The sequence below is a fragment of the Leptidea sinapis genome, chromosome 18, assembly GCF_905404315.1.
Source record: "Leptidea sinapis chromosome 18, ilLepSina1.1, whole genome shotgun sequence".
NCBI classification, from domain to species: Eukaryota; Metazoa; Arthropoda; class Insecta; order Lepidoptera; family Pieridae; genus Leptidea; species Leptidea sinapis.
In genome coordinates, this window is record NC_066282.1 from 12,324,467 (window position 1) to 12,384,923 (window position 60,457).

At 34.9% G+C, this 60,457-nt stretch overlaps 1 protein-coding gene across 1 annotated transcript; it reads right to left on the reverse strand.

Annotated features, from left to right (window-relative positions):
- Positions 1-31,686: 31,686 nt before the first annotated feature.
- On the reverse strand, positions 31,687-55,951 carry LOC126969525 (adenylyl cyclase X E-like). Its single transcript, XM_050814991.1, has 13 exons — positions 55,842-55,951; positions 51,645-51,827; positions 48,683-48,829; positions 42,572-42,737; positions 41,335-41,543; positions 40,200-40,349; positions 39,674-39,792; positions 38,350-38,494; positions 37,241-37,377; positions 35,241-35,390; positions 32,336-32,480; positions 32,149-32,226; positions 31,687-31,824 (listed from the first exon to the last, which is right to left on the reverse strand). The coding sequence occupies exons 1-13, from the start codon at positions 55,842-55,844 to the stop codon at positions 31,822-31,824; spliced, it is 1,635 nt and encodes a 544-aa protein (XP_050670948.1). The 5' UTR covers positions 55,845-55,951; the 3' UTR covers positions 31,687-31,821.
- Positions 55,952-60,457: the final 4,506 nt, after the last annotated feature.

Below are 60,457 nucleotides of genomic sequence, written 5' to 3' on the forward strand. Positions count from 1 at the left end.
TTCCTTTAGTCGTAATTTCTAATATACTAGATACGCACTCTGAGAGTGAAGAAGCGGCGCAAGAAACTCTCCCAGCATTCTTTTATTTTGCGCTCTTTTTAATGAAATATACAATACTGTTCTGTCATTGCTATTAAAATAATCACAATCTAGTCCCAGGATGTCCGATCACTTGGATACTCAGCTGTGGATTAGTAGGATTTACGACAGAGCCATTTTTTAATAAAACATTTAATCTTATTTATAGATAATGCGTGAACAGTGGCTGGGACTTTTTTTAAGCCTACTAAAATTAGTTACAAGCAATCCCTTATTTCTAGTGCTATAATAAGGAAAATCATTATTAATGCAAAAACGGGATGATTTTTGTGATTGTATATTAAATTTTCATACAGAAAATGAACAGTCATAATATTCATATCTTTAATTTTTTCTTTGAGTGACTCTATAACCAAGCTGATAAATAGGACGAAAAGCTCTCTTTTGCAGAATAATAATTATAAAAAGAAAAAGATATTATAAAATTAAATTAGAAAAAATCTTAAATGTATAAGTATTTGCACAGTACAATTCACTGATAACAAATATTTAATTATTAAAACTTTCATGAGACATAGTTAACTTTATTTAATCCGTGTTAAATAAATAAATATTTAACTGACAATATTAAAACAAAAAAAAATTAAATATATCGTGTCAATCATGTTTTAATTCCTTTTAGTAGTAGGTAATCAAAACTCCAGGCTTACATATAGATTCAACTTTATCTTGGCAGACTCAACTGAATGAAACAAGTAAAATAGTATTGATTTTTTGCGCTGGTTACGTAATCTTCTCCCAGTACCTTGTAAAATATGTCCGGCCCTGCCTTGCTTACCCTCCATTCTTGATTATGGGGACTTTCGCTATCACGACCTTACCGAGGCTCAGCCGGATTAACGTCTACGTTGCAATTCCCACATTCTACACCTTCTTCATTCCATTATTTTTCACTAAAATACTACTCTTTACCTTAAAGACAGATTTGAGCTACTAGGGTCTCAGCATAAGCACTTGTTGCGCTCTGCTGCGAAACAAATACTTAATATTCCTTTCCATAAATCTGATAGCTATCACTCTTTTTTCACCATTAATGCCCATCACTCTTTGGAATCAACTGCCGCTTACTCTCCGTCAAGCACAATCATTTGTGTCCTTTTAAAATCAACTAAAAACATTATTTGTCTCCTCCACAGTGCGGTTTTCAATGAGCTTTCTTCCACGTACTACAAAGCTGTGGAATGAACTTCCTTGTGCGGTGTTCCCGGGACGATACGACATGGGTACCTTCAAAAAAAGCGCGTACACCTTCCTTAAAGGCCGGCAACGTTCCTCTGGTGTTGCAAGATTATGGGCGGCGGTGATCACTTGACGGCTGGTGACCCGTACGCTCGTTTGTCCTCCTATTCCATAAAAAAAAAATCCGTCTTCTATTTGATAGTATCTGTATGTATTGTATCCATCAACATAATTCAGAAATGTTAATTATTGTTTCTACTTTTTATTTACGTATTATTTTACTTTCTAATATATTTATCTATATTTGAACCCCCTAAACCATTTTAATGATCATCTATATCTATATCAATTCCATAGTATTATGTATATTGGTATGGGGCAACGCTGCCGATATTCATACAATATTTGTGCTGCAGAAGAGGGCTATTCGCGCTATTTATAACCTAGGTCCTAGGGAATCATTGAGAGCAAAATTCAAAGAAATTAACATCTTGACTGTTGCTTCTCAATATATTCTTGATAATGTAATGTATGTTCATAGGCACATAAGTGAATTTGTCAGAAACTGTCATAACCATAATGTTAACACCAGGAACAGACATAAACTGATGATGCCTACTACTCGGCTAAGTCGAGTTAGTAAGTCTTTTGTGGGGCGATGTATATGCTTTTACAACAAGATCCCAGAAAATGTTCAAAACAAAGGTGTTACGTTATTCAAAAGAATTGTTAAAAAACGTTTGTGTGGTAAAGGTTACTATAACATAAATTACTTTCTTAATGATACCACAGATTGGGAATGGAGCGACCGCCCTCAGGCTATTAAATAATAAGTTTAATTCTACAATGTTACTTTGTAAATGTTACTTTACAATTAAAGTAACATTTACAAATAAAACATATTTTTGATGAAAAAAAAAAATAGGCCCGCTGAGTTTGTTGCGCCCATTCTTCTCAGGCCTGAGGCATTCACTTTGGAATGGGTGGTAGTTTTTTGACTTTCAATAAGTGATTTCACATCAAATTCAAATATTTTGAATAAAAATATTTGAATTTGAATGAGATCTCTATATAGAGATAAGGGCACCATTTGCACCATATGCTGTTATTATGTATGTTAGTAGTTAAGTTATATTTTGTGAATGTGGTGTCAAAAATGTGTATTAAATAAATATATTTATGCGGTATTATAAAAATAATTAAAAAACAAACGAATATAAAAAATCAAAACGTTGTTTTGAGAACCTTCTTAATGTGACGTTTGAAATAGTTCGATTTTACTTCAATCGATCCTTTAGGCACAGTAGACAAAGGTATGTACTGCCTACTGTGTCATATGTCCTTGATACACTAATTACAAATTTTCAAATAAACTAAACACCTAGAATTGAGTAGCAATGGCATTAGAATACTCTAAAATATGTATCTATCTAATACATAGAGTGTAAAAATCAACAAATCCTTCTGTTTTTATGTACTTGAAAAACATAATTGCAATAAAGTATAATTATTACAAGACCTTTGTATCTCACATCAATTATTATTTTTCTTATAAAAAGCGTTACATAGTATGCATAAAATCAAGGAAGACCATTGTGTTATCTCATAATCAACTCGAGGAGCACAGAGGAACAGTCAGTCTTTAATCATGCTAAGACAATTGTTGTGTATTTTACCATACCTGGTCGTGTTGGTTCATGGCAAAGCTGTGAGTATTATTTGTATATTTGTTATACTGGCAGCATTACCGCGTTGGATATCTAAGCTAATCCGTTCAACAAAATAGCTATAATTATAGTAATAATAATTGTTAGTATTGTAAATAATTTTATGATTGTCATTATTTATTTAAAGTGTTATCATATTCTTTATCAGTTATATTTTGTTCTGGTTTCTTTGCTCCGGATGCCAAATAGAATCTCTCTCAGTGTTTTGTGAATGTGCTGGATAGAATTTCGGTTTTCAAGAATCCTTAGCGATTCTACATTGTTGTGGGCTACATTCTACGTTTTCTGTGTGTGCGATGAACGTGTCACTTGCTAATTGCTATCATAATCAATGTATTGGCAAATTAGATCGTGTAAAGAATTATTTTTGTTTGCATCTATCCCTATCTAATGTCAATTAAAATTTATAATAAATAATAAATAATAAATACTTAGAGGAAAAATATTATTGGATGTCTGCCCCTCTGTTGTTCATTGCTCTATGCCTTATGAGGTGCATGTGATAATTTAGTACTTCAATTATGTTTAGTAACTAATTCGCATGTAACTTAATTTAATTAAATAAATAAATCTTAGTTACAATCACAATCACAGTGATGCCATAAATTAATTAAATATTGAAGCGATATATTTCATACCAATTTCTAATAAAATAGGGATGAAAGAAAACCGTCAAGAGACATAAGCACGACACAATATAACTTGTTTTGCAAATTTAAGATTCTAAGAAATACTAGTGTCTTAAACTTAATATTAAAGTAATATATTACATTGTCCTGACGAAAATTGATACCTCGGCTGCCCATTACAATGCAGTGCCGCTCAGGATTCATGATTACCTAAGCCAAAAATTCTATGCGGAATTTATTTTATTTATTTATTAAAGCACACCACATCATATACAATACAATTTTCTTAATCTAATGTTACAATTAGTAGTTCTAAAGTATATGACAATTATGGTGAACAAAAAAATTACAAAAAATACTCCCTAATTACTTCTGAAAAATAGAACTAATACTATCTAAGCTATAATAAAAACAAAAAAATAAGAAATGAAAGTACAAATTATAACTTTAACTTATTAAAATAATGAAAATAATGAAGACGAGAAAAAAAAAGAAAAACTACTCATTTGAAAAATGCAGCTTGAGTACCAGCTAAGTGTTTAACAACACTTTCTTTAAACCTGACCAGCCCACCACCGAATATATCAAGTTCTGAATTGGTATCGTTTAACTTATTGTACTCGCGAAGAATTCGAGCGAGAGGCGCCTGGAATCACAAATAGGTCGATAATTTTTGAAACCAAAAATAATAATAGTAGCTACTATTATTTTATTTTAAACTTTTATCATTTTCAAAGGCGTCTATAAAGCGCTCTTCAGTTTGAGACACATAAGATGAGTCCCATTAGTTTATTGGGCTAGTGGGACTGACTGCCGCGCCTTTCAAACCACAACGCAACATTGCTTGTACATTACTGCTCGACGGCAATAAAAGGTGCCGATTTGGTTACCTAGCCGGCATCCTGTGCGTTCTGTATGAATTGCACTAGTAAATTGTTTAGTGGTAAAACAATAAGATCATTGTGGCTCAGAGGCATGAAGATTGTACAAAGTAATATCGCCGGGCGAAGAAACTCCATGTAGTGGCTGGCAGCTATTTCGATGAACGAATCAGCCTAGCTATCCAACGGAAATGCTCAATTTGGGCGTGCAAAATTTTAATTTCATGTAATTATTTTATTAAGTAGCTTTTGTAAATATCGTTTAAAGCATTGCTTTGCTTTCAGTAAAAATAAAGTATAAAATTGTATTTAATTTTAATATCATTTTATTTTTAGGAAATTGTAATGCCACCGGACGCAGTAATAGCATCGGTATTAGAATCATCCCTTGCTTGTTCACAAGAAACTGGCGCCGATTCTGATGTCTTACAAAGAATTTTGACAATGACTTTCCAAAATACAGAAGCTGAAAAAAAGTTCCTTTACTGCCTAGGAATTAAAACCGGTTATGCAGATAAAACAGGTCATATGGTTAAGCCGAAATGGATGGAACTCGTGAACCATCACAATAAGAGAGAAAAGTATGAGGCAGTTATTGATGAATGTAATAAGGTGAATGAAACGACTGGGGAGGATACCATTCATAAAATATCTATGTGCTTCCTAACGAAGTCACCAATCACATTCAAAATTTAGTTTAATCATAATTTTATGACATCTTTTAATGTAACGGATAGTTTACTTTCTGTTACTTCAATGCAATTATTTAAATGTTTTTTTCTGGATGATGTCACAACGGTTTGTTATGGATAATAAATAAACATATTATGTTTGTTAATATTTGTTATTTATTTAATAATTGCCCCAAATTTAAAAATTATAGAAAAGCAATCTCATCGCCTTTTAGGTGCCCCAATTTTGGAAGAGTCTTTCTCGGCATATATAAATGAACAAAATTCTAAATTTGAACAATATTCAGACCGCTTACTATGCATACATTCCCATATGGCCTATCATATAATTCGGTTTTGTGTTTTTGACCCCATGCTAACATACGTTCTCCGATGTTGCCCTCTTTGGAATCATGAGATACTTTTGTCAAGTTTAGACTTTTCTCTACGAAATTTACTATCAAAAATTTTAAATTGTTCATTGTCTGATATTTCTTGGTGCCAGGCCTCACTGCCCATTCGTTTTGGTGTAATTGGCGTCAGAACAAATATCTAGCATATCCTTACCAGCTTTCTTATCTTCTGTTCACAGTGTCAACATTTTATTTGATAAAATAATCTTCCCGTCATTATCTTCCTGCCATTGGTGTATGCGGAAACTGCTAAGAATTCTTGGAAAGTTGCCTGTCCAATTGAAAATTTCCCTTTAAACATGCGATCACAAAAGCTTTGGGATGAGCCACAGTGCAAAATAATTCACAAAAGGATATTATTATCCCGTCACAATATTTCGGATCAGGCTCGTTTTATTGCTGCTAGCGAACCACATTCAGGGCTTCAGGCCACTCCTTCGACTAACATAGGGACGCTTTTGGACAATTACAGCTTCTCAATCGCAGTTGGTTTATGCCTGGGTATCCCTAGAGCAGTTCCCCATAGTGCCGCTGCGGAGGCAATGTAAACAGCCTTGGTCACCATGGCTTATGCTGCCGGCGTCTCTTACGCCATGCCGCCTTAAATGACGTCTTGCGTCGGGCCTTTACTACCGTCAACGTGCCGGCTATCCTAGAGCCGAATGGATCGATATCACGTGACGATGGTAAAAGGCCTGATGGCATGACATTGATTCCTTGGAGTCGTGAAAAGCTACTGGTGTGGGATGCGACTTGTGTGGACACGCTAGCCCCCTCTCATATTGATCATTCATCTAGAGCGGCAGGAGCAGCGGCGGAAACTGCCGAAAGCCTAATAAATAAAATAAATAATAAAAAAGCCTTTTATTACCATACTAAATTACATAATTAAGTTAAACTAAGTTTAAAAATTAAAACAAACTTATAATTATTATTGGTAAACTTAACTTAAGCCTAATATTATAAGAATTTAAAAAGAGAAAAGTTTTATGTTATTAAGTTTTTTATCTATTTCTCAATAATTAATGTTTAATTAGTAGCATGGGCCCCTCTTTGGGCGAAGGCCTCCGCCCTTTCTTTCCCAGCGTATTCAATCACATCACCCTAACTCTTACACGGTCTTCCAACTTTTTAAAAACTACTTCAAAAAAGGAGGAGGTTCTCAATTCGCCTGTATTTTTTTATGTTTGTTACCTCAAAACTTTCGACTGAGTGACCGATTTTGATAATTCTTTTTGAAAGCTGGTGCTTCCCGAGTGGTCCCATTGTAATTTGGTCCAGATCTGACAGTGGAATCCATGAGAAAACCATAAAATTCTTAAATTTAATTGATTAATTAAAAAAGTGGATGATAAATTTACGAATAACTCAATATCGCGCCAACCGATTTCGATGATTCTTTTTTTATTGGAATGCATATACTTCAAAGATAGTTTGGTGAGAGTTTGGTTAGGTTCTGATTACGAAATCCATGACAAAGTAACGGAACACTGTCTGTAATCAAATTGCAAAGTATTAACGTTCATTGCTGCGTTGTAAAATTTAGTATGTACACTTATTTAGACAAATTGTTAGTTAGTGTACTTCAAATTCACTAAAAAACATCTAATTAATTAATCTTATTCTAGTTACGATTAATGTAATTTTTGTAGTCGGTGTTTGTTACTACATACATAGTTATAGATGTGCTTGAGTCGTGTGGTGGTGAGAGGCGAGAGCGGGTTGCGGCGGAAGGACACCGATTCCAAAAATAACAATAATCGTAACTAGAATTAATCTATAATTAATTAGATTGTATAAAAATACGCAATTATTTTTATACTTTTTAGTGCACATTATATCTATTGTTTTGGAATAGTGTTTTTGAAGGCGGTTGTTTTTTTGTTATTTTTTTTATATGATGCCTACCGGCCCTTTCCATTTCGTTGTCCGTATTGTCCATCTCTTGTCTATAAGTCGTGATATATGACCGGCCCATTGCCATTTTAGTTTCAATGCGTGGGTCGGTGCATCTTTTATTTTTGTTCTTTGTCTGATAAAAACATTTCTCATTTTTTGAATTTTTCTTATTTTCCATATGCTTCTTTCTATAGCTCTCATAATTTTTTGTTTTACTTTATTCGTGAAAGTCCATATTTGACATCCATATAGAAGACAAGGTAAATAAGCATGTGTCAACTTTTAGCTTAACAGTTTTCTTCAGCTTCAGATTGAAATCAGCTACAGGCTGAGACACACGCCGCGCCCACACAGTGTACGCTCGCGCGGGGGTGGCGTTGGCTATTACATTAGGAAAGGTCAGACAGCGCGGGTCTTGCAACACCCAGTTACGTCCACGGTAGAACAGATGTGGCTCAAGCTCGTCATGCAAGGTAAAACGGTGGTTGTAGGCACGGCGTACCGACCGCCGTGGTTGGATCCTGATTTATTTTTTAGTGCACTAACGGAAACCATAGGCTCATTTGTGTGGTCAGATAACTTAATTTTAATAGGAGATTTCAACATAAATGTTCTTGACCGTAAGCACACCAACTATAGAAAATTTGAATTGTTCCTTAACACTTTCAACCTAACACAGCACGTTTCTGAACCCACGCATTTTACTGCTCAGTCGGAGACCCTTATTGATTGTGTTTGTACTAATGTTCCCGTAACAAACTTAATAATAGACTACATTGAGTCGCTCAGTAGTCACGCCTTTATAACATGTAGTCTCAACATACCGAGAGATAAAATACAACCCAAGTGTATTACATTCAGTCCCTTACGAAATATTGACATTGACTCATTTAACCACTCATTAGACAACATTAATTGGAACAATTTATTACTAATATATAATGTACATGACATTGTAAATTATCTGACCTTTTATATAATATCCTTATTTGACTTTTATGCACCCAAAAAAACAATAACAACAAAAAACAAGCGATATCCATGGCTCACTTATAATATGGAAATGATTATGAAGTGTCACGACGAAGCTCATATCTTGGCTAAAAATTCGAAACTTGACGTGAATGTGGAGAAGTACAAACAATTAAAAAAATATGTAACACACGCCTTGGAAAGAGAAAAACAAGCGTACTTCAGTACATACATAAACGCTAATGCTCGCAGACCTAAGAAAATGTGGAAACATATAAATGACCAGGTAAGATTAAAACCTAAGCATGACACAGTACTTCCCTCTCACCTCAGCAATCCCGAAGACAAATACCCATTTTCTTAACATTCCAGATACTAACAAAATAACGCTTGCAACCCCAACATATGTTGAGTCTCATCGCCATGGCACAGCGGTCTTTAAATTTGAACACGTGGACGAAAACATGGTTTTACAAGCAATTAAAGAAATGAAATCACAGGCTATTGGATTGGACGATGTATCTCTTGATATGCTACTCCTTACCTTGTCACATACTCTGCCCATATTAACACATATTATTAATACCTCGTTTGAGTCTAGTACCTTTCCTGATCTCTGGCGCCACGCACTAGTGCGACCCTTACCCAAAAAAGATATCCCAGAACTCTACACAGACCTTCGCCCAATTAGCATACTTCCCTGCGCATCCAAAATAATTGAAAAAATTGTACACAAACAATTAATGCGTTTTTTAGAAACAAATAATATATTACCGGACCATCAATCAGGTTTCAGAAAAAAAAAGAAGTACTACCACTGCATTACTGGATGTTGTTGACAACATCTTGGAGGCCCAGGAGGAGGGTAAGGCCACAATGCTAGTACTCCTTGATTATTCCCGGGCATTCGATACCGTTGATATATCATTATTAATTTCGAAATTAGTGTACTACGGATTGAGTCCGGAGGCTATAAAATGGTTCAGTAGCTATTTAAATAACAGAACCCAAACAGTTGGAGTCAATAATGATGCCGGCAGTTATAAATTATCTAGTTGTGCTACTATTAACAGAGGAATTCCCCAGGGATCAATTCTAGGACCTCTGCTGTTTAATTTGTATAGTGCATATATAATCTGCAACATAAAAAATACGCGCTATCATATGTATGCTGACGATATCCAATTGTATATCTCTTTTAAACCCAAGGACACGTTACATGCAACAAATCTGTTAAATTCCGGCCTGGATAAAATTTGCAGTTGGTCAGATCGACACTCTCTAATTTTAAATCCTTCGAAAACAAAATTTATGATAATTGGCACCCCTATGTCTGTGGAAACGACTGAGCAGTACAATCCGAAGGTCATGATCAACAACACGGACATTGAGCGGGTCCACGAGGCGCGTAACTTAGGTCTCATAATTGACGAAAACATGCGCTTTGAAAAATATATAAGCCAAGTAATAGCAAATTGTTTTTATAGACTTAAAGTAATATATAAGATTCGAAAATATTTAAGTACAGAACTTCGAGTTAGATTATGTGAAGCACTTGTACTATCAAAGCTCAATTACTGTGACGTGGTGTATGGGCCAAGATTACTATACAAAACAAAATGTTCCATCCAACGAGTGCAAAATGCGTGCGCTCGATTCTGTTGGAATATACCACCCAGGCAGCATATCACTCCATATTTAAAAGAAGCCATATTACTTAATATGGAAGGTCGGAGACGTCTGCACTTAGCAACGTTACTATTCGGTATCGTAAATAATAAAATACCTCTTTACTTATTTAAAAAACTTGAATGGCTAGGGCAACGCAGTGCAAGTAATATAAAAACTAGATCTGCCTCGCAGATATTAGCAGTGCCCCGGCATCACTCAACAGCGTTCAGGGGTAGTTTTCGATACAATGCTACTAAGTGCTGGAACAATTTACCGCCACCAATCAGACAACTGAAAAATATTAAAAATTTTAGATATATATTAATATAAAAAAACTATTTTAGATTCTTTATATAATAATTAATCTTGATATGCAATGTATCTTATAGTAAATATAGACTAACACAATACTGTATCCTTATTATGTGTATTTAATGTTTACCAATATATCTCATTTTTTATACTAATGTACCTTGTGCCACCTTTAATATAAGTATTATGTATATTTGCTTAAAAACTATAATATGATTTAATATTAATTATAAATATTTATTTATAATTCTATTTTATAACTCTATAAATTTACATGTACATGAAAAAAATTACAATGGGAAAGCTACAACAGCTGTTTACTCCAAATGTCACGAGGGGCTGCTGAAAACCAGTGTTGTGTTGGTGTCTTCTGCACTGACCAACAATATACTGAGTCAGCTCCTTTTAGCAGGGAATCACGCGCCGCACAGTTATTTAATATTTTGTTTTTGTTTATATTTTAATAATTTTTGTTACATTTAATTTAATTTTTTATTTCTTTAAGATTTTTACTGTTAATAAAGTGTTTCTATTCTATTCTATTCAAATCTCCCTTTAGAATTTCATTCAAAGTCCAAAATTTTCTTCTTCTTTCGACTTCTTCTTTGTTGGAATTTTTTTCAAATGATATTTGTTTGCCCAGATAAATAAGTTTTTCAACGTATTCAATTTCATTGTAGCTAGTGGAAATGGGTATTTTAAAACTGTTGGTCATCACTTTGGGTTTAATTGAAATTATTTTTTTATTCAATTTTTAAACTTTCTTTCTCTAGTGAATTGATAATATTTTCTAGGTCTTTTGGAGTTTCTGCTAGTACTACGATGTCATCAGCGAACCTTAGATGACTCAAGAAACAGCCATTAACTATTATGCTTTTGTTTACCCTGTCAATTTGTCGAAATACATAATCCAGTACCAAATTGAAGATTTTTGGGGACACAGGATCTCCTTGTTTTACTCCTCGTTCGATTTTTATTGACTCTCCCCCATTTTATCATTACTGGTACTGTTAGAGTAGATGTGTTTTATTATGTTCTGATATTTTTGAGGTACATCAAGGGATTTTAGTGATTTCTAAATTGAATCATGACTAATACTATCGAATGCTTTGTTATAATCAACGAAAGCTGCGTTAAGTGGTCTATTGTGCTCTTTATATTTTTCGAAGACTTGTTCTAAGGTATTAATATGATCTATTGTACTGAAACCTGAGCGAAAGCCAGCTTGTTTTACAGGTTGTTATCAATTAAGTGTCGTTATCAATTTGTTGTGTTCTGCTTGGGGTTCATCGACACAAAAACTCATAACAGAGTTATACAGGCGTCTGACCGATTTAACAGGTGACGCAAGATCTGGTACATACCTCTGTCAAAGGATAAGTTTGGCCATACAAAGAGGTAACGTTGCCAGCTTCATGGGCACCTAACCTGCCGACAGCGTTTTTAATGATATTTACTATTTGTAAATAATTAATTTTATTAGATTACTTAAGTTTTATTTTATTATTTTTATATAAACAGTGTTATTAATTATTAAGTCATATGCAAATAAATTTAAAGTTTTTTATGTACTAAATTAAAGTAGTTTTAATACTCTTGTGCTAGCTATATAACAAAAATTTTACAAACTATAATATTCTATTTATTTACACAGGCTATACGACATGGAGTGGAAGTATCTTAAATATTGTAGATGTAACATTTTACTGTAAGAAAACTTTATTTTAATTTAAAAAACAATTTCATTCATAGATTTTTGAATAAATGCCTGATTATACCGGGAATCAAACCCGCTACGTGGGAATATAATTACCCTGTAGCTTTATCATACCGATCGAAAGGCTTCATCATAAGGTTTATTTTATTGCTGCATAACATAGCATCAGAAATAAAAGGAAGACCATAAATTTTAATATTTTAATTCCAAATTTATTTCTATGTTTAAGTTCTGTTTGTAGCTCGTGGAAACTTTCATTAGGATATCATCCCCACCATGTGGATGTGTGGCGGTCCTCCACAGTGCTATTTTCAAGGAGCTTTCTTCCACGTACTACAAAGCTGTGGAATGAGCTTCCTTGTACGTTGTTTCCTCGTCGATACGACATGGGTACCTTCAAAAAAAGCGCGTACACCTTCCTTTAAGGCCGGCAACGCTCCTGTGTTTCCTCTAGTGTTGTAAGAGAATAAAAGCAGCGCAGATCACTAACACCAGGTCACCCGTACGCTCGTTTGTCCTATAGGTTTAAGTCTCCTTTGAGAATACTTAATTTCATAGCAATGAGATTAATAACATTAATTACATTGATGCTGTTTCAATGTGCTATTAATTACTTTTTTTTTAATTTTGAATTATAATTCAGATATACCTAATATATCAATATCGGAAAACATTTCAATGTATGTGCTAACTAGGCGCTGCAGAGGCGCACGTTTGCCGGAGTTGGTCCGAATTGACCTAAATGCAAAAAGGGGACGCTTTCGTACACTGTGCTGTTATAAAACTCTTGCGACCAGATATTTTAGATTATGTACTAAATCACTGCAGTTATATTTGTTATTCAACAGTCCATATAATGTTTAAGCCCCGAGTAGTTTCAGGTACTTAGGTATTTAGGGTCTGTAAGTTATAATATTGTTGTAGCAGACCGGAGTAAGATAAATTCGATGGTTGAAATCTTTATTCTATAATGAATGTAGTTTAGAAATTTACAATGTACAGTCTCACTTATATCGGTAAATTTACTGTACAGATCCCAGACCGTTACAGCGTATTCGAGTTGAGGATGTATTAGTGATTAATAAAGTGTTGGCCATGATGTTTGTTCCTTACACCTACGGGATACGCGCATGACAATAAATCAAACATACAATACACATACATACAATGTAACAAGTAAATACTTGAGGACAAGAGAAGGCGATTCAGTTATCGAGTGGGAAATATGGCTTCGAACCTTTGAATATTCTCCGTAATTAATGCAAAGAGACCTCACAACTATCTGATCATCATTTCATAATTTGAGCTGTATTATTTGCCCCTACGAGCTTGAAGTGAAATTTTATTTCGTCCTACTCAGTAGAACAAGCTTTTGAGAGGCCGATTACGCCTTCTCTTGCAAGTTTACAGACTGGATAGCAGTTCTGGATTTGAGAACCCTCCCCATGTTCTACATAGGATGAAACAACACACAAACCTTGAATGCCCGAACGCTGCCCATCTGAATTGGTTTCGATGACCGTAGTGGTAATCGCTTATCTACTTGTGCTCCTGTAGGTATCCCAATAGCTAAAGCTTGGAAATCTAACTTTGGAAAAAGGATAGATAGACTATATTATATTGTATAAAATAGGGTGCACTAAGGCAATCTTCCACAATTTTGGGACTACGCTTGATTAGTTAGTAGGAGAGCTGTTGATGATGCGTGAGGGTCACTAGCTAGTCATCGATGTGCAAGTTCAAAGGAGGCTATTAGAGGAATACTTATAATTATTATTTGAAGAGGGTGGCTATTTCCTGGTCCTAAAAGGTTCCTAGTAACACCGCGTCCAGAATTGGACTATTGTGTTCGCCACTCATACTAAAGGTCATCGTCAAGCCCTGCCGCCTTTACGAACCGCAGTAGTTCCCTGACGCGACTGTTGCAAACACTATCTGGTGGTACGAAGTAGTTACCAAAGATTGTGTTACGCTTATGCATTAGTGGGCCGCAGTCGCAGAGTAGATGAATAGGTGTTTCATCATCCTCAAGGCAGAACCTGCAAGCTTTGTCGCTTCTGATGCCGACCACACTGAGGTGCTTGTTTAGGCGACAGTGCCCGGTTAGCATCCTAGTGAGTATGCATAGATTTTTCCTGTTCAATGATAGGGCTTCATTCGCATAGCTACTGTTGAATGCTCTTATCAGTGCTTTAGAGTGGTTTAAACCTGAAGAGTTGTTCCAGCGTTTAAGTGCTTCTTGTTTACATTGGTTACTAAGGGTGTGTCGGATGGCGCTCTTGGGCAGTCCACAAATGGGTTCCGGACCATATCGGACTGCTTTAGCCCCAGCTCTTGCGAGCTCATCGGCCATTTCATTGCCTATGATTCCGGCATGCCCTGGGACCCATCTGAGAATCACTCTGTTTTTCATGCCTAATGAATTCAGGCATTCAACGCAATTATTGACTAACTTAGACGACGTCAAGTCAGCGTCTAAAGCCAACAATGCTGCCTGACTATCAGAGTGAATGTATGTGTTATGATTGAAGTAGCCTTTTTGGATATTGGTTTCCGCGCATTCCAGGATGGCGTACACCTCTGCTTGAAATATGGAGGTAAAGCTTCCCAGGTTTGTGCTGGATTTAAACCTGGGGCGTTCACCATAGACCCCACAGCCGACTTCATTTTCCATTTTGGACCCATCGGTGAACCACATGAGGCTCCCGTCCTTCCACGTGACTTTGTTGTTCATCCAGTCGTCCCTGGAAGGTAGTTCCACGATATAGCGTTTAACAGAGATTAATTGTGGAATCATCTGATCAGGTAACATGCCTAATATGTGGTCTCGCAGAACTGAGTCCTCTAAGGTCCTAAACGTTTGCAACATCCAGTTACATGAACCCCCCTGGGCGATTGCCCTCAGCATGCTTGCCTTCGCCTCTTGCTGTATGAACAGTGGAAGAGGCGGTAGGTTTAGCATTGCTTCAATGGCCGCACCAGGAGTAGACGTCATGGCCCCGGTTACCAACATACAGGCAAGCCTCTGCAGGCTATTTAGTCTGTCTGCAGTTGTTTTCTGGTTGGCTTTGTTCCACCACACAATGGAGGCGTATGTGATTGTTGGTCTCACAATTGCTTTGAATAGCCATAGGAGGATCTTGGGGCGCATTCCCCAATGTCTCCCTACCAGACGTCGACATACACCCAAGGTTGTTTTAGCCTTTTTCACGGCTTTATCGATGTGAGAATTCCATGTGAGTTTCTGGTCGAATGTGACTCCCAGATACTTAACCTCAGCTGAGAAATCCAAAGTAGAGCCGTTCAAGGTGGGAGACTTCAGTTTGTTAAGTGTCCGTTTCCTCGTGAATGGCACAATAACAGTCTTCCCTGCGTTGACTGACAGCTTGTTGGCTGTACACCACTGTGAGATGGTGTTTAGCGCCTTTTGCAATATAGAGCTTAGTAGGCTTTGGCAGAAACCTCTGACGATTATAACTAGGTCGTCTGCGTACCCTAGTGCATCAATCCTGAGTTCTGCCAGCTTACTAAGTAGTTCGTCTACTGCTAGTGTCCATAGAAGTGGCGAAAGAACGCCACCTTGTGGGCAACCTCGCGTAGTGTATAGCTCCAGTGATGTCCCATGGAGGGAGATTAGAGCTTTGCGATTTGAGAGCATTGACCTTACCCATTTGACAGTGGTGGAGTCTACATTTTTGTTAATTAGTCCCTTCACTAGCGTGTCTGTCGGGGTACTGTCAAAGGCGCCCTCAATGTCTAGAAACGCACAGAGTGCAATCTGTTTGTCTTGTAACGCCTTCTCGACTCTATCCACAAGTTGTAGAAGGGCCGTTTCTGTAGACCTGCCTCTACAGTAGGCATGTTGAGAACTATGAATGGGCTTTAGGCTTAGAGCATCCTTTCAGGAGAAAGGAGGTAAGGCTTATGGGTCTGAAGGAGCTTGGCAGGGAGTAGTCCTTTCTGCCTGCCTTAGGTATAAATAGTACTTTAGCCCTAGTCCATTGTTCTGGAAGATAGCCCCAGGCAAAGCTTACCCGGTATATCTTGACTAGTAGCGGTACTAGGATATCCAAGCCTTTTTGAAGAAGCGCTGGAAAAATGTTGTCTAGACCGCTTGACTTGTAGGGTTTCAGAGTCTTGATGGCGCACCTTATATCCTGGGGTCTGATTATCTTTGCCGCTCTACGCCAGTCCTGGTCAAGAGGCCGTTGTGTAGGCGTTGCTACAGATGGTAATATACACATATATATATATACATACAGAGGAATACTTACTCTGGGATGAATTATGATGCGGTGATGAGTCGGTCATCCATGGTTGGACTTTTCTAAAGATGAAGTCAGACCATGTATATACGAAATTGCAATCTGAGAAGTTTGGGTAGATAATACCTGGATGCGCCGCAATTATTATTTTTAATGTTATTTGGTTGTGGCTAATTTATGGCCGACGATTCCTGTAGACAAAGAAATACCATAGACAACAGATGAAAGTAGTCTATTGTCGCCGCCTAATAATATAACTAAAATTGTCACTGAGCAATATAGTTCTCACGCAAGTAGTCACTACATATAAATTCCGCTTAACATAAATACGCAAGTTCTTCAGAAGAATTATCAGTGGTCAACTATATAATCGCAAGAAGTTCTCAGTGTAACGCATCGCAAATACCCTTATGCTACGCTCCTTGAAGGAAAAAGCACGCACCTTACCACCAGGAGTTCCTAAAGGACTAGCGGGGCCCGGGGGCCCCCAGCTGCAGACCATCACGTCCAGGACTACCAGGTACGTCGGCATATTATTCTAGCCATAACTGATTTCGCAATTTTAATAATATAATCAGATCTAAACCACGCACGCGCGCACACAATGCCTACCTCTCGTTTATGTTAATTAAATTAGTAAAAGTCTTAAATGGTATTTGCACAGTACAATTCGCTAATAAAACGCATACAAATATTTAATTATTAAAACTTTCGTGAGACATTTTTAACTATACTAGTATTTAAGCCTTGTTAAACAAATAAATATTTAATTGACAATATTAAAACATAAATCAAATAATGTAAATATTATGTTTATGCGGTGTATAATAATAATAAAAAAACAACCGAATACAAATATTAAAACGTTATTTTCAGAACCTTCTTAATGTGACGTTTGAAATAGTTCGATTTTACTTCAATCGATCCTTTATTATAAACCAAACACGTAGAAATGGGTGGCAAAGGCATTCGAATACTCTATGAAATGTATCTATCTAAAACATGAGTGCAGTTTTTGCGCTATATATGGACATGACAAAGGCATTTGATTTTGTCGATCATACAATATTGTTATTATTACGGATTATTATTATGGATTACGTGGGAACATCCACAGCCTAATACAAACATACCTTGCCAACAGAAAACAGGTAACGCACATTACTAAGCTAAGCCCACGAAGTGAAATTGAAAAAACCAGTAGTTCTCGAGAATGTAAAATTGCATACTGTTTATCCCAAGGTAGCGTGCTAGGCCCTTTACTGTTTTTGTTATATTTATACGACTTGCCCTCAAATATACCATATCCTATGATTTTATTTGCAGATGACAGTACTATAGTAATTAAGGTGAAAAAAAAGGCCTACTACAACACGAACTAAATATAAATGATGCTCTAGCAAGGACACTACACTGGCTTAACTGTTATAATTTGCAAGCAAACCTAAAGAAAAGTAGAGTGATGAAAAGTGTGTATTTATGATCTTTCGTTTTCGTTACTAATGTTTTCACCAATTTCAATTATTTACATATTAATTTACTGGCATTGTGTATATATATATATATTTGTTTGACCTGTTATTAATTATTATTTGTACGCCACAGCATGCGGGCAAGGAATTGAGACTTTTTATTGTGATTTGTATCATCTTATGTATACCTATGACTACAAATAAATGATGAAATGAAATGAAAATGAAAAATCACCATCCACCTTGTTTTTATATACTTGAAAAACGTAATATTGCTATAAAGTATAATGACTACAAGACCTTTGTATCCCACATCAATTACATTTCTTATAAAAATTTTATTAATTAAATAAATAATTAATAAGCATTACAAAGTATGAATAAAATCAAGGAAGACGATTGTGCTATCTCATAATTAACTCGAGGAGCACAGAGGAACAGTCAATCTTTAAACATGCTAAGACAATTGTTGTGTATTTTACCATACCTGGTCGTGTTGGTTAATGGCGAAGCTGTGAGTATTATTGTATTTCTGTTAGTATTGCGTTTTATTCAACCATAACAAATCTTATACAACTATATTTACAGTACTTCGATAAAATTAAATTAAGACTACCATTACGGGGAACTGTAGGTACCAAGAATACTGGCAGCATTACCGCGTTGAATACCTAGGCGGATCGTTGAACGAAATAGCTGTAATTATAATAATAATAATTGTTAGTATTGTAACTGAAATAATTTTATGTTTGTCATTATTTATTTAAAGCTTAAATATTTTGACATTACGCTATATTCATATATTTGAAGCGTTTAAATTTGTAAAAAAAAATAATCATTTATTTAAAAGGGCCATTGAATTGAATCCTCGTTCCACTCGAGTACCTGATAGATTTTATAGTTTATTGCCACTGTCCCAGAAGAACATTATTCCTAAATAGTAGCTACGCAATGTGTTTAAAATTATTCAATCAAATACCTACCAAAAAACATACCACAGAAACGATTTACTGGACTCCTAAAAAACTTTTTGCGAGCTAATTTAAATCAGCCGAATAGAAGACACTACAATAAATTTAAGATATATTCGACGCAATAAATAAATTTCATTTTATTTAATTTCATTTCAAGCCAAAATGTGTGGAATCACTAATGCTCGCGTCACTTTGAGACCTAGTGGGACTGACTACCGCACTCTCCAAACCATTACGCAATATTGCTTGTACATTACTGCTTCACGGCAATAAAAGGCGCCGATTTGGTATCCTGTGCGTTGTGTATTCATCCCACTAGTAAACTGTTCAGTGGTAAAACGATAAGAACATTGTGCAAAGGTGTAAAGTAAGAACTTAGTTAGTTAGTTTTAGTGGGCTGTGATTCTCTATGCCTCTTGAATGGGCCATTGTTCATGTGCGTTCGTTTTCTTTCTTCCACCAGCCCAGACCGTCCCAGAAATCTAGCAGTCTTTTCATATTGCTACAGGCATCAGGGTGCGCTGCTGGAGATCGGAGGAATTCTGCCCGTTGTTCAGCCAAACTTGTGAATTCTTAATATTGCAGAGTTTGCAAAAGAAACCGTGCGAAAGTGCTTATGCACGTGTAAAGGTAAAGATAAAGGTGTGACAGACGGGCTGTCTCTCACATCTTTGGTAAATAGATGTTAGCATGGTTTGGGGCTATGGCTGGTGACAATATCTATAATTTTGCGTATCGTGCGCCTGTGTAGTGTTATAAGTTTGAGGGAAAATCTCTTTGATGACGCCGGAACTGTATTCTTTGTTTGCCTGCATTCTTCACTGTTTCTATGTTACATCCTGTTCGGTGGACTTCTTCCGTTTTTTTTGCGCATCCACATTTTGATTTGGGATTGCGGTATGGTTAGCAGTGGTTCCGACCCATAAACTACAGCCTCTGATCCCTTTTTGGCAAGTTCAACACCATCATTATTGCCCAGTAAGTTTTTGATCCATGGCTGAGTTACTCTGTTCGTGTTTGCAATAGATGAAAGTGCGTTACATTGTAGAATATAATATAAATAGTGCCATTCTAGAATAGGGACAGACGTTATAGTGTTGTTTTGTAACACTTGAGGTACGGATGCGCTGTCTGAGATTATTTTTATGTTAAGGTCTCCGACCTCTCTATCTGCTTGCTACCTTCTGTGCCGCTCTGGTAATCCCAATATATTTTGCCACAATTACTATGTTTAAGTTGTCTAATGTGGTTGAAATTTTGACATCTTAGTCATTCGAGAAGACACATACCAGCATATATCTAACCTGACTTTATTGATACCAGCGTGTTAGGTATTGTTGTGTAAAGGTGTCTTTAGTAAGTTTCTATCGAGAAAAACTCTTTTAATCGTATTTCCATCTTGTAATACTTTGAATAGTTAAGTCAAAAATTGTCCCTATGTCAAGAAACCACAGACCACCTGTTAGCAGGTCAGACAGTGAGAATGGTTTATAGGTTATAGGTTTTCACGGGCTACTATCCGCAACTCGACGACTATGGCGCGCCTATGTTGCGTGGTGAGGTGGGCGGCTAATCTTGCCATCCCAGCTCCTCAAAGTAGTTAATCAAACCTTTGATGTCTCCCATAACCTCGGGGAGAGTCCTCGGTGACCCCGGGTGTTTAGCCCGATATGTGGCACTCCTACACTCCAGAATGATGTGTGCGGCCGTCTCTTCTGCTTCCATTCAGGCTCTGCACAACGGGCTGTCGGTGACACCTACCTAAACAGATGTTTGTTAAAAGGGCTGTGACCCGTTATTACATGGTTTAATTTACGTAATCTTTGGCGAGGGAGTTTAAGTAGCTTGCGCGAGAGCCTGAAGTCTATTTGGAGTACGGCCTCTTTTGCTTGTCTGCACCCACTCACTTCCGACCTGTATTTACTTTGTAATTCCTTAGTATATTCTCGTATGACCGTTGCAGGCCATCTAGAGGGGAGAGGGATGATTGGATCTGGTCCTGTTGTCGTCATCTCCGAGCCTCTCCTGGCCAGTTCATCCGCAGCATCGTTGCCGCGTGAGTCACTGTGACTCTTTATCCATTGAAGAGTTACTTGGTTGTCATTTGCACATAACTCCATCAGACACTGATGACAGTCGTATATTAGCTTTGAGGTGGTAGTGTTGCTTTGTAGAGCTTGTAGTACTGATTTTCTATCTGAGAGGATCAAAAAATACTATAATAGAGGATACTGATGGAGTAATCCTTTACCTTTCGTGCCAAAGTAGCTGTTGCCACTTCTATGATACCCATGGACTCTGCTTGGAAGACAGTATTCTGAGCTCCTAGTGGTGAGACTATTTTAATATTTAGATCTTTCGAGATCACTCCGTATCCCGTGCCAGACCTTGTTTGCTAAAATCTTCGTCCCAAATACCACAGACGTGGTCGCTAACTATGGACCTGATAATAAAGCTCATGGTCGCTCAGAGGGCTATGCTGAGCTGCAGAGTTTCCCTGCGACATTGAATCAGAAATGAGGAGGTCCGTAGGGGAATCAAACTCACCGACGTAGCCCAAATGATTTTGAAACTGAAATGGCAGCGGGCAGGGCACATAGCTCGACGGATAGATGTCCGTCGTGGGGCAATAAATATTCTCAAATGGCGACTACGTACCGGAAGACGCAATGTTGGTAGACCCCTCACAAGATGGACCGATGATCTGTGCAAAATCGCCGGAATACGTTGGATGAGGAGAGCGCAGGACCGATTGTCGTGGAGACTTTTGGGGGAGGCCTTTGTCCGGCAGTGGATGTCTTCCGGCTGATATTATGATGAAGCTGCATCAGTTGGTGCTAGGGCTGGGGAAAGGAAAGCAAAAGTCGCAAATACTCGGGGTCTATTTCGGTGAACGAATCAGCCTAGCTATCCAACGTGGAAATGCTCAATTTGGACGTGCAAAGTTTAAATTTCATGTAATTATGTAAATTACCTATAGTAAATATCGTTTAAAGACTTGTTTTGTGTTCAGTAAATATCAATTATAAAATTTTATTTAATTTTAATATCATTCTATTTTTAGGATATTATAAGGCCACCGGACGCGGTAGTAGCATTGACGTTAGAATCATCCCTTGCTTGTACACAAGAAACTGGCGCCGATTCTGATATCTTACAAAGACTTTTGACAGTGACTTTCCAGAACACAGAAACTGAAAAAAAGTATATATATATTGTATAGGTAATAAAACCGGTTATGTAGATAAAACAGGTCACATGATTAAGGCGAAAATGATGGACCTCGTCAAACATCACAATAAAAGAGAAAAGTTTGAGGCAGTTATTGATGAATGTAATAAGGAGAATGAAAAGACTTTGGAGGATACCATTCACAAAATAACTAAATGCTTCCTAAATAAAACACCAATCGCATTCAAACTTTAGTTTAACCAGATATTATATTATTAACGGATAGTTTACTTTCTGTTACTTCAATGCAATTATTTAAATGTTTTGTTTTATGATGTCACTACGGTTTATTATGGATAATAAATAAACATATGTTTTTTTAATATTTGTTTTTTATTTTATACTTTTATGCTTTATAACTTATATATTACAAATAGTAATATTCTATTTATTTATAGAGGGCGTCCCACGGTTATACCACATGGAATGGAAATATCCCAAATATTACAACATTTTACTGAAAGAAAACTTTATTTTAATTTAAAAAACAATTTAGACTGCATTCATAGATTTTTGAATAAATACCTAATTATACCGGGAATCGAACCCGCTACGCGAAAAATTTAATACCCTGTTACTTTATTCTACTAATCGAAAGGCTTCATCATAAGGCTTATTTTGTTGCTGCATAACATAGCGTCAGAAATAAAACGAAGACCATGACTTTAAATATTTTTAATTCCAAATTTATTTCTATGTTTAAGTTCTGTTTGCAGCTCGTGGAAACTGTCATACCGGGTCTTACTAAATGTTTTACGAAACTAACAGTTTGAGTAGGAACTGATATTAATCAGTCGAAAAATACACTACTACTGACTCGATTGTTACTTATGCAAAAGCAAAAGTAACAATGTAAAAACATCACAAATAATATTTACAAAATGGGTTTTATAATTTATCTAAAGTATTTAAAAATATCCGATTCTAACTAATTTAAATTCGAATTGGCGCATGCATACTATATATCTTATTAGAGAGATCAACACCGCGTATCTCTTTCGTCCGGATCTGATTCCATTTCTCTGTCATTTGCTGTTTTACTGCAAGATATTTTAGCTGTTAGATCTTCTTTAACACTGCCATAGTCTTCATCAAGTTGTATTCCTCTGCAATGTGGTACAGAATTAAACAATTCTTCATCTCTTCCTTCAGTAGAATTAATATTATTCCCATTGATATTATCACTGTCGCTAAAATCTGCAGACAGTCCATCAGTGACATTTGAATAATGCGATTGAATATCAAATGGAGTATCAGCTGATGCATTGCTTAAAATAGCATTTCTGGCACTGTATAAATATTTGCTATTGTAAAACTCATGACTTCTTTCCTTCTTTACTAAATTAAAATGGTCATCAAGCGGGACAAAGTATGTCTTTATGTACCCTGCTCCTTTGACAAAGGTTTCGCCGCGGTAAGTTGTGAGAATACCGCTTTCATCTAAAATTACTGCAGTGTTTTCAGTAACCTGAAAATAAATAAAAGAGTCATATGTTTTTTTTATGGAAAAGGAGGACAAAAGAGCGTAGTCATCTGGTGTTAAGTGATCACCGCCGTCCACATTCTCTTGCAACACCAGAGGAATCACAGGAGCGTTGCCGGCCTTTAAGGAAGGTGTACGCGCTTTTTTGAAGTGTCGTACCGTCCTGAAAACACCGCACTAGGAAGCTCATTGAACAGCTTTGTAGAACAGTAGAATCCCGATTATCCGAATATCCGATTACCCGGACTCATTCGTTTCGGCTCTAATTATCAATTTAAAAATGTTTTGACGGCTCTGTGAGATATGTAACGACAAATTTATTCCCGCCTAGTAAAGAAATAACAGAAGCAAGGAAAATTCTTAGAAAGTGTGAAGGGTGCGATGAAGAGAATATAAAGGAGTCGCTGAACTGCGATAGTGATGACCCTGGATTCCAAATATTAACTGATGAAGAAATCATTGAGGATTTGAACAGTAACGAGAGAGAAGATGAAGAAAAGACTGAAACTGGGGATGTATGTCAAGTAACATCTCATGCAGAAACTTTTGAAGCTCCAGATGTTGCTATTAAGTGGTTTGAAAGACTGAACGAATCGAATCTCATACTGTTGTTACAACTGAAGCGCATCAGGGAATTGGTTGCAATGAAAATATGCGATATATTACGCCACAAGTTCTTTTAAACCAAATTTTTAAATTACATAGGTATTATATAATACATTATCTATCGTTATAGCTCGTTTTTTAAATATCATATCCAAGTAAAACCTATTACATAATGAAAAATTATTAAACTTTAAATATTGTTTGAAATCGGTTATCCGGGTTTTCGATTATACGAAATACCCCTGGTTTTATTTGATCCGCATAATCGGGATTCGTGCGTGGAAGAAAGATCCTTGAAAAGCGCACAGTGGAGGACCGCAACACATCCAGATGGTGGGGATGATATCCTAATTTGTGGCGTGTCGTACGAAGGTGGAATTCGGCGGCAGGAATCAGGTGAAATAGCTCTTCGGAACACTCCCCGTGACAAATGCGGTAGAAGACGCACAATAAAGCGACGTCTCTAGTGATCCAGCCGTTCACAGAGCACTGGGTCCCCGACAATTCGAGCTGCTCTGCGTTGCACGCGGTCAAATGGATCGAGAAAGCACAAGGCAAAATGTTGTTGGTATATTTCATAGACAATTTTTTTCAATATTTCATAGATAGTATATTCATGAATGTATTTTTTTAAATAGAGGAGCGTTTTTCATTTGTACATTCTGACCTTCACTAAATGATTTTAAAATCCATTTTTGAATTTAAATATTTGAATTTGAAGAAAAATAAATAACAGGTAACTAAAAATAAATGTTTTTACTAGCTTCAATATCTATTCAACGAAAAGTTTTTCAAGTAATTAGTTTTAATGACAGCAGCTTCAATTCGCACTAGCGAGCAATTTTTTGAAATGAATGAAATGATTTATTTGTATGAATCGTGGTAACATAGTTGTTAATAATTAATTGGTGTACAGCACAATTCGCCAATATATCGCATACAAATATTTGATTGTCAATATTGGAATTTTTATATTTATACGTCACTAATACACATTACATAGCTTTAATTAAATAAAATAAAATATACATTTGTTTGTAGTTATCTCTCAAAAATAACACTTAAATACTATTATTTTTAGCTAAAGAATCTTGTTAAGAAAAGCCCGCTGAGTTTGTTGCGCCCATTCTTCTCAGGTCTGAGGCATTCATTTTGGAATGGGTGGTAGTTTTTTTTTTGACTTTCAATAAGTGATGTCACATCCTATTTTGAATAAAAATATTTGAATTTGAATGTTTTTTAAAAATAATCTAAATAATCTATCAGAAAGGAAAATGTTGATGTTATGAATGTCTTTGCGTGGATTTTAGTCACTTTGATCACCTGTATTCGTCCAGGTTCTCCAGTGGAATCCATTCTGGAAGCCATGTTCACTGCGTTTCCCCATATATCATATAATGGTTTTAGAGATCCAACAACACCAGCTGCTACTTCTCCATTTGATATACCTAAATCAATATACATATCAATCTTTTACTTCTTAAGGTTGCGCTGCGCAACTTTATTTTGTGGGTATTGAATGAGATTGAGCGGTCACGGCTATGTAATGATCTTTCGGTTATAGTCGGCTGGAGTCGACTTACGGCCGTTCTCAATATACTATCTACATAGAGAGATAAATTACTTTCTTTAATGTCAATAATTAGCTGTCAATCATCTGAAGCTGTCCCAATATACCCGATAAGTCATTCTTATCGCCTTATTGCAATTTCCATACAAACTTTATATCGCTGGTAAGCTATACGTCGTCCCTTTGACAGACAGCGTGCACGGATAAGGTGAGTTACCGTCGATAAGTTTATTGGGACAGAACGTCAACGATAGTTACTATTTTTATCTCAAGTAAGAGATAGACTTGATATTGGGAACGGCCGTAAGTGAGCGTGATCAGTAAGAACAAAATGTACCATTAATTCTACATAATAACAATTATATATTTTGTAAATAGTAGTACTTTATAAATACAGAAAAACAATAGCTGTATTTCGTATTAACGTCTTTTCTTAATTTTAATTTAGCCTCATAAAACAAGCGCTAAATAATGCTTAAAGGGAAGCTCCAGTTACGAATATTGTTGTACAACAATATATGTATGTATTACCCCATATGTATGTATTATTGGTAAGGAAAATAAACATTATTGTATTTGTATTATTAGCCTCGCCTTAATGAAGTTTTTCCTTCTGTTATGTAATATAAGGGTGCGGCGAAAATGCATGCTATTACATCCAACATCATTTGCGAAAGTGAGTCACAATGTTAAGAGCAGTTAGAAGCTAGTTCTCTCAGGCACACACACACCGGTGTAATAAATAATGATTTATAATGAAAACCAGCGCATAGGATTTTATAAATAGCCTATTAGGCGGTTGGAAATTTTGAAAAAACTACTGCATTTACTCAGTAATAATCAAATTATTTGATTTTTTAAGTAACTAATCTATCCCTGTATGGTAACTGTTTTGCTATTTTCAAACTCCATAAGTTGTTTATTTACACCCAAAGGTACGTTACGTACCTAACGTTAAAAAAAATGTCTAAATATGGTTCTTTTAAAGAAATCATTTGTTTTTACTTCTTTGTTTCCATACAAGGCTAGATAATGCACAGTATTACTTCTGAATTTAAACATACACCATCAATCAGGGTAGTAATAGAAGAACGACTGACCAAAGCAACCTTAATCAATCATAGTTTTCATAACTAAGCAGCTCGTAAAAAGTGATACATATAATATCATATTACCAATCCGTAAATTTAATCCTTCGAAGCTTTGAAATGAGCCGCGGTTAAAAGTTTGTAATTGCATCATCATTGCTGCGGCGAATTCCATCATCGTGACGACTATAGCGCGGTTGTAAGGGTTGTTATGACGTTTATCACCCAAAGAGTTAAAAGATGACGAGTCAAATGATTCCTTTCTGCTTGGATCTAATCCACACGCAGCCATATATGTCCAACCAGCTACTTTAATTTTTTCAACTCTATACACCGAAGCACCGGTTAGTAATAGCTGAAAAGCAATAGAATATATTTTTATAGTAACGATACAAAATATGCAAGCCCTTCAAGTCAAATATTATTAGTTCTATATTTTGTAAAATTTTTGCTTAACTGTGTATTGAAATCGAACAATAAGAAATACATAAACATCTTAATGCAATTCTGCAATTTGGCCAAAATTCGGCCGCACATGGAGTACTGTTCTCAACTCCCCAGTATTTCAATCTGACCGAATGAAGAGCAATTCGAACCGTTGATGTTCAACTGCGTAAATTTGTGGGGTCTCTGTATCTTCCATCGCATATATTACGAGGAGTGCTTATATTGGAGAGTTGTTGGAGTAAATACCAGCAGCTGGATTCCACCACCCGCTGTTTACATCTGGCAATATTTAACCGCTTGTTTTGTGAGGAACTTTTTGTCTGGTTCCGCCACTTAAAATAATCAATTGCTGACCGTACTTTTTCCAAACCAATACGACTTAGGGACACTCAAGTTTAGAGAACAAATGTTCGCCCCTATCGTAAAATAAATATTTTTGTTTCACCTCGTTACTCAAAAAAATATACTCTTAACAGATTGATGCCTAGGTATTTACGCTCATTACCATTAACGGTTTTCTGATTGGATTTGTTTTGGTCTTCTTTGTTGATTTTGAAAGGGAATTGTTTGTGAAACTTGAAGATATTACCAGTTACTTGAACTTCGACGACTGCAGACTTCGTAAGACAGGATGTGGGTTAGAGTTACGCCCTTTTTCTGCCAAACAGCAGTCTACAAGCATTATTGTGAAATTAATGGGATTATGAGACTTAACATCTTATGTCGCAATTGCGTTGCCGCATCGAATTATTGGTTTTTCAAGAATCCTTGGCGGTACTGCATTGTCATGGGCCTTATTGCCCGTTTTGTCACTCTTTCTCATAAATAAATGGTCATGATTGTCAGTTTCTCATATATTTAAGAACAAGTTTGAGTATATTACTAAACTAAATATATTTCGTCTTCTTCAGTGTAAAATCAAATCAAGTTTATGAGGTTTTACATATACATGCCTGTTTGTTGGTAATATAATAGTAGTATTGTGTAATCATTATTCACTTACCCGATCAAAATCTGATATAACCTCATCTAGGATGCTCAGAATTAATTTATCGCTCAGGTCTGAGTCACTTTCAAGACCAAGTTTATAATCAGTAAGTGATGCAAACATAACTGCTACATTATCATACTTCTCAAAATATAATTCGTCTATAGATCTATTTAAATCCAAATAAACTTGTACTGAAACATAATTTAATATTAGTATACAAAATAGGGTATGATTTTTAAGAATACTTATTAAATTTGATTACTTGCATCCTCAAAGTTATCGAACACACCAAATTATTGATAAAACCTTCTTTCTTATTGAATTAAAAAAAAATATTTTCGTTTCTTCATAGAAGTCATCTTCAGGGTCTACATCATCAATCTTTATTGTACTAATACATTAATATGTATGGTCGGTATTTTCCTTCGGTTATACTACGAATACTACCGAATCGATCGGAATGCTACTTGTAGCATTATGCAGGGTGTTTCGGAAAAGGTTTAAGTATATGATATGTTGGTGATTACCTATACGGAACCTATATTTTTTTGATTTAGAAACACGTATAAACGCAATTCAACTAATTCAATCAATGTCATTTCAGAAAATATGAATTGATAATACTTTAAAATTAAATTAATTACCTTGTAGCTTTCAGTCTTTTAAATTCAGCAGAAATAAAACCCTTTGCCTGTCCTAATAATGGACGAAGAAACCAAAAAAAAAATAACGAATGACGCAATCGTCACAAAATTTTAGGAACCAACTTTAACCTGTTACTTTTGTGATACAGTGATGCTCGCGCATCTCAAAATTTCAGTCTCATAATTTTTTCTTAATGCGCAATAAGTATAACTTCAAAATTTCAATTTCAGACAGAATCTGCAGATTATATAGTATCATAGATATGCTTACCAACATGAGCAGGCAAGATATTTTCCAAAAGCATGTTATTAACTTTCAACATGGTTTCAGCTTCATCTTGTTCTTCGCTTAATTGTATTTGCCATAAATGATCCAACCTATTTCTATATTCTGTTGTTCTGTCAATCCAATATAGAGTTATTGTAACAAACACAACCGACAGTGTATGAGATATCCTTGAGTCTAACCCAATATTCCACGAAATATCCAATGAAAAAAATGAAGTTTTAACTTCCCACACGATCCATAGGTAGAATACTGTCATACAAGCTGCGACGATCCATTTAAATATAAAAAAGACTCGGCTGAAGAGAAAATTTAGTAATAGTGCTAAACTCCAACATTGTGTTATATGCTGTAAGATCAAAAAACAATATAAGTATTAAAAATACAACGGATTTAAAGAAAATGATTCAAAAACTTGATATTACCCAAGAAGACACGCACGCAGAAGCTGTAAACTCAGACGGCTCATTTGTAAACACTTCAGTACATCCTATGACACTAACTATTATTGTTGAAGCTAAACTAATGCTTACGAGAAGATATATAGCCGTCCTTATTTTTGCCGATTTGATTATATTTACAGATATGTCATAAAGCTTTCTTAAGATGGCATTTCTTGGTTCGTCCACACCTTTATATTTTGTCCAAAGAAATTGGAACCATGTTAAAGGTTGCATCACGGCCAAAAAAGAGATTAAGGTACTAAATGAAAGCCAAGTGTACCATTTGGTTTCTTCTGCCCTTAAAAAAATCACATTACACATTTATCAAATTACCTTTATGGTCGGAAGAAGGAAAATTCATTAGAACAAATAAATATTTACATTTTATTCATTTTTAACATCGTCGGAGCAATCTGATAATTTTTTTAACAAGTTTGAACTTTTTTATAAATGTTGATCAAAACAGCCCAAGATGAAATATTAGATAGAAACTTATTTATTTAGCCTCGCATTTATCTGTAAAAGTCATTCCATTGGGCTTAGTTTATAATGAAAAAAAAAAAAAATCCAACACTGAGATGTTAAAATATACCGATACAATAAAATGATTGAAACAGACAATTGTGTTGGACGTCTATCAAATTCAAAACTTTTTAATTAAATTAAATAATAATAAAAATAAGTCACCATTGATTCGGTGCTTGAGAAGATTGATCGAGAAATTTAAAGAGCCTTCGTTTAGAAATCATATTAATTTTATAATACAACTAGTACTTTTATCAATTAATTAATAACATTTACATAAAGTAAAGGTTTGAAGACAAGACAATTTGAAACTAAATAACAATTATAAGAAAAAGATATGCTATAATACAGAAAAAAATCATAATATAAGAACAAGGGGAAATGCTTGGGAAACGAGTTAATAACGGTTGTATTATTATTTTTCTACAAATAGTATACAATGCTTTTTTGAGTAGAATTCGCTTTATATTATGACTTTTAAACTTATTTAAATCTAACTCTGCGATGTATTTATGTTTTGAAGTCAGTTTGGCCTTCCTTTCCAAGTGACCACGGAAATGAACGTCGCTCGATGTATCGATGCGAGTTAGAGGAGGTACGACAAATGGGGACTTCTTAGTAGTGAACGTACAAGCCCTGGACTTAACTTAATCTAAAAAAAACTGTCCCAGCATCAGCTGTAGATCAGGCTCTCATGAAGGCAAATAAATTCATGATTGGCATTATATATGCATGAGCATAATTAATCTCTCTAGTATTGTAAAATTTATCAACCATATTGGTCTGCAGTATATTTACTTATACAGGGTATTTTTTTAAATACAATAAAGGACGAGACGAGCAGGGCGTTCAGCTGGTCTTAATTTATACGCCCTGCATAATTACAATGCAGTGCCGCTTAGTATTCTTACAAAACCCAATTTTGGAGTGGCACTGCAACTGCGCTCATCTTGAGACATAAGATGTCTCATTTGCCCAGTAATTTCACTAGCTACGGCGCCCTTCAGACCAAAACACAGTAATGCTTAGGCATTACTGCTTCACGGCAGAAATAAGCGCTTTTGTGGTACCCATAATATAGCTAACATACATTTGAGTAAAAACTGCTTTTTCTTTAAAACGTTTTGATAATACCGTATCCACAATAACCTATTCTGTGATAGAATACGCAAAATCTTATAACTGTTATTGAAGTTATATTCCAATTATTTAAATGTTGATCGTAACTCATAACTTACCAGTTCGTCATAAGAAGATTTATTAACATTATCAAAACCAAAATCAAAAGACAGCATGTAATGTAATACTTGAACAATGGATCAGGTAGGCGAAGGTATGATTTTTCCAATTTAAAGTTTTTATACATCAGCGAGAAGGTATTCAGTCTCGATTCTTTTTTAAAATGTTCTCTGAAATTATTAAATTAAAAGTAAATATACAAACACATATTTTTCAATCTACTAAAATATATTTTTGTAGCAACACCTACTTGCCGTTTGTCATGTCTTCTATTTCTTTAGCCATTTGAGCATCTGCCGCTTTCAACATTTGCTGATATTCAACTAAATTTTCATCCATGAATGCGGTCGATCTACGAAAATTTGAAGAACTCCTATTTTCCGATCGCTACTAGAAACACATTTTATATTATAAATTGTTTGAAAATGTTATATACACAGCATGCATAATTTATACAGAATCAATAACCCTTTATTCTAGCTCATACACAGCCGATAACCGTTTCATCTAATTCATATATAGCCAATGACTATTTCTTTTAAATCATACACAATATATATAGAGCCAATAACCCTTTCATCTAATTCATATATAGCCAATAAGCATTTCTTTTAAATCATACAAATCCAATAACCATTTCATCTAATTTACACACAGCCAATCACTATTTCTTCTAATTCAGAAAAAATATCAGCAATTTAAAGTTGTACGTACTCTGTTGCGAGATCGGGGATTTATAATTTTATTCAAACCAACTGAAGCCCTTCGAAATGGTTTGTAGTCCGTCATAGGCTGAAAAATAGGTTATTCACACAATCAATTTGCTTCGATACAATTATGAAGTTATTGAAAACTATAAAGCAATAGTAATATCAGGTTTCTGTAAATCAGATCGACTTACCCGTGGCGGACGTGAAATCAAATAGGTTTCTAATTTGTTGTTCATTATAAATGGGTCGCGTTGAGATTCAAAATTCGGTTCAATGATATAATCACGGGCATTATCCAGTAATAGTTCAAGCGTTTGCTTAGTAATGTGGACTTTCCTAAAACACATTTAAATATTCAATCGTTTTTGTGTCCATTAAGAGCGGGTTGTTTTCAAAATGCTTTTAGAGTTAAAATCGAGCGGTGCAATTCTAAAAAGTAGATTTATTTATTCAATTACTGTGAGGCTCGCTACAAATCAAGTTGTTCATACAGATCCATGTGGATAATCAATTTATCAGATTCGTTTTATTTATTTGACTGGAATAACAGTTAGGCTTATATTGTTTCGATTTAAATATGGGCTGTTGGAGTTGAATTTAAAATAAATTTCTTTTACAATCCGGTTATTATAAATAAAACATGTATGTGTTATGTAAATATAGATAGACTTAGTTAGTTTATACGTCTAGATAGTCTCTTGTTGTTGGGCAACGCATGATATTTAGTACGAATGACAGCTACGTCTTACACTCGCAATACCTCAGTCACAATTCTTCTTCGTCGGATTACTCTTGACAGAGCAGTCGTGGTCACGTCGCACGACGAACGATTCTACGCCAGTTATCCCTGGCTGTTGCTTCTCTGGCACATGTGTTGAGGGGAGTATTGGTTAAGGCTTTGATCTGGTCTGTCCAGCGCATAGGAGAGCGTCCTTTTGACCTACTGCCGTTGACCCTTCCCTGAACAACAAGTCTCTCTATGGCATGCTCTCCACGTCGCGTGATATGTCCGAAGTATCTGAGGATACGGGCTGTGGCTATAGATGAAAGCCTTTCATTCACCTTGAGCTCTTCAAGTATCGAGACGTTTGTGCAGCGTTGTGTCCAAGATTCTCGTAGCATTCGTCTCCAACACCACTCTCAGTCACAATACAGTGATAAAACAGTAGCCTAACTTAGCGGTCGTCTTGAAATTTATACCTTATGCTTAGCGGTCGTGTAAATCATGTGAATGTGTGCGTGCGTCGATTCAGGCGCTCTAGTATGAAGTTAAAGTACAGTTCTATTACTGTTTTATACCCCAGTATGGTATGGTATAGGGGCTCCTGTTCCCGCAATTAAACATATTTTTTGATGAAAAAAACATAATTTTATATAAAAAAAAAACCCACTGAGTTTGTTGCGCCTATTCTTCTCAGGCCGGAGGCATTAATTTTGGAATGGGTGTTAGTTTTTTTTTTGACTTTCAATAAGTGATGTCACATCCTATTTTGAATAAAAATATTTGAATTTGAATTTGAAACCACTAGTATGGGTCTATTTTGCATGCAGTATTAGCCAGTTACTCCAACCAGCCCAGCTCCTTCCAGAAGTTCAGAACATTCCTGAGGTGTTGGCTAACTTCCTGGAGCGACCTCGTATTAGTTAAGGTTTATGCCTGTTGGTTGTCCACCCCCGCTCATTCCAGGATTACGTGAGTGACCTCTGCACTTAGGACTGTCCGTTTCGCCGATTGTGAAAAGGTGCTTGTTTAGTCATTTGTGACCCGTTTTATACCCCAGTCACTTAATTTTAGTGCGCGTGCGTTTGCTGAAACTAGAGGTTGACAGTTCGCTACTATTTTTTTCCACTTTAACACAGCTGTCACAGTCTCTATCTTGACATACAAATGATCTAAGGTCTATATATAAATTACATGACTGACTGCCTGACTACGGGGGCTACAAATATAAAATTTGTACCTATGTTTCCAAGTGTGTCCAATATTAATTAGTTAATTTTCTGGTATATAGCAGTCCATGAGTTGCATGTAGAGGGCATACATTCAAAATAGAATGATGAGTTGATAATAAGTCGGTTAGTAATTAATATTATGTATAAAAACAATGAAGATTTAATATAAATACAATAATTATCGTAAAAAAGTAACAAGTTCTACAAACAATCCAAAAAAGTTCATAAAATTATTCATGTTTGTCAATTTGTCTTATTTGTCTGTATGTGTCTCCGGGCAAAACACAAAAACTTCTGAATAGACTTAATTCAAAATTTAAATGAATATTTACAAAAGGTCGGGGTTACAAATTCTTAACACGGTATTAATGGTATTTTTGCTGTTTATAGCATCCACGCGGACGAAGTCGCGGGCATCGACTAGTACAGAATAAGTCTGCTCATCTAAACATTACTATACAGATTGCGTTACTAGTGTGTTTCTCTATCGAATATTTATACACATTGGTTGTATAGAAACAGTTCTAGTGAAAACATAAACTGAATTTTCTCTACAGTCACAGTAGATTTTAATTATTCAAATGAGGTATCATTGCAATTGACAATCCATATAGCTCAGTGGTTAGTGACACTGCCTACTGAGCTAGAGGTCCCGGGTTCGAATCCCGATACGGTGCATACATTTATAATATGCTGAATGTGGATGTTTATATTGAATTAACATAATTCTTACAAAACAAATCTTATAACAATTTTTACAATACTACGACTACATAAAATTAAAACTATCATTACGTGGAAGCGTACCAAGAATACTGGCAGCATTACCGCGTTGGGTAGCAAGGCTGATCCGTTGACCGAAATAGCTGCCAGCGCTTGGGTTTCCAGTAGCCTTATTGAGGCGCGAAGATAGTATTTTGAACATTCTCCGCGCCTCTGGGCCCCACGGACCAAGTGTCTCGACACCAAACGGCACAAAGATGTATGACTCAAATGTATGTATGTATGTATGGATGTTTATATGTATTAATGTATATACAAATTACAAAATTACATAATTGATGCCAATCCGTTCAAAGTAATAAGATGTGTGACTTTAAATGTTTTTTTTTTCATTATTTATTAATTAATTTTATTATTTACCCGGATTTGCCTGTGGACTCCATTTTGTTCGCAATAGTAACGTCCTTTGACCAAATATCAAACTGCCACTTACGAATCCCGATTAAGCCACACAGAATCTTTCCGGAGTGAACTCCAATCCTCATGTCAATATTGAGTGAACGTTTATCTCTGTAAGTAAATTTTTTCATATTATGACTATTTTATTATGTGGGAAATTAGCTTAAAAAGAAACATTAGCTTGACTTGGAACCTTGGCTCCTTTGCACAGGATGCCGGCTAGATTATGGGTAACACAACGGCGCCTATTTCTGCCGTGAAACAGTAATGTGCAAACATTACTATGTTTTGCTCTGAAGGGCGCCGTAGCTAGTGAAATTACTGGGCAAATGAGACTTAACATCTTACGTCTCAAGGTGACGAGCGCAATTGTAGTGCCGCTCAGAATTTTTGGCTTTTACAGAATCCTGAGCAGCATTGTAATGGGCAGGGCGTTTCTATTACCATCAGCTGAACAAGCTGCTCGTCTTGTCCCTTATTTTCCCAAAAAAAAAAGTTTAAGGCTGGCTGCTTCAACTACCATTAGAAATAGCAAACATGTTAAACTACCGGTTAAACATAAAATATGTTGTACTATTTGACAATTTTAGATGACCTCATAACTTTAACTGTTAACCGTAACCGTTCAATCTTCGCAGGCTAAAGCTATTGTTAATATTAAAGCTAAAGATACAAATACCTAACATTGAATTAGATTATAGTATTAACTTTTATTATTTAAATATTATAATAAAAAGTTATTATTATATTTATATAAAATAATAACGTTTTATTTCTATCTTTATTTATAAACGGATATATAAATGGATTGCCAGAAAAAGTTTAAATATTTATAAAAAATTTGATCATAATTGCACCTGAATTCACTTTTTGGAAGTCAAAAACTAATAAACATAAAAACTATAAACCTATTCCGAAACGCATACCTCAGACATGAGAAGAACGGGCATAATAAACTCAGCGGGCTTCTTCTCTGTTTCCTTGAAATTCCAATAAAATCAAATATATGGTAACATGAATGTCATTTATGTTACAGTTACAATTACCACATCAACATCTTTTAACATTTCTTTTGAATTTTGTAATACATTTATTTTGTTATGAACATTTTCTGTGATCTTGGTGCAAACGTATATCGCCCCACAAAAGGCTAAAATCTATAGAGAGTTCTTAGGATTTTGCTCAGACTTTACTGACGTAAGACTTAGCTGAGTGTTAGCTTAGCATAATCTTTGATTTCGTTTTTAAAGTCATTTTACAAGTGAGTGATTCATAAAAAGTGCTACTTTCTTAACGAAAAGTGAATCGTTTTGTTAATAACTATTAAAAAATACTGAAAACATACGTAAAATATATTTTTAGTAATTTCTATGCAAAAAACCGCTAAAATCATATCATATAGATAGATATAGGTTTCGAAATGCAACGCATATGGTTCGAATTTAGAGAGACAGACTTATGCAACGACTGTACAGCGTCATCTCTTTATCACACCGCGGACCACGGACAAATTTCTTTCCATAAGCGATTCAAACGCCATTCAGTTATAAACACCTTATGGTACTAATCTTAGCGATTTAGTTTAGGTATCTAAACTGACTGTTTTGAAATTGAATCACTAATTGCATTAACACTCAGTGTACGCTTAACATATATATATATATATATATATATATATAGATATCTTTTTTTCGTTTTTGTTAGTCATACTAAGCTGAACTGAAGCTAAGACAGCCCAATGCAAAAATCATGTCCGCATTTTATCACACTCAGCTAAGCTTTACGTAAGTAAAGTCTAAGCAAAACTAAGTAAGCTCTACAGATCTCAGCATTACTAACACGATTTAGCCGAATAGGAGCCAATCCAATTGTATAAATTAAATAAAAAAATGAACAACAGTTAAAATGTTAATTTCATTAAATTTTGTTCTCAATGATTCTCAATACAAACAACTACGTACCTGACATCCTTAATGATATGAATCATTTCAAGCCCTAGATCAACACAGTTCTTAGCATGTTGGTCTGTTGGTTTCGGGAGGCCGCACACACAGTAATAGCAATCGCCTAAGAACTTTATTCTAAGTACATCGTGTTCCTAAAATATGTCAAAAACAAAAATATTTATTAACAAAAAGGAACAAATAATAAAATGGTTTAAAATAGACCCTGCAGTAGGCCAACCTGTATCGTGGGCTTAAACACGATATTAAATTAGGATTTCGCAATAATTTTAACCAAGGGCCAAGAGTCTATGGAATAAAACTTGAAATCTATCCATTACTTTTTCTATAATTTCATATATTATATAGATAAAATTGTAAAAGTGTTAGCCCAATATGTACTGTGACGGTGTAACCTAAAGGGATCGTCCGGATCAGATGGACGCGTGGGCACGCCGCTGGGCCAATGCAGCACACATTCCTTGCTTATATATATGTTTATTAAATATATGTTACCTTCCCAACCTGATTTTAGGACAAACCAGTTTTGCCTAGGCCAAATCAGTTCATCCTTTAGACCTTAAGATAAACCAGTACAGACTAGGTTAAACTAGTTTCAACTATCAACCTTTGGACACACCTGTTTAGCCAAGGCTGAACTAGTTGAGCCTAACATGAATAAGTACACCTCAGGATAAACTGATTTGGTCTAGTCTATACTAGCCTTTCCGTTCCGGGAAACTCTTTTCGCACGGTATACTTCAGATCGGCTCTATCAATGCGTATTATTTTACGTGATTGATCATAAATAGGATGATTTGAGTGAATATATCTGAAAGCTATTGAAACAAGCTATAATACCATCCAAAATAAACCATCTTATAAACAAAATAAGCGTCAGAACTTGGTGAGGGCATCGTGTGCCGTACGGCACTGTCGATTTTGGTGTATCAAAAAATCTAATGCCATGGGGTGTAGCCGATTTCGGAAGACTTGTTCTGCCTCGCCAAAATGATTCTTAACCAGTGTTAAAATCATACTATTGTATTCAAAAGTATACTTTTTATTAAATCGTATGTGTCCAAAAGTGAATCATTTTATAACAAATAAAATATATTCCCACTTACTTCTGATGCTTCATCGAATCTTCCGAAGAGTTCATTTAATAGTTCCACCATCCGCATTGGAGGAAGTGTTGTCGATATTTGTGTATAGTTAACAACGTCTGCGTACAATATACTGACGTTATCATGTTCTTCAATGTAGAGCTCACTAGAATATTGTAAAACTATAAAAGTAGTCTTTCCTTGTGTTAGCGCAAAATCATCTATCACGGGCAGTGTTCCGAAGAGCTGTTTGAGCTAATTCCTGCCGCCGTATTCCTTCCACTTTCACACGACACGCGACAAATTCGACACCATCTGAATGTGTGGCGTTCCTTCACAGTGCGGTTTTGAAGGAACTTTCTTCCACGTTCCAACCAAGCTGTGGAATGAGCTTACTAGTGCGGTGTTTCCGGATCGATTTGAAATATGTACTTTCACAAAAAGCGCGTACCTGAAATTCCGGCAACGCTCTTGTAATTTCTCTGATGTTGCAAGAGAATGTGTGTCACTTAACACCAGGTGACCCGTAGACACGTTTGTCCTCCTTTTCCATAAAAAAATAAAGTTCGAGTTCAGAAGTTACTTACGTAATACTTAGCTGAGTGTTAGCTTAGCTTAATCTTCGATTTCGTTTTTATAGTCATTTTACAAGTGAGCGATTCAAAAAAGTTGCTACTTTCTTAACAGAAAGTAAATCGTTTTGTTAATAACTTTTAAAAAATAGTGAAAACATTCGTAAAATATATTTGTAGTAATTTCTATGCAAAAAAAACCGCTAAAATCATATCATTATAGGTTTCGAAACGCAACGCATATGGTTCGAATAAGAGAGACAGATTCATGCAACGATTGTACAGCGTCATCTCTTAATCACACCGCGGACCACAGACAAATTTCTTTCCATAAGCGATTCAAACGCATTTCATTTATAAACACTTCATAGTACGAATCTTAGCGATTCAGTTTAGGTACTTAAAGTGACTGTTTTGAAATTGAATCGCTAATTACAACGTTTGATGGTAGGTTCGTAGCTTCAGTTCAAATGTCAAGTTTGGATTTTATTACACTCAGCTAAGTTTTAGGTAAGTTAAGCCTGAGCAAAGTATAAGTACGCTCTATAGATCTCAGACTTACTCTTCGAAGCCTTATACAATAAATATGGTTATCTATCATGATAAAGACCGGTTATGCTTTAGTGATTCGTCTGGTCTTGGTAAAGAACATGGGCTGCTCTCTCTGAGATTCATCATCAGATGAATCGGTGATGAGTTTTCTCACCATTCCATAAACAATTATAATTTCGATAAATGTTCTCTTTTGTTTGGATTATTTAAATACTATTTACCTGAAAGATTTCATAATGTAGTTGTTACTTTGGGATCGTATATTCATAAACATATTTCTTATGTCTTGCCTTACTCTTGATACTATATGCTCTGGTAGAATGCTTAACATGAGACGCTCCTAAAAATTAATATCAGATAAATATGTCAGCTATCACAATTTGGTATCAAGATATGCCCTAAGAAACAACAACAAAATATTGAAACTAATGATTACAGGATGAAAAACCGCATCTATGAAATAAACATTGTTTTTAAAATCGAATTTACTGAATTTTTATCCCATTTTTTTTCAATTTGATAGCAGGTTTCTCATAATAATATGTACCTATGTGATAAGATCAGTCAAAAATTATATTTTTATTTCATTTCAATTGTTAGGCGTTTCAGAAATGAAACAGTTTAGTTAATCAAATATAACACCACATCTATAAGATATAATATGACAGAATAATATGTTATTTGCCTCGGAAATGAAACAAAATATGCTACGTTTATATTATATTGCAAGCAAATAATTCTACATACCTCTTGATCTTTGACAAATTTCAAACGTAAAGTGCTTTCCACGCAGGCTCTCCTATCCAAAAACGAACGTCGCGTAATAACTTCATTCATGAGTCGAAAGTATATCCCCATTACATTGACACCAATGAGATAAATTATGTCAGATGCTACCTAAAAAAATGAATCGTAATTAAGCATTTGATATAAAAGAAATTGGAGGGTAAAACGCGTACTCCACCGAAGAATCGCCATTCGTCAGAACGACCGCCTTATTACGTAAAATTTGCAATTGGCGAGTGATTCACAATTATTGCGCAGGAGATGCGTATTGAATTACGTATAGAATCATTTGCTGATTGTTTTTGCTGTTGTTATTGTAATGTGAAGGATCAGACACATCCGGATGCAAAATATTTAAGTGTTTGGCCTGTAGCGCAATTCTAGGATTTGGCTTCAGAAAACTGGTCAAATAAATCTTCGGGCACCCCACCTGTAACGCAAAGGGATCGAACCATTGACAGAATAATTGATTACTGCTGATTCAAGCAGTTCTGCGTTGCATGCATTCAATATTCGTTCACCATCAATCTAAAGTGGTTGAACCTGCGTCTAATAGAGGGATGAATCTGAATCTCATTATATTAATGATAATTCCATTTTCTTCGAAGCCAACGTCTTTGCATTTCAGATGACCGCCGTTCTGGCAATCGGTCGTGATAATGATACCTTACTAGGTAAGTAGCTAAGAAGAACGTATAGCAGCGGTGATAGCGAGAATGGAACTTTCTTCGTGGGAGTGTAATTTCAAACAAATAAGGTGCGATTGCCATGCTAATTGTTGGTTATATTTGAGAATTATTTATAGAATATTAGAGAACCACTAAATACTTCCATATATAGAAGCTTCCGTAATAAATAGCGACCCGTACGAAGATATGATACTTTTGCCTCAATATGTAAGTAAGATGAAATCAACATAACCTATTATGATTTGAAAACATTCCCGTTTATGTAAGAGTAGTATTATAGAATATTGCAAATCGAGACGATTTACACAAAATTTCTAATTCTATTTAATAAAAAACGTTTATGACAAAGATGTAAACGAAATTAATCGTACAAAACACAACATAGAAAATAATAAAAATGATCTAACCCTTACCACCACCTCAACGTATGGGTCTTCGTAATATGTAAAGAAAGCTATGACAAATACATAGGCTGCGCTGACCAGAATCCCAAGAAATATAGCTAGGAAATTGTTCCGCATTGGTAGGAATATGTAAACAGAAAGAAGGGCCATGGTGCCATACGCCGGGCGTAGGGGCATACCTTCATATGTCGTAAATATCGCCACCGAGATATCTGAAAATAAACATGTTGCATTAATAATAATTTAAATGTTATTAGACACTTAAAATACTAAAAATACTACAGTATCTGAAGGCGAAGGTTTTTAACCAGTGTGTAATACCAGTGATGACATACGGAACGCTGACCTGGTCGCTAACAATGGGCCCATAGTTAGGCCCTTATGAGGAAGCTCACTGTAACGCTCTTAGACGGCAATGTAGAGGGCTTTGCTCGGAGTTTTCCTGCGAGATCGAATCAGCAATGAAGAGATCCGTAAGAGAACCAAAGTCACTCACATAGCTCATATGGTTGCGAAACTCAAGTGGCGGAAAGATGGCCGTTGGGGCAGTAAAGTACTCGAATGGTGACCACGTAACGGGAGACGTAGTGTTGGTAGGCCCCCCACAAGATGGACCGACGATCAAGATCGTCGGAACACGTTGGATGAGGGCAGTGCAGGACCGGTCGTCATGGTGATCTTTGGGGGAGGCCTATGTCCAGCAGTGGACGTCTTCCGGCTGAAATGATGATGATGAGACACTCAAATTATTTAAATTTCGGGAGACATGAAACTTTATTTATTTAAATGGGCTTTTCTGACTATTCGTATGAGACGGGATGTAACTGCGAACTAACTACACGCACCCTGATGAAGAACCTCTAAATCTGAGTCGGTACCATTACCGATTAAGCGTGAATAAATAAAAAAAGTTAATAATGCCTAAAAAAAGTATTAATAATAAAATTTGCATCATCTAAAATTATTGAGTTGTATGAGGAATAAATTCCATAACAAAGAATTCCTTTCAATATTGGTACTCATAAACGGATTTGGCTCAGTAGGAAGAGTGCTTGCACGGAACACGAGAGTTTGCGGGTTCGAGTCCATCATCGTTCATAAATTTTACTTTGTGTAATTTATCCCAGAAGTGAGGGTTATCACTTCAAAAACTAAGAAATTGTTTATACTAACATATTTAAGCCTGTAACTAATAAAGCCTCGTTTCCTTAATAAAATAATATATCATTAATATTATTACCTGATAGTACAAGGTCTGCAGTCAGAACGAACGTTATTAGGACAGGAACCCAAAACCATCGGTTCTTCAGTGGACTATAAATACACTTCCAGAATGAAATCACAGGAACCCCTATTCGTAGTATATACATCCCCATCGATAAATATGTAGATTTCCATTGGACCTGCTGAAATGTTATTAATACATCGGCTATTAATACAAACATGATATTATGTAGGTACCTATAACTATTCTTAGTATATTGCAATGAGTAAAGTGAAGTGAGGACCGGGTGTCGGAGCGGTGGCGCTAGTGTAGCAGCAGTATGAAGTGTGACGCGAGTAGTGGAGGGGCGAGGAGACGAGAGGAGAGCGGGTGAGGAGAGGAGACGAGAGGGGTGGCGAAGGATATATCATGTCTTACTCGGTATTAAATTATATTAATTTGTTATACATGTATATACATATCTATGTATTTATTTACTTTAGTGTAAACTTATAAGTTCTGGTCATTAGTTAGGTTAAGTGATAGCAAATAGCCAGGTTTTCCCAGTTTCCTATATTTTCCCCCACAAACCATTTGTTTTACTTTTAAGCATAATAAAGTTTAATCCCTCAACACGTAGATAGGGTTGTAGAAATAAATTTCTGGGACCTAAGTACATGCCTCATATAGGCTTAATTGTAAATTGCTGTAATAAGTAGATTATAAGTAATTTTGTATATATTTTAATAGTAAATACAGAAATTTGATTTCTTTTTAAATTAATAATTCTGCAGTGTTAGGTTAGGTTAGTTAAATAATTAAGAGAGTATATTATAATAGTAGAAAGTTAAAAATTATGATTATAAAATCTGAAATACATAATATTATAGTTATTTGTGATGGAAAATTGTTTTAATTTTCCCTGTCTGCCTTACAATACACATCCCATCGATAAATATGGAGATTTCTATTGTACTTGCAGCAAAGTTATTTTTTAATTCGGCTATTAATTTATATATATATACCTATAACTTTACCAGTCGTAGGCTTTTTTGTATAAATGCCTACGACTGAATGCCATATAAGAGGCATAAAAGGCATTTATTTTATCAAAACTCATTTCTTTACAATTCTTTTTGATTTAATTTCCAATACTACCACCGCTTCGGAAACAAATGGCGCTCTGAGAGAGAAGAAGCGGCGCAAGAAATTCTCCCAGCATTCGTTTATCATTATTTCATCATTATGCGCTCTTTTTAATAAAATATACAATATTGTACTGTCATTGTGATCGTTATATTACATAATATATTATATAAATAATCATAATCTAGTCCCAGGCTGTCCGACCACTCAGATGTGCTCAGCTGTGGAGTGTGTGTAATAAAATATACAATATTGTACTATATATATTGTTATATTGATATACAATATGTAATAAAATATACAATATTGTACTGTCATTGTGATCGTTATATTACATAATATATTATATAAATAAGGTCAGGGTGGCTAATTCCGGCATAGTTTTTTTTCACCTTATATTGGAATGCCCATTTCCGATAAATGTTTTGATTTAGGATCAACGTTATGGTTCAATGAAAATGATAATGTTTTAAAGTTTCAAATACCGTGATCTTATTTAATTAAACTATCACTAGTACTAGAATATACAACTTTTTTTAAAACTTGAACAGTGGACGGATTTTCCCTTCGAAATCGGGAAAATCCGTCACACTAGAAGTATTTATTGAAATCCTTTGTAGTTTTACGGAAGCACGTAATAAAGACATGCGTTATCAGAAAACAGTCAATTCTGTGCTTAAGGATCTTATAAATAAGATCTATGTAATATTACATAAATAAAAATCATTTTCGGGGGCAATTTCGGCATATCTTAACAAGCTGTGGTTGTCAACATTTTTAGGTAGTTTAGTTTGCTTAGGTATAGGTATACCTTCATAAAAAATAGCACACATTTGGTATCGAAAATAGTTTTATTTAAGTAACAATCTTTTAACCTAAAAATAACAAATGGTATTCACCTACTTAGTCTTATAAAAGTTAACAATCAGTCTGATTATAGAAACTATAAAATCAACAAAATATTAAATGAAAAGTATCAAAGATAAACAATATCCAAAACAAAACATTTAAAATAGAACGTAAATTAATTAAGTAAACATAACGGTCGCTTAGCGACTAAAATAATTCGGTAAGTCAAAATTAGTATTACTTATAGAAATTTTTAAACTGTGTCGAGACTGCATACTGTACTCGGCATGTAGTACTTACTACTATCATAATTTTAGATAACTATTTACTGTCATGTACCTACTTGAAGTATTAGTATGTTGTTTGAATATGTTCTTTTAATGAAAATAGAGCTCATCGTCTTCACAAGACAAAATTAAAGCATTTAAAATTTGTTAATCATTATGTAAACTGACCTTTTTGACGATTGATCCATCGGGCACATTATCTAGATCTATTCTTTTAGCCATTTTAAACAAAAGCTTAGGACTTTTAATAGTTTTATAAAATTTGACAGAATAATAAATCTCTTCACCTTGAATATAATTATTTTCTATAATGCCAACATAGTATGTCCACTTATTCCTGTTATAGTACCGTACTAAAACATGGTCATTTATAGAATATAAGTATTCAGGTGTCTTGAGTTTTGTATCATTTTTATAAACATTGCGCTTATTTCTTAAGTTGATTCTTAAACTACTATTTTTAGCCTTACTTTTTTCAGTCTCTTCGTTGCTTTCGGTTTTTGAGACCTGATTTTGTGAGTAATGTGATTGACTCTCAAAATCAGGTACTTTAATTAACGTATCTGAATAAACATCGTCATCATATACATAATCAGAACTTACACACACTATATCAGAATCACTATGGCTGCTACATGTTCCAGACACACTGGTGGTAGAACTAGATCGAGAAATTTGTTTTTCTCGTTTTATTATTTTCGCGTGCTTGCTATGGTCCAAATTCTTGTCATTCTTCTCTAGGTGAGGTATTTTATTTTCTTTTCCTTTGCTCTTTTTGCCAATTCCTTTTCCTTTAACTGTTGTTACTATTTTCTTTGCGGGAATCTGAATTGAAGTAGCGTTAGTATTAATAATTTTAGTTTTCTTTGCAGATTTTAATTCTGAAGGTCCTGGTTTTATATCCTCATGTGGTGTCGTTGCGGCTTTTATAATTACGTTGGAAGTAATTTTAACTTTAGGGGTATCAAGTTCGTGATTTTCAAAACAATCAGGCATATCCTGGCTATTTATTGCGGTAAAAGGTTTTGACTGAGAGCTGTCCCTTGCTAAATTACTTAAGAGAACTACGTTATCTGTATTTTTCTTCACCAGATTTGACTGTATTTTTCTTTTTATATTTTTTTTACTATTTTCTTCGTCAATTTTGAACTTGACCACGTCGTCGTGAGTAATTACTTCTGCACCTGATGCCACTTTTCGTCTTTTTGGTTTGGAAATATTTTCGCTGCGTTGTACTTTTTGGAGAAGTAGCGCAGCAGTTTTACGAGCATACTCCACAGCTTGGGGTTTTTTAATCGATAAATTATGGCGTTTTGAAAATGAAAGAAACCAATCTTTGCCTGGTATCCCATTTTTGAATGACGAAGATACATTATTTAGTTTTATGTATTCTCCAACCATATCTAACACTTCTGCTCTTGTCAATCCAAAGCCATAAGTTTCCATAGTATGCAGACAGGATGCCAGACTCATTTCAACTTCGGAAGATAGAGTGGTTTTCCGCCCAATCATATTAGAGCTTCTTTTTTTATGTACGTGATCCATTATTGTCATTCTTAGTATTTTGTATATTTGTGCAGCTTTATAACCACTTAACGTGCCATTACGCACTGCCAAGACGGCTTCACGTAGTTGAGTTTTATCATAATCACCTCTATTTGTATGTCTTTTATATTTATGTACCATTATGAATGACGGTGACGATGATGATATGAACTGAAACAATTTAATCAATACAAATTAACATTCAGCGAATATATAATTTTAAATTAAGTACACATACAAGAACTATTTTTGATCATCAGAATAACAAAATAAGGTTTCTTAAATCGATTGTGGTAGCGATTCTTCTATAACTGTTGCAAATATTACATGAAATATATTATCTTTCAAATGAACTTTCTTTGAACTCTAAGTATGTAGCATAGAAATCGGAATAATAAGACATTTATTCCGATTTCTATGGTATGAACCTACCTAGTACCTATGACGAATATTCATTGGTTCACTTTTAAAAACTTATGACTAAAAAGGTTTACGATGTCTGAAATGGGGCAAATTCGTCATGTGACGATTTAGCCCCTTTCAAAGTAGACGGAATTAAGCACTTAACGATTTTGTGGTTATAAATTTGTAAAGTTGAATAAATCCAATAATTTGCAGCGTTATCTCGCAAAATAATAAACGAAACCTTTACAAGTACGCTCAACTATATATATTGAAGTCATTTGATATTGTAAGTAACATAATTTAAACTTACCTTAGAAAATACGGCAGTGTATTGACACTCACATTTCACTTGGAAAAATCAACTGAACTTTGAACACTGTTTTACCCGTTTTTATAGCGACTAGCACCATCTAGGAAATTTTGTTAGAAGTCAATAGCAATGTTGTTTTACCGACACGTTTACAAACGCTACAGCTCAACTATAACGAACATAATTTCAAGTAGACGGTTTCACCCCATAGACGGAATATGCCACCCTGACCTTAATCATAATCTAGTCCCAGGCTGTCCGATCACTCAGATGTACTCAGCTGTGGAGTAGGAGATTTTCGACGGAGCCATTAATTAATAACACAGTGGCTGGGACTTTATTATCAAAGTGTATACATTTACCCTTAAAGCTATTATGTATCTTATGAAGCCTACAAGAATTTGTTACAAGCAATCCCTTATTTCTAGTGTTATAATAATGAATATCACTATTTGGAGCAAAACGGTGACAATTTTTGAACGTATATTAAATTTTATAAATGTACTGAAAATGAACAGTCATTATATTTATTTCTTAAAATTTTTTATTGAGTGACTATCTATAACCAAGCTGATATATAGCGCGAACAGCTCTCTTTTGCAGAGCAAACACTATATCAATGTCAGTAGCATGAGCACACATCAAAATACCGTACGTCATGATGCTGTGAAAAGAAGTGAAATACACTAATCTAGCGGATGGATAGAAGGTTTATGCCGTGAAGCCGTAATGTGTAAGCTTTATTGTGTTTAGGTCTGAAGGGCGCCGTAGTTAGTGAATTACTGGTATAAATAAATGAGACTTAACATCTTATTTCGGCTTAATCAGTTCAGACGAGCAGAACGTTCAGCTGATGGTAACTGATGCGCCCTGCGTATTACAATGCAGTGCCGCTTAGGATTCTTGAAAAACCCAAAAACTCTGAGCGGCACTACAATTGCGCTCGTCACCTTGAGACACAAGATGTTAAGTCTCATTTGCCCAATAATTTCACTAGCTACGGTACCCTTTAGACAGAAACAGAATAATGCTTACACATCACTGCTTCACGGCTGTAATAAGCGCCGTTGTGGTACCCATCATCTAGCCGACATCCTGTACAAAGGAGCCTCCCACTGGTAAATAAAATATGAGCGACATTATCAGCCGATGGTAATGATGGATTGTATTTTTGGTGTGCAAGAACTAGTTAATGTTCAATTTTCAATATCTTTGAATTGTTTACTATTTATAATATGTTCAAACGTTTGAAGATGATAAACAGATAGAAAACCATGCAAATATTTCGAGTTTTCTTGTGTATAATTTCCGTGCTAAAATCAAAAGAATTTGGCGAGTCTCTCCTGAGGATAGAGGCTCGTCTAGAGGCGAAACACGTGTTGAATTGATCAAAGACAAATATTAACGGAATATTTGTCAATAATCAATCAAAAACTAAACTCAAGAGAACTCCAAAAATTTCCGCAAAATAACGCCTCATTCAAGCAATTTAAGAAATAGATCTCATAAGAATAAGACGAAGACAATAAAGTTAGTTAAAAAAAATCAATAATAGATTTTAAATAAATTAATATTTTAAACTAAATAAAATAAATTCTTACCTACCTCGTTATGAGTACCGATAACAACAAGTACAATATGAACAGTAGAGATAAATACCAACAAAGAAACATAAATATATATCAGTGTTTCTCTTAACTTGTCATCATACTTTCTGTACAGTCCTTCCAAATCCTTTTGATAAAACTGGTCCTAAAATCATTTTGGTACATTAAAATACAATTAAGGGAAAACGAAGACGGCAAGCGTCGCAAATATGTTGTTCTCAGTGAGTCATACATGTTTGTGCCGTTTGGTGTCGAGACACTTGGCCCGTGGGGCCCAGGGGCGTGGAGAATGTTCAAAATACTATCTTCGCGCCTCAATAAGGAAACCCAAGCGCTGGCAGCTGTTTCGGTCAACGGATCAGCCTAGCTATCCAACGCGGAAATGCTTCCAGTATTCTTGTTACACTTCCACGTAATGATAGTTTTAATTTTATGTAGTCATAGTATTGTAAAAATACTTATAAGGTTTGTTTTGTTTGAATATATATAAATAAAGTATATTAAGGGAAATAAAGAAATAATAATTGTATGAGGCTATTTCCTTGACACAGAGCTGTTTATTTAAATGTAGTAGGTATTTTATTTCTGTGTGACTTAATAATTATTTTCCTGATACTTCCTTTCATATTTTATTGCTTCTGGCAACAATTTCCAGTATACGACTTGGGTAAGGAATCGATAATTTTCAGCCACTGCTTCGTCTGGGATAGTTTTACTTAGCACTGGTGGTTTCCGTTGATATTTTCAATGAATGTAGAGGAAGTGCGTGAGGTTCGAAGGAAGAAGCAAGTGGCATTCTATTGTCTCTGCCTACCCCGACGGGAACAAGGCGTGAGTGTATGTATGTATTTTCAAAGAGCTAAATACTTATCTCCCAAGCCGCAGGTGTACTTATTGACGGGGTTTTTAATGCATCATATATTGCTTTTGAGAGGCCTTTTCAAAATATTGACGATATTAAAATTTTTAAATGGTTCTTTGTCGTGGATTGACCGTCTATTCATATTATTTTTTACTATAAAACCCTGTAATGTAAAGCTAAATATATAACACCTATGTTTAATTCATAGTCGATAGATCTCAACGAGAGATAACGATTGAAATATATCTAAACAACAGTTGTGTGATGCAGCAAAAATACCTCAAAATGATGGGGGTTTTACTCTCCACCAGGCACAATAATTCATGCTCAATCAACGAACAAATTTGATTATTTGCCTATCAAGTGGTATAATTAAACCGTGGCTATTTTATTAATAATGTTATTCCAAGTTTAAAACTTTTTGTCATTATCTTACCTTTGCCACTCCAGAATTACATGACAGGGAGAAGTAATCTTAAACTTGGGGTAATTTTACACTGCGTTTATTATTATGACGGTGGATGTGTGTGATAGGTATGTAGCTACAAGACCACACTGTATACCAGTTTTTTGTTATCGTTACGTTTCTGGATTAGGTATTAATAATAAGTCCAAGATCGTATGATCACATCTACAGACAGAACAGAGCGCGCTGGTCTTTAGGCCGGTACAATACAATCGGGCTTTTGGCTACAAGCGTAACATACTGCCTAATGTGAAATTGTCCATTTGCGAATCACTGCAGCTAGAATAAAAATGAACCACTTCAGTGCTGATGCAGGTAGATCACAGGTCACAGGCTGTTCTGCCTAAAATTGCGTCCCCAAATATGTCTAAAAGTGGAAAACCAAACTTTTTCAATTCATGGCCAACAGTTCAGTTGTGACAGTCATGTTGGTCACACTAAAAGTTTTGCGTAACATAAAAAAACAACATGTTATAACAAAAATATTATGTTTATTGCTCGCCGTGTGTGATGAAGCGTTGTCATGATGTAGGAGAACGCGGCTCTTTGGTCGTCTTTCGCGATCTCTTTTTAACACCCTGAGTAAAAAAATGGTAGGCCTTAAGATAAATATACAAATACCCAAATAGAAGAAGCTCTGCATGTTAAATTTTTAGGAGTACTTCTAGATAAAAATCTAAAATGGAAAGAGCATGTAGACATGGTATGCCAAAAAATTGATAGATATGTTTATGTGTTATATAGATTGCGTAAAACGGCTTCACCAAGTACAGTCCTGGCAGCTCTTGAATCATCTTGTGGGGAAACTCTAGCGATGCTAATAGGGCTTTCATAGCCCAAAAGAGATGCTTAAGAGCTATGACAAGAGCTTTTTACTTAGATTCGTGTGAACCACTGTTTAAAGAATAACGTATTCTTCCATTTCCCTGTATGTATATATACGAAATATGTATCATTGTCAAACAACATGACCATTTATTTACAAAAGCAAGACATATTTATCCGAGAAATACAAGAAACGGTGACAGACTGGTGATTGCACACAAATATCATAATGCATCCTACGAAAAATGTAGCTATGTCATGTGTATAAAAATATTTAATAAAGTCCCTCCAAGCTTACGCGTATTACCCGTCCAACGATTTAAAAAGGATCTTTTTACTTGGCTTATAGATAAATGTTTTTATTCCATAAATGAAATGTTGACACATTAGGTTAAATTAAATTGACTTTAAAATATATATTAAATCTAGTCTTAAATAATGACATTTAAAAATAATAATTATAATTTTAATTGACCTAAGTGCTTAAAATATAGAGTTTGTTAATGTTAAATCAATTATAATAATAACTAGAATTTCGTTAATAATAATTTTGCATGCCAGAAATGGCCGATAACATTGATATATTTAAACTATTTACACCCATTGTTATATGTTTTCTAGCAAAATAAAGGATTTATTTATTTATTTAAAAAATATAACATTCGAAATTCAAATAGTTTCGATTAGCTAGAAGTGCAAAACTTTTAGTGTGCCCCATGTACATATGTTATCATATAAAGTATTGTAAAAATATAAAAAGTATTATCTTTATTAAAAGCGTGATTTGGTGTTTGTAAACAGTCATACCCTTAAATACTTCCAATTCCATTGTTTGCCTCCAGCTTGTTCTGCTTCGTTGGTCCTAAACTCATGAAGTGAAGAGAGCATACTGGTTGCTCTTCCAGAGTTCATGGAGTATCTAGCAAGCAACTCCAAAGCTCCAACCTGAAGAACCACTGAGCCGGTTGTTCGTGATAACGTGTCATCCTGCTGAGATAAGAATACGAAAATATTGTTAAAAAAGTAAGGACATAATAAATAAATGTATGTATGGATAACATGTCGGATAGATGGGTATCAAAGTTTCTTCTATTCTTTCATTAACAGTGCAATCACGTTTCTGTGCAGAATTTTGAGTGTTCAAGAATACTGAGTAGCATTGCGTATTGGATAGGGCGTATAATTATGAATTATCATCGGGTACACAACAGCGGAATCGAACTCGCACAAAAATGGCTGCCCCGAAAAGGGTAATCAATACCAGATGAATCCAGAAGTTAGGTCGACAGAATGTCTTACAGCGAAAGTATAATATATTCTTCCAGATCTGGGGTTTCCATAGGCGCAGTAGCCAGTTATATCTAAACACAATATGTGTTAATGCAAAGTGACAAACTCTCCGCATGCTTATTGTTACGTGATCCGAGTTATTTGACATGGTGGGCTTTGAAATCTTCGAGAATCACGAACGCAAAAGTTCTGATATCTTAGGATACTCAGGCACTGAGATCATAATCATATTTCCCTTGACGCATACGCCAGCAAATGGGCTCTTCATTATTTCTTTCAGATATAAAAGCTAAGATATATTAACCAGAGTAAATCTCTGTGTCTCAGGAAAAAAGAGCGAGCGAGAGTCCACGGCGAACCTGAAATTGAATAATTTTAGCATCCTGCTCTTTTGAAATATTTCAGCATCGTTTTGCCCACTCCAGGGTTAACAGGTACCTAGGCGTTCACCACCATTTACAGATTCTTATTGAATACGTCCATTGATGAATTCTGTAGTGCTATATTTAGAAACGGTGCTGTCATTTGTCTCTGAGGGCGAGAGATTAGACCTCTAGATAGCCCAAAGACTGAACGAAACACAGCGGCTAAACCATTACTTCGCGTCTTTTATAAGAAGTAGATTGATACTTTTCAACAATGCCAGACGTACCAGCCAAATTTGGTTGTGCCTTTAAGGACACGACTTGGTACACCCACTCATAGATAATTGATTCATAAAGGGATAGGAACGTACTTGAACGTCGGTAGATAAAGCCTGATGATGAAACACAACAATGACAATGATTAAAATATTCAAGACTGTTTATCTTCAATACGCTCCAAGTCGATAAAATAAATATTAAAAAAATTATTATATTCAGGGGATTACCCTTTATTTGATTTATTGGTTTCTTATCAAAGATCGCCATAATTTGACACATTGAAACTTTAAGTTCATACTAATTAAGTGCTGGTCATAGTCTAATAAGCCCTTGTTTTAAGATAATCAGTGATTGACAATATGGTGACTGCCTTCACCGATTTTCATGTAAGCATCATCAAGACACATCCTTCGCTATGAAAATAAGAAGGTCTGTTTGTCAACTAGGATACAATGAAGGCCTTAGATCGTGTATAGCGCAAGGCGTTTCTCTTGAAGCTTTCTTTCCATGGGCTTACCGAGAGTTTTTGCTAGTTCATCACCATCTTATTACAAGTCGTTATTAAGTCGTATTATACAAGTCCTTGCAACCTAAGATCGTGAAGGCTGATATAACCCAGATTTGTTGAATGAAATCTTCGTTGGTTTGTATTGTCAGGACTTAACAAGTATGTGAAAGGCTTTACGCTATGCCATTAGGTATTTTAATTTTCATTATACATGCGGTTTCAATCTTCAAGGTCTTTCTTCCACATTCAACTGAATTTCGGTATGAACTCTCCTCTTCCGTGTTGTCAAGTCAATAAGACATATTATGTGTTTGACTCACTGTGATTCCTTGGTTGAGAGAGTTTGAGCGGGATGTAATGAGTTAACATTAAAAGACCCTCTCGTCATAGGTAGGTGGCCTATACGATAGAAAATTTTAAATAACTTGTATTTTTTTTTCATTTAAAATACTGTAACGAAGAGAGTAAAATGCGTCTTAAACTAAAATATTACTTTAGAAAATTCGAATAATTTATTGGTTCTAACGTATTATTTGCTATATGGACGGGGAAAACGGTCAAGTAAAAATCAGCCATAAAAAGATCTGCAATATTAGAAGGCAGTAGATGTGCTACCGACTGAGATAGGAATACGCTCTAAGTATGAAGATTTTTAAGATGCATAAATTAGCCACAAAGCTGTGCGAGATAAAGAGTGTCATCCAAACTATTATCTGATTTTTAGAAACATAAATTGGTCGAATGGAGCATGAAAATAAGCGATCTATATCTTAACCTTAAATTTGCCGACGAATGAGCCAAAAACATCTAAAGACCGAGCTATTGAAAGACAAGTACTTTTACTTGTCTTTATAAAATTATATCTTTTCTTGTATAAAATTAAATTAAAAAATACAAGGACTTAAAGGACAATGAAGTATTCTGAAGATAAGAAAATATTAAACAGAAAGCTAAAATTACGGATGCATTGATGTTATTTCGGCGAAGGGCTGGATAAATGAAGCCATAAGGTGTAAGAGACCACCAGAGCAGCAAAATGTTGGTCGACAAAATAAACAGTGGAAGGACTTGGTTAAAACATCAGGTCAGTGACAGCGAATGATTAAAGATGAGAAAGGATGGAAAAAGATGGAAAGCAATAGAGAAAGTATTTACCTGAAGAGGAGTTCATACCTCGGAAAGTAGAAGAAAACTAACAATACTTTTATTTAAAAAAGAAAACTAAACTACTACTACTAACAAACCTTGAAAAATAACATTTGTAGGTGTTTATAGTTACACGATTTTATCATGGGCGATTCCCTGTAGTTTTTTGTCACAATCATCAAATGTGGCCAGACAAAGGTCAAACTTATCTTTGTTTATCAGAAAATAAATTGCTGAGCATTGATTGTTTTCAATTCCCATTTTAATAATACATTTAAATTTGACGTAGACTTAATTGATTATATTAAATGTTAATGAGGTATTATCCTAATCCTAGCTGATTTTTTATCATAATCACAATAATAAAACAGATTCATTATAAAAATGATTATGGAAGCCTTATTTTTAGCTAGCATTATTTTGGATTCTTATTTGTATATGAGTATAACGTATGTATAAAACTGAGAATGCGTATGTTGCCGGTAACTATAATTAAATCTATTTGTTTTTCTACAAATTCCTGTACTGCATTGACTTCAGCTTGATCTTGAATTGTCTTTCATTGAACAAAGTCAAGACAAATAATAATTTTAAATTAATATATTTTTTTGATCTTAACAGAGCGCGTAACACATTTTAAATTACTTTAATACATTTATTTTCAATATCAAACCAATTTTAATCAATAAACTTCTCATAGAATTAAAATCATAAAAATTGGCATGTTTTAGAGCAAAAGGAAATTGGAAATTTTCCAAAAATCATTATTTGTTGTAAGATTGAATACACCAATTATTTAAAACTGATAATATGAGACACGAAAGCCTTTTAAGCGCCTAACTTAACAATATGAAAGGCACAGTGTATGTTGCAGTTGTGAAGGAGAACATCATGAAGAAATATTCACACCCTTGCGAAAAAATTCATAAAATATTGACCAATTCGCACTAATCGATCGTGGTCGTAGGTAATTAAGGCATGATCACTCTAATACAGGATTAGCTCTAGTCCCAAAATAGAGATGGGAGTAGGATGATGCGGGACCTACACGAGCTGACGAAGATAAGAATAACTAGAGTTTTGTAATAGTAATACTAAAAGTATTCGCAAAAATGATTAGGAAAAGAAGAGAAGCAAAAATAGTATGTCAAGATCAAGGTTGTAACTACAGTATTGGTTAACGGGTGAAACGTCTAACGGTGACATTTATAAGTGAATGTTTTTTGATCCAGAATGTAATGTATACATTGATACTAATTTGCCAAATTCACAAAAACCACTACCATATCATCAAAAAGAAACAAAATCTCGAATAGTAGTTAAATCAATGTTTAGGAATGAATCATTAACAAATGATAAATTAATAATCAGCGATAAGTATAATCTATGAACCAGTTAACAAGTCTTTTCACTTACCATGATTATGAAACGCTACAGCACATAACCTGAAACCAGGAAGCGAACACAGCACTTGAGTTGACTACTAGTTTGTATCACTTCTAATCAATTACTGAAGAAGTCCATACAGTCTCGTTTCCGATAGTAAATGAGACCGCCGCTTGTACAACTAAAGCATTAACACATCACGATAACTAATTATCAGTTACAATCAGACTTGGGATATCTGAAAATTCCTTAGAACCTGCTTTAGCTGCGATTACAAGTAAATCAATCGTTTTGCAAATGATAACGTCTGTTTTGTTCCATAATAATAAGGGTTTAATTGGTATGAAGTTGTTGGATTGGGTACTTGGGTAGTTTTCTTGGATATCGGTCTCAGATTTTTGGCACTGCGGATTTTGATGTAGTAGTTGTAGACTTCATTTTTATGATTATACTAGCTGATGCCCTCGACTTAGTCCGCGAAGATAAATGTTTTTTTTAAATAATAAGCAAGTTTGGAATTGAAGATAATCTCATGTCCTATTCCAGTTCCGGTTCCCGTTTCCGTTCCCGTTCTCAGCATATTATATGAATCTTATTTCGAGGAAGATTACTATGGAAAACTAAACCTACTATTTGTATAGTTATAGCCATCGACGTGAGTTTCAGGTTTATGAAAATCCTGCGGGAACCATGCATTTTTCCGGAATAAAATGTAGCATAAGCCTGTTCCCAGGTTCATGTCTATCGCTTTACCAAAATCTGAAGCGTAACAAACAAACTTACATTCACATTTACAATATTAGTTGGGAAAATGTGACGTACTACTTTGGATTTAAATAAAGAGGTCCTTGCTGCGAGATATAAATTAAAAATGTACATTGGATTGTGTGACGTTCAGTTGTTTTTTCATTATGCTTTAAACGTAAAGATGAATACATTGAAAATTAAAGTAAAATCTGAATATGAGTTCCGACAAAGAACTATCGTAGCAGAAACAGTCCGCAATATAATGAATGCTATGTTTGGAGAGGATACGGCTTATGAAAGCATGCATTTTTGGTTTAATAATTATGACGAATAAGTTATACAGTTTTGCATTAATTTTAAATTGTACCACAGTAGACATATGTATCAGTATGGAAACTAAGACTTGTTGATAAAATACTTACCTACATGCGTACACTCCATTGAAGCAATAGAGTTGTCAGGTTATTTTTCTAACCGACTTAAAAAAGGAGTTTTGGAACGAAGTTCCTTATGGGGCGTTGCGGAGCGTAAAAAAGTAAAAAGTGTAAGATTTTTATGTATAGTGTATGTATGATAGCTATACAGTGTATAATGCAATATTATAGCCTACACGATGACTGTTATATAATATTTTTAAATAACATTTTATTGAATGTTGATCTTGGAAAATTTTTTTTGGAATTTTTGAAGTGAAACTCTTTAGAATCGTTGTGCTTTTAAACCGGATGCAACGGAAAAAATGACAGGTAAGAGACACAAATACAAAAATGTGTAGGATGAAGCCGGGAAAGAATGAGCCGGAAAATGCATACTATTGAAGTGAAAACTTCTTTATCATCGTTGTGATTTGAAAGTCGATGAAACGAAAAAGCGACAGTATAAAGAGCAGTCACATCAATTCATAATATTTAACATGGGAGATAATGAGATAAGAAGCATAATACAATGTTTTGGTACCAGGCGATCATAGTTAAAGAAGAGATTGTCTTAAGTATGGCGCGAGTATACCTTAATATATTCTGACTCTAAGCGCACGACGTATTACTACATAGACACCAGGAGAACATATTATTATATATTATATTAGTGGTGGTACGAATGTCTTTCATAGCGGTTGAAATCATTTGTCATCCTAGCAACACGTACCAGGAATTCATATGCAGTTTAGAGGTTAATGCACCATGCAGGTTTCACTTCTGACATGTGTACTCTGTACGCACGCAATATTTTTTTTTATTTTCGTTAATAATAATAATAATATATTTATTTGCAAAAAACATAGTATACAATGGTATTTAAATAAATAATAAGAGCTTACATGTTTTGCCAGCACTATTCCTAGCATGCAAATATTTAACCACAATGAATATCAGAATTTCATTTCCATAAATTCCTTAACACTATAAAAATTATAACCATTTAGCCAACTATATAGCTTATTCTTAAATAATCTAGAATTTAATTTTTTTATGCTACTCGGTAACTTATTATAAACACGAACACAATTACATACACAACTTGTATTATATTTAGTAATTTTTGGAACATCATGAAGAACGAGTCTCTGTGGATCACGTCGGTTCCGCGGATTTAGATCATTAGCTGATTTAAACAATTCTTTATTTTTTTTTACAAACATACATATCTCGAAGATGTAAAGCGACGGCAAAGGTAACAATCCTAGTTTTTTAAATATGGGTTGACACGATTGCTCAGGATGCATACCGTACATTGCCCTTATACACTTTTTTTGAGCAATAAATGCTCTGTTTATATCTGTGCTGTGTCCCCATAATATAAGCCCGTAGCGCAGTACCGATTCTACATGTGCGTGATAAATCATTATAGCAGTTTTTAAGCTTGTTACTTTTTTGACTTGCTTAAGCGCATATACGAACTTATTTATTCTCTTACACATATTATCTACTTGCTCTTTCCAATTGAAGTTCTCATCTATTATTACTCCTAGAAACTTTGTATGTGCTTTTTCTTTAATTGTTGTTATTTTTAGTTGTATATTGTATTAAGGAGTATAACATTTATTGAAAGTGATATATACGGATTTATTAAGATTTATTTTCAAATTATTTACATCAAGCCATTGTATTAATTTATTTATAGTGTTATTACTTTCAATCGCATGATTATTGATACAGTTATTATTTTTTTCAGACGCTACAACGATTGTGATATCATCAGCAAATAACACACATTGATATAATATATTGTTGAAATATTTTATTTGAAATATGGACGAGAAACTTTGAAATATGTGTTTTTAAACAGCCGCCGTTTTTAATTTTCATTTTGACAGCACTAGCTGGTATTGGTTTCAAGACTCACGAAAACCATGACAAAACACATGTAGGTAAGTCTTTCTTTTTGTCCAAAATAAATAAATATAAAAAACATTCTAGAAAACCATTAAACCAACACTTATAAAAAATGATAATAAATATTGCAGCCGCCATCTTCGTGTTAATTGTGAATTATGTTCATCGTTCATATGTAAATTTATAATAATCGATCTCACGGACTTATAATTCGAATACCAACTAATTATAATAATATTATAACAATAAATAATTATTATATACTATACTACTTTACAGTTTAAAAAACGAAAACTGGAGTGTTGATGGAGCCGAGTTCAAATAGCCGTATACCATGCAATACGCTGGCATTTTTAAAAAGATCGCGGAAACAAATAAGAACTTGATACTCAACTCGTTTTGACCGCGAAAACTGCTTAGGGGCCTCGTTTGCGCATGTTTGTGTGAGTGTGTCATTTCGAACGTTTGTGGGTAGTTTCCGAACTGGTACATATGTCTACTGTGATTGTACTGAGGATCATGACGCCAATCATATTCATATTATGTTAATTGATGATGTAATTGATTGTTCACTGGTTTTTCCAAGTGTATATCTGATCGAACATCTGTTGGACTTCAACTTGAATGTATTAATTTATCATTATAATTTTAAATAATTGGGCAAACTTATCGAATAAGTGATTTTCTTGGATATCTGTCACATCTCCTAGATTTTTAGCACTGCGGATTCTGTTGTAGACTTCATTCCTATAATTATATAATGTGACATTTGTTTTTTTATTTTTTGCTAATATTTATTTACGATATTGATGTCGGAGCTTTGCCTCACTGAATAACTTTTAATCTAGCAGGTCTAAGGTTTTCAAGGAGCTTTCTTCCACGTACTACAAAGCTGTGGAATGAGGTTCCTTGTGCGGTGTTTCCGGGACGATACGAAATGGGTACCTTCAAAAAAAGCGCGTACACCTTCCTTAAAGGCCGGCAACGCTCCTGTAATTCCTCTGGTGTTGCAAGAGAATGTGGGCGACGGTGATCACTTAACAACAGGTGACCCGTACGCACGTTTGTCCTCCTATTCCATAAAAAAAATCGTTATCAAACAAGCCGTCCGATAATATGACGTTCATTCATCTTGGTATGTGTGTTCAACCTACTGGTTGTAGATCAATCTACAGAATCTACTTTACAGTTCAAACGATCTCAAAAATTGCAAAGAAAGAAATTGATTTATAATGATGCTCATTCTAATCTAAATCTCTTATCAACAATTCGTACTTAAATCTAATTAACACTTTCATGCAGCACAACACCTTTTCAGGAAACTAAATAAGTTCAACGGTAGAAATTTATTAAAATTTCAATGTAAATTATGCTAACTGAATAAATAAAGAAACAAGTAACAAAATCGGAAGTAATTTAACTAACGAATCCGACATCGCAGCGCGTTCTAGAAATTTGCCGGCGAGTGAACTTACTGCTGGAGTTATATCGCTGCACCTAATTGCTTTTTGAATTCTATTCATATGGTATTTGGTAATGTGTGTTTAAATATCTATGGTGTCGTTA

Coding starts and splice junctions, on each gene's coding strand:
- LOC126969525 (XM_050814991.1), bottom strand. Junction 38,495..39,673: donor TACATTATGAAATCTTTCAG/GTAAATAGTATT, acceptor ACAATATTCTAG/TGAGCTCTACATTGAAGAAC. Junction 32,481..35,240: donor GAGTCCACAGGCAAATCCGG/GTAAATAATAAA, acceptor AATGTGTTTTAG/GAAAGTCCACATTACTAAGC.